The sequence below is a fragment of the Gadus morhua genome, chromosome 7 (assembly GCF_902167405.1).
Source record: "Gadus morhua chromosome 7, gadMor3.0, whole genome shotgun sequence".
NCBI classification, from domain to species: domain Eukaryota; kingdom Metazoa; phylum Chordata; class Actinopteri; order Gadiformes; family Gadidae; genus Gadus; species Gadus morhua.
The window spans coordinates 3,989,920-4,062,008 of NC_044054.1; the positions used below are offsets into that span (position 1 = coordinate 3,989,920).

The 72,089-nt window shown below is 45.2% G+C and overlaps 1 protein-coding gene across 1 annotated transcript; it reads right to left on the reverse strand.

Moving 5' to 3' along the window:
• Nucleotides 1–31,378: 31,378 nt before the first annotated feature.
• On the reverse strand, nucleotides 31,379–56,756 carry mxra5a (matrix-remodelling associated 5a). Its single transcript, XM_030361973.1, is given in 11 exon segments — nucleotides 31,379–33,632; nucleotides 33,634–34,575; nucleotides 34,987–35,095; nucleotides 37,517–37,834; nucleotides 38,396–39,213; nucleotides 39,820–39,956; nucleotides 40,375–45,063; nucleotides 45,551–45,941; nucleotides 55,436–55,565; nucleotides 55,896–56,140; nucleotides 56,555–56,756. Coding segments are annotated over 10 exon segments (8,004 nt in total). The 5' UTR covers nucleotides 56,093–56,140; nucleotides 56,555–56,756; the 3' UTR covers nucleotides 31,379–33,359.
• Nucleotides 56,757–72,089: the final 15,333 nt, after the last annotated feature.

Genomic DNA, 72,089 nt, shown 5'->3' on the forward strand with positions numbered 1-72,089 from the left:
ATTGAACACTGCCTATTTAATTAATTAGTAAACATATTTCTGCAATTTAGGATAAATTAAATAGGTTGTTGTGAATGTTTTCGGAGTTCTTCAATGGCTTATTTCAAAATGTGTCTATAGGCTACTGTTGACTGCTCTCAGCTCTCTGCAGCTGAAGGACAAGATGTGTCCAGCCAAAGTGGCGGCTGGACTCAACAACGACTACTTTACCCAGTTTGGTGATTGTTAATTTTGAGCCCTCTAAGCAGTGGCGTGCATCATCCTCTCTGTGTCTCAAAGACAGCATCTGTTCATTAACAACCTGTCGCACTAGTGCGATTAGCCTACCAAATTAAATCAAGCACAACATTGTAGCATTCACCCTCATCCCCCCCAACCTGTCTCTTCCTTTCACGTCCCTCTCTGTCAACTCCTCTGTTTATCTCTCCCTTTTCTACTTTTCCTCTTCTTCCTCTAATCCTACCCCTCATATCTCACTCACATAAGCTACACATATATACACATGTATATAATTAATTTACTCACCTGGATGAGTCCCATGCAACAAAACTGAAGGAGACCTTTATCCAGAAACCCACCATCAAAGAAACCGTTGTCTCTGAGGTCTGCAAACAAAGTTAACCAGAACTCCACGCACTCCCTACGGAAAAAAACCCACCAATATTCAATCCTTTGATTGGCGGTGCTGGCTCCCTCCAAGTAACTGTCAATGGTGCAGTCTGGCTGGATGGGGACGAGGAAACGCTGAAAGCCTCGGACGCAGCCATTTTCGGTTCCAAGATCGCCGCGCACAACTCTGGGACAGCCACCCAAACGCTGCACTGCTTCTATGTAATACCCTCCGATCAACTTGGGTCACCGCTTGTTGTGTAAGCATTGAGCCAAATCATTTTCCTTGAGAAGCCATCAATACTTCCATTGATACAAATGCCATATGGCTTAAGTTTATCATAAGAGTCAATGTGCCATATGAAGTTCGGCCCTTTAGAGAAGTAGTTTCGTCGTCTGAGACGTCTTGCTAGCCTTCTTGACACTCCTCTTGGATCGAGCTCTTTTAACAACAACCGCACATCCTCTTTCCTCACACGCAGTCCATGCTCCCTGCATTTAGCGTACATCCATCGGTACCCGGGTTTCGTCCTCCCCCCGGCCAGCTGTTCGCACTCTCGTCCCTTAGCGAGCCCTAAGGGAGGCTCTTTGTCGCCGGTTAGTGGATGGCGGTGGTATATGCCATCCAACACAAACCCTCGGGCCCGTCCGGGCCGAGGTTTAAGGGGCGGGATGCCACATCGTGTGTTAGCTGGGATGGTGCGTCTTCAGATGTTTTATCACATTGCTGGTATTAAAAGAAGTACTTTCCTTTCCGACTCTAAACACCGTAGCATTACAGATCTTACACTCTGCCTTACTCCTGTCATCATCCTTTATCTTAAAATGTTCCCAAATCGCCGACATGATTTAACATGTGACCGTTAACATGTCGCAGCCAACTTTCACACACACGAGCCTTTGGCGGAATCTCAGAAGAGTTTCGGCTCATTATCGCCCCCTAGACATTGAAGTTAGGTAGGACAACTCATCTCCGCATGCGACCGGTTTGATGTAGGCTACTAATATAGTGCGTGGTATCGGCAATTAAAAAACGATTACGATGCGTGTGTTCCGAGAATCCTAAAGTTTTGGTGAATTTTCCTGCCATGGGGAGGTGAGAGGCATAATTTGGACCTACGCAAGTGTTAGTGGCTCCAGTGTGGGCCATCATTGGCATGCCTCTATAATTTATCAGAACCTGCAGTATCGGTTCCTCACCAGCTTGTTTTGTGATTGCTACAAGCTGACCATCCCCCTGTGGATTCTCTGGGCACCCCTAGTATCCCTGACCCATAAAGGGACCCTGTTGTCCCTGGTTGTAGTTCCCTTGATCTTGCCTCCCCTGATAACCGTTACCCTGTCCTTGCTGGGATGGAAGAGGGTTAGTCAAACAATTTCTCTTCATATGTCCTTCCTGGTTGCACCCATAACATATTAAAGGACCTCTGCGTTGTCCTTGGAATCCTTGCTGTTGATTATTTTTATACTGCCCTTGGGACCCCTGTTGCTGATTATTCTTATACTGTCCCTGGGGCCCCTTGTTGTGATTCTGCTTGTTCCCACCCATTGGGTTCCCATTGTTATGTGTGTGTATATTTATGGCAGGTGGAGTGGGTGACCATTGGCTCTGAGGCTGTTGTACTGGGGGGAAGAATGCCTGTTGAGGAGGTTGGGTTTGTGGTGCGCCCTGCTGGACGGCTTGCAATATTGTATCAACAGACTCTGAAACAACCGCCTGTTTCTTCTTCTCTTTCTCTTTTCTTGTAAGTTCTTCCAACTGAAGCTGAGATAGCTTCCTCTGCACCTCTTTGCTTTGTTCCTGTATTTTGTGTTCATTTTGCCGATATTTGTCCACTGCATGAACCACATGATCGCAGAAGTCTCTGTGAGATTTATTTGTAACCAGTCCAACCACATCATCCAGCTTAACTTTGATTGGGCTAGGTAGAATCTCTATCACAGAGTTTCTGAACATGACCGAAAACACAGGATGGATCTCAGGATCCTCATCCGTCTCCAAGCGCCATCTGTCTACTTGGGCCTGGAGGTAGGATGCAGGATTCTCTGTGCCATTAATGGGGAGGCCTCTCATGTTTTTATGATCGATATGGGTAGGGAACTCCCTTCTGAGTGTGTTCCACATCGCCACTCTGTAACGATCAAGTGTAGTCCCATCATTCATTCCGTCCATTATATCCAACCCTCCATTCCTCAGTACAGACTCCATTTTAGATAACCCCAATACTCTTGCCAACAGAGCTTTCAGGTCCCCCACTGCGATTAGCTTTCCCACTGTGAGTTCCTCAAATGTTCTAATCCATTTAGACGCCCCGTTATGTATGTTAGGGAGTTTAGAAATGACTCCCTCCAAGTCCTGTGAGCCCCATGGTTGATAGTAGACCTGTTGTCCTTTGACTAAAATAGGAAAATGTCCTTTTGTTTTCCTTTGTGATCTCCTTTGTTTCTTATCTAACTCGAATGGTGTGGGGCTTAGTACTGATGTACTGCAGCCAGGCTCCTCTGTCGCTGGGCTCCCACTATACCCCTCCCCCTTGAGTTTAATACTCTTTCTTGTTTGCCTCCTCTGAGACTTCGTCCTCTTCTTTGTGTTTTTTCCTCTCCTTTTCTTACTAGGAAAGGGCCCTTCGCAAATTCGCTCATTATCACCTTTCACATTTTTATTACTGTGCTCATCACCACTTGTCTCATCTTCGTCCTCATCTTCACTCTCACTAGAACTAGTGTCAGCACTGCTACACTCTTCCCTTGCTTTCCTAATTCCCTCATAACAGTCCATGTGTATGGGTGCACCCCTCCTCCCCTGTGTGTTACATTTATTATCTCATTTCATCTAGTGTGACTTCCCCTTTAACTTCTAGGTCGTCTGTTAACAGTGGATACATCTTAGTTGGTTTGTACGGTGGTGGCTCAAGCTTCAGAGGCAAAGGTTGAGCCTGTCCTTTCTTTGTGATTATTTTCCTGGCCACTCGTTGTAATGCGCGCCACCTCTCTCCCTCCTCTTCGAACAAAGCTAGCACTAACTTTTCCCTGTCTCTCTTCTCCAAAGCCTTTTTACCACTTCTGCTAGGTTTGTAGTTCCTTATTACTACCTCCATGTCTCTACACATTGTTGGATCAAAAGTCCCTCCCGCGGGCCATATTGTGCCTGATTTAACAGTCCGCTTCTCCCACTTTTCAGAAATTCGTTTTATCTCATTTCTGAGGAGTGGGTTGTCTCTACTCAAAACTTCTACCGCTGTTGGTGCCATTTTTTAATTATTACTTTATTACTTTATTTATTTATTTTGAAATACTCTATTTATTAATACAATTTATTTGAGTTTATTCTAATAGTTAGTTTAAATACTTTATTACCTCTAAGCTACAAATGTGAACTCTTCCTAAGCGCTCGTCTCCCTCCCGAAGATTGGAATGTGGCCCCTTTCACTGTTATCTTTAACCCTGGCCCGCAGGCTCCTGCTCGTACCCTGTGAGATTGCTCATGCACGTGCAGTTAGAGTCAGCGCGATGATGTTTAAGTCAAAGAAGATTTACACATTTATTCAGTATTTCAACAAATTAACTATTCTCTATCCGTCTAATTTATTTATGATTATCAATTACTTCAAACAAATTAACTATTCTCTGTCCGCCTAATTTATAGACAGAATCAACAAAGAAATAAACCGGGTCGTAAAAATCTCCGAGGTAACTTAATCCTAACACGACTTAAATACAGACAATAAACCGATTCATACAATTTTAATATTATATTGAAAAATGTCCGAATTGTTTGTAATTAATTACAAAGAAAAAGTTGACCCAGTGCCGAAACTGGCCTTTTAATTAAAACATGAACAGTCGGATTGATAATGAATCAACCAGAATTTCAAACAAGAACCATTGCTTCACAGTGCCAAGACCAAAATTACAAAATGGTCCTTTCTTTAGATCCAATACTGCAGCGTGATTGGAAGATTAATGGGTCAAACTCATTAAAACAGAACGTCAAACAACAAGCCCATTCCCCAAAACAATGGTTAATCACATAAACATTCGAACAGATCAAAAACAGACAAGAAGCTTCTCAAAATACCAACTCATACGGTACCCCAACCAAGAAACGTATCCGTTCAAAATGTGCGGGAACCTTGTTTTCTCAAAATGCCAAGTTTAGAATTAAAAATTTACTCAATCGATCCGATGATCAGAAAGTCGTTCAATCGGCCCAAAATAAGAGAAAATTCACTCAGTTGATCCAAGATCAGGAAACTGTTCAATCGGCCCAAAATAAAAGAGAGAGTTCACTAAATCGATCCAAGATCAGAAGACTGTTCAATCAGCCCAAAATAAAAGAAACTCACTCAATCGATCCGAGATCAGAAAGCTGTTCGATCGGCCCAAACCAAGAGACAATTCACTAGTCGGTACTTCAAGGAAACTTTTCTCAAATAAAAATGAATTCATCAACGGCAATGAATTCCAACCCAGCTCTCTGGGATACTCTCAGTCATCCAACAGGTAGGCCTAGGCCTACTTCAACCGACCTGCGGACCTGCACTGTCCTTCCTTCATCCTTCCTCCAGAAGACAGCCACAGGACTTTACAGAAGGCCTATTTAAACAAAACACCAAAACACCAATAACAACAACTCGTATCAAAATAGGGAGCCACAAAGCGTCTTGGTCATTTAGAACCACAGAACGCGTTATGGCATATGTGCGCGCGCACGTCAATCTCTTCCGGAGCCCCCGTATCTCTCACTCGCTCATTTATCTATAATTTTGGTTTGTTTGATCAAAGAGACACTTTACCTGCTGCTGAGCGTTTCAGACGGGGCAAGAACAGATCAAACGACTCTATCCTATATATGGCAAGACAACTTACCCTTGAGCTCTGGTCGTATGATCCGTTCGCGTCCCGTCCTCTGGCCCGGCAGCTGACGAGTCCCTATTTCATCCTGTTCGTGACGCCAAATATGTAGTGGATTAACTGAGATATATAACACTTAGACTAATTCAAGAGAGAGAGAGAGTAAAATGAAAACAAGGGGTCCGGAGCAAGAATTGAAAAAAGACTTTATCGTGAAGAAAAACAACAACGACAACAGCCTGAGTAGGTCTATAGAGTCACTGCTCGAACATCGACTCCAGCTTCACTTTATACACATACAGGAATTTCTTTGTTACAATGGAGTCCCAATGGGGTTTCCGCCCAGTCAATCTTTGTCTCAGCATGCTATCAACCGCGCCCTGGTCTGAGGTCCGCATGGATTGACCTCGTTAGCCAAGATGACCCAAGGCTGAAAGGCTGAGGTCAACATGACTTGACCCCGCAGTTCCCTGGACATTCCTGTGCTCCATCTGTTCTGAACCCAGACTCTGCAAGCATCATGTGCTTTCCACCATTTAAAATATTAAACCTATTAATAATCATGGTTTACCATAGAATATACTCACTAATTTCTACCACACATACAACAAACATGCTTGGTTATTTGACATACCATGTTAGCCTCGGGAGTTGCTTGTCGGACAAGGAACTGTGTCAGAGCTCCCTGACTTCTCCTCTGGGTCTTGTTCTTCTTGTGTGCTTCACCAGAAGCATGTTCTACGTATGTCAGACAACCGTGGCTTACCAAAAATGTACGTTTGCCTACTGTACAGTTCGCCTTGAACTCATCTTCTCGAACACTGTCTATCCATTTAAAGTCCTTTTCCCACTCTTTTCTGTATTTTGCTTTTCTTTTTCCTTTTTTTCGTTTTGGCGTGCCGGGAGGAGGAGGTAGACAGTCGTCGTCTTCACTCGAGGACGAGGTAGCTGCAGCATGGGGAGCCATTGTTGTTGGTGTTTTCAGTTGAATGAAGTCGGGCGAGATCGCTTCAGGCAGCAGCAGAGACAATCACTGTGAAGGATGTATTCTAGCAACCACACAAATCTGCTGCCATTGGTCGGTACTCATGACAGCCGATTCCGTTTTTTACGGGATGGTTGGCAAGTCTGCACAGTGAGTGACGGAAGAGAAGAATCACTCTCATTCATCCACGATCCGAAATACGGGACAAAGTGCGTCCCGTATCAGTTCATTACGGAACACGTCTTTTAGTTTCCAAATAAGGGACGATTCAGTTTTTTACGGGACGGTTGGCAAGTCTAATAGTGTCTTACTGACTGTAGCATCTTATGGGGAAAGAAGCAACGGTGATGGACCGTAAACGCCCTATCCATACTATGGGTCTGTGAAACGCCAATGAATGCCAAGCACATACGGTGTGCTTAATAAATTATTTATTTATGTTTTTGTTATAATGCCCACCGTTTTTATTTTTATGCCCACCGTTATCATTTTTTTACTGCCATTTATGAAATAAATATGAACTAATGCCACAATTATTCATGTCCGCAATCATCACAGAGTCCACAAGCAGCGCAGGTCACAATCAACGATGGGTCACAATCAATCACATCGGACCGTCGAATTCTGCGACCCCACTGTACATGCGGGAAAAGTAGTCAAACCCGAACCAAATTTTTTCAGGTCATTTGTCGTCCTCATATCTGTATGAGTAAACAGTTATTCATGTCTGCGATCATCAAAGAGTCCACAAGCAGCAGGTCGCAATCCACGATGGGTCACAATTAGAGCTGTCAAGCGATTAAAATATTTAATCGTGATTAATCGCATTAATGTCATAGTTAACTCTAATTAATCGCGATTAATCGCAAATTATTTTTCTATGCTAAATATCCCTTGATTTTTTTGTCCCATAATTCTTCTCATTTTAATTCTCTTATCAACATGGTGAAGTGCATCGGCTTGCCTTGTGCAAATGATTTTTTATTGATAACAACATTGGCATATACACTGATCAAAACAGGACGATACAAAAAAAGAGCCTATAGTGCAATTAAACGACTGCTTTGAACAAATGTCATTTGAACATAGCAGTCAGGCTACTGCTTCTTTGTTTTGAGCCAAAGAAAAAAAAAAAAAAAAATTTTTTTTTTTTTTTTTTTAATAAAATAATTGCGTTAATCGCGCGATAAAAAATTGAACGCCGTTAAATTTGGTTTGCGTTAACGCCGTTAATAACGCGTTTAACTGACAGCTCTAGTCACAATCCATGATAGCTGGTGGGTTATCCAAAAAGAGGCATTGCTGTCAATTAACCTACCTGCCTCATTTTGTAAACAACGATGACGTCGGATGTGTCTGATTAGTTCCAATTTGAATTCCGTAACATAAATAGATTGACAACCGTCATCAGAAAGTTAACGTACACTTTTTGAGCTGCAGTTTCAAGAGCGTATTTGTATAATATAGGCTATATTATGGAGAAACAAATGTTTGAGGAGTTGAGGGAGATTCTCATCAATGGAGAATTTCCCAATGAAACTGACAAAAAACAGCGCTGGACAATTCGACGACGAGCCTTGATCGAAGGGTATACCCAAACTAGATATTTAATATATTTTATCAATAAATAATTTATCAATAAATTATGCAGTTATGCATTGCAATTCATGTGAGGCCTGTAGGCCAAATTAAACCAGGCTTAAAGGGTTCTCAACAATTGCCATCCTCTTCTAGACGGCGAATTGTTTTATGTCAGACACAGGGGCTCGGACAAGGAGGAAAAGTTGAAAGTGGTCTGTGGCAGCTGAGCCGATGCCTTATTTAAAGAATTTCACTGCAGCAACATTGGTGCACACTGCGGCCAAATTCGTACCAGGACAGGGATTTCACAAAGGTTCTACTGGCCTTGCATGTCCACGACATTGCTAATTGGGTTTGTTTTTGCTTTCATATTTAACAATTTTCTACTTTATTCATCACAAGAAACGGCAAATCACATGAAAATATCTTAGGTATCAGAATGCACTGTGTCGGCAAAATCGCCATGACCTCAAGCTTGGCACAGAGTATAAACCAGTAAAGGTAAACATTTCATTCATTCATCATATTTTCATCATATTTCATGTGTGAATGACATAGCAATTACCTCTTTCTCTGTCTTTCTTTCTTTTCCAATAGACCAAAGTTCCTTTTGAACTAATAGGCATGGACCTGGTTGGCAAACTTGTGATAACTGATCAGGGAAATCAGTACATTTGTGTAATGGTAAACTACTTTACACGATAGTCACAGCCACAGGCCTATGCCATCAAATCCAAATCTGCCGCCGAGGTCACAAAGTGTATTCTGAAATTTGTCTATCAATTTGAGGTGCCACAGAGAATACTCACTGACCAAGGAAGAGAATTTATCAACCAAGTATGTATTTTTATCGCTATTTTAGCAAACATTTGACCTTTCAAATTATTATGTTTTATTTATTCAATGTTACAATGGGGTTAATTTGTTCTCTGCACCATTCATACAGATCAACACCGAAGTGTGCCAAATTTTGGGGATAAGGAGTCTCTGTTCCCCATACCACCCCCAGACGAATGGGTTGGTGGAGAGATTAAATGGCACTATACAGAGGTTAGAAGATGTATTTTACAACTAGATCAATTGATAAAATTACCTTGTTATAAATCGAAGAAACAGCATTTAATATACTCAAATAAAAGGGTAACATTAAACTTTTTTAAACTGTCTAGAGCTCTGGGGAAGCTCGCAAGAGAAAAACCCAACATATGGGATGGATACCTGGATGCTGTCATGTTTGGTTTGTGCACCAAAAGGCAGCTCACAATCCGCTTCTCTCCATTTTTCCTGATGTTTGGGAGGGAAGCAAGGTATCCATCTCAGGTGCAGGAAAACTATGAGGTTAGTTGGAATGTTTATATATATTCTCTTGTTCTTCAAAAAACAGTTTTGAACAATTATTGAATGACGTTAGTTATGAACTGTAATCAAATTAAATAACCAATTTTGTTTTTTACAGGTCGATGGGTCCTTTGAGGAGCAGTTCAATGAAGAGGAGGTGGCAATGGACATCGAGCGACAGGACAAAGTTGTCAACATTGTCCAGCAAAAGCTGGAGAAGGTTCAGGAGAGAACCAGAGGGAGACTGCAATCCCTGCGAAAGAGAAAGAGCTTTAAGGTGGGGGACATGGTGTGGAGGAATAATGTCCGTAGCCTGCAGCGAAAAGGGGGAAAGCTCGATCCTGAGTTTCTTGGGCCGTTCACAGTGGTGAACATTGAAGAAAAAAGTGTTGCCCTTGGGGATAGTTCAGGAAAATCTATCCACAAGGTCAACACTGATCACCTGAAGCTGAACAATACCCCAACCCCAAGTATTCCTCAGAGGTTAAGATTTCCACCAGCCTCTTCCATTACCTCCACTCCACCTGCTGCCACCTCCACTCCATCTGCCACCTCCACTCCACCTGCCACCTCCACTCTACCTGCCACCTCCACTCCACCTGCAGCCACCTCCCCTCCACCTGCCACCTCCACTCCACCTGCCACCTCCACTCATAATTATCCCTCCCTGCTACTTTGTAGTTCCCCAAAACACCCTGAAACAACTTGAGTCTCACATACTTATGCCACCATATGCCACTAACAGTGCAAGCAGGCCAATGGCAACAAGGCACGCAGTCATTCCTCCCTCACTTTAAAAACCAACAGCCTCCACTGTACGAATGGAAATACATTTACCATGAGATCATGTTCTCACTTGCTGTGTGTGTATGTGTTTCCGTTGCCGTGTTCCGATATCCATACTTCCATGAGTACACTTAAACGAAGTACACTATCCGCACTCACTAAGTGCGCTAATTTTCAGATGTCAGTGTTGATCCAAATCAAATACTCCGTGGTGCACTAACCGGAAATTATGATAATAAACATTCCGCTTTGATCGGTGAACTCTTTAAGCTGAGCAGCTATAAAAAGCTATAAAAACTACAAAATGACTTTTAATGCAGGCTATGTGGAAAATGCGCCGACTTTGGCTCAGCCTGGCTCCGCCCTCTTCCGCTACGTAGCTAAGATGGCTGCCGTTGAGAATGAAAATGTACATCGCCACACACTTGACCGTTTTGAGTACACCATCCGGGTCCTTTCAGTACACTTATTTTCGCCCGATCTGAATCGGAACGCCCTGCTCAAACTTAGGCTAGTAAGTAGAGATATTGGAACACGGCATGTGTCTCTGTTCTAGTGCTTCATCTTTGTACAGCTGACAGCAGCTAACAATAAATAATATTATTTTTAAGTACAAATGTACCTCCTGCATGAGATGTGCGTAGCAGAATAGGGCCACAGTCCTACGCTACTGTATGTTGTTATATTTTATAACATCTGTCATAATGGTGGTACTTGGGTAGACAAATATTATCTGTGGTGGTACTCAGTGTAAAAAGTTTGAGAACCACTGATTTAAGGAAATATTTTGAGTAAGTCCACTGAATTGCTTTTCATCTATTTTTTTATATTTCATATTAGTCAATATCTTATTAAATACATACTCGGAAGAATAATAAATGTTCTCTGCATTTGGCATTCGGGACCTCAAAAACTGGCCTTAGTGAGTGTCTTCATTAATTAGGTTACACAGGTAACAAAGAGAGAAGTGGAGGGTCTCAGTAGCACTCACATTAATACAGTTTTAGTAGCGGATTAACGCTCCCGCTACGAAAGCAATCCCAGTATGAGTTCCCACCGATCAGTCCAGTTTTTTTGTTGAAAAAACAAGTTTTCCGTTGACTGTCCTGTCTGAACCCGTTTTGTACCTTGAGTTCTCCTGCCAATTTGGTTCTGACCTCACGCTGTCACCAGCCGCATGATTTATGATGTTTATACCCAGGGGCAGTTCTAGGGGCGGGGCCACAGGGGCCCTGGCCCCTGCTGGAATCTGATTGGCCCCTGTTCCGTCAATCAATTGACGAGCTGAACTACCTGAGAATTCAACAATCACAGATGCAGTTCCAGACCCAAACTATTGGGGGCAGTAATGTGTCAATGCAACTTACACCGGGATCCCACCGGACGCGTACGCGCCGCGGAACGGCTGTGCCGCGGAACGGCTGCGTCCTCTGCCCTGCGTCCATTCCTACCGGGCGCGGAACGGCAGCGTAGCGCTGCCTTGCGAGCCAGCCAGCCAGCCAGTATTCACGCGAGATCACGAGATCACGCGATAATTCTAAACCTAATGTACTCACCTTCCACTCCCAAAACTATTGCAATTAAATGCCACGCTATGTCCTTTCTGACATTTTCCTTATAAAAAGGATGATTTGGTACATAAATGACTTCATGTTGCTGAACTTCGACAATGAGTCTCTCGTCGTCAATGTTGCCGACCCTCTGAGACCCACCGGTCATGACGTAATAATGTTGATGTGAAGTTACATGAGCTGAGTATTGTGTTTTATTTTGAAAATTGACCGGATGCTCTATGGCTTTTACTTTTCACTTCCTGCCCGGCTCGACCTGCTCTGTCGAAATTGACGCGGTTTAGCAGCGGCTCGCGGCAAAAATAGAATTGGACGGAAAGATAGCGCCGCGGCGCGGCACACCGCTCCTGGGACGCTGCTGAAACGTTCCGCGGCGCGCCCGGTGGAAATGGTCTCATTGATTATAGTGGAAGCGATCAGCAGCGTGACCGCGGCGCAGCCGTCCCGCGGCGCGTACGCCTCTGGTGGAATCTAGCCTTTAGGAGAAGAAGCGGACCTGCTGAGGTCATCCCCCCCCCTTGCCCGTCAACAACTCCGCGCAAGGCCGGCACGGCCCCTGAATGTAGCATGTGGCCCCTTAATTCAAAGATTCAAAGATTCAAAGGTTTTTATTCGCCATTTGTGCATAAACCAAACAGTTCAAACACATTGGAATTCTTGTGCAGGGCTTCCCAAGTCAAGTACAGTATTAATACAATTAAGAGAGAGATCGAGAGAGATCGAGAGAGAGAGAGAGAGAGAGAGAGAGAGAGAGAGAGAGAGAGAGAGAGAGAGAGAGACAGAGAGACAGAGAGAGACAGAGAGAGACAGAGAGAGAGAGAGGGCGCAGCACAATAAATAGTAATAATAAAAAAGTATAAAGAGTTTTTAAAAATTGAGATAAGGATAAATTGCATGTTGTGCATTGCATTGCAGAGAGCACCACAATTTAAAATTTAAAAATTTAAAAATATATATACATATTAAATTAAATTGAAATCAGCATTGCAACCATACTGTATAACCACATGTAGCAGCGTTATTGCAGGTAGGAAGTGGGGGTAGGGTGGTGAGTATATATATATTCAAATAAATAAATAAAATAAATAAGTAAAATACAATATTGCACATTGTATTTTTCAGATGTTCTCTGTTAATGCCATCAGTCGCACTGTTGCAGGGAAGAAGCTATTGAAGAATCTTGTTGTGTGTGTGATGACACTGTCCGCTCTACTGTGTCTGAGTCTGTATTTGCAGTGTTTGTTAATGAGTAGAGGGTGAGCTGGGTGGAGGGAGTCTCTAATGATTCTCACTGCCCTTTTCCGACAGCGCTGACTGTAAATAAAGTCCATGGAGGGAAGTGTGGTCCCAGTAATCCTTTCAGCAGTCTTTATGACCCTTTGGAGTGCCCTCCTCTCTGCCTGTGTGGTATTCCCATACCAGACAGTGATACCTGAAGTGAGAATGCTCTCTACAAGTCCACTGTAGGCCAGGGTGAGAGGACGCTGGTTTAGTCCCGATTTCCTGAGCAGACTGATGAAATACAGCCACTGCTGGGCTTTTTTCACTGGGGCAGCAGTGTTAAGAGACCAGCTCAGGTCAGACATCACCTGCAGTCCCAGGAATCGGTGGTTGTCCGCAGCGTATTTGATGACAATGGTGTTATCGTGTGTAGAGGCACAATTATGCGTGTACAGGGTGAAGAGTTTGGGACTGAGGCAGCAGCCCTGTGGTGAACCTGTACTGACTATGAGCTCAGCAGACACCCGCCTCCCCACTCTCACCACCTGTGGTCTTTCAATAAGGAAATCTAGGATCCAGTTACAGGTGGGAGTCGGGACACCGAGGTCCGTCAGTTTACCAATCAGCTTGCCCGGGCGGATGGTGTTGAAGGCAGAGCTATAGTCCAGGAAAAGCATTCTGACATATGTTCTGCTGTTGTCCAGGTGTTGCAAAGTGTGATGTAGGGCTATGGCCACCGCGTCATCCACTGATCGGTTGGGGCGATAGGCAAACTGGGATGGGTCGACAGTGTCCGATACTGTGTAGTTTATGTGGGTAAGAACCAGCTTTTCTAGGCACTTCATGGGGGCTGAAGTTAGCGCCACCGGCCTTAAGTCATTCAGCGTGGATGAATTAGGCTTTTTTGGAACCGGTATGATTATGGATGATTTAAATACTCGGGGGACTACTGCCTGGGAAAGGGACAGATTGAAAATGTCAGCATACACACCCACTAATTGTTCCCCACAGGCCTTCAAGACTCTTGGATGAACGCCATCTGGTCCCATAGCCTTATGGGGGTTCACCTGCTTCAGAGCCCTCAGAACCTGTGCGTGTGTAACCTGGAAGGCAGTGTCCATGGAGTCACAGGGGGCTTTTGAGGGAGTGTCTGTGTTCAGCCTGTCGAACCTGGCATAAAAGTTATTAAGGCGGTCTGGAAGGGTGGCATCTCGGGTGTCTTGGGTCGTCATGGTAGTCCTGTAATTTGTAGCTGCCTGGATTCCCTTCCACATGCTGCGCGTGTTGTTGTTCAGGTAGAGGCTTTCAAGTTTTTGGGAGTGGGCCCTTTTTGCAGCTGTGATGGACCTCTCAAGGTCATACCGGGCTCTCTTATATTCCTCTTGATCTCCTGACTTGAAGGCCTCTCGTCTAATTCTGATGTTTTGTTTAATGTCCCCATTAAACCAAGGTTTTTGGTTAGGGAACACACGCACAGATCTTGGGGGTGCACATATAGACGTGCACCAGCTGATGTAGTCGCTCACAGTCTCTGTGTAGTCGTGGATGTTGTCTGTGGCATCTCTGAAGATGTTCCAGTCTGTGGCCTCCAGGCAGCCCTGCAGACTCGCCTGTGCACTGTCAGTCCAGGTGTTAACAGTTTTAATTGTGACTGGTCTCGCCTTGAGCCTCTTGATGTACGCAGGCCTTAGTATTATTGCTAGATGGTCAGATTTGCCGAAATGGGGTAAAGGTGCAGCAAGAAAAGCATTTTTAATGTTGCAATAGCATTGATCCAGTGTTTTGTTTCCTCTGGTGGGGAAAGTCACAGACTTATACAGTTTTGGAATATATTTCCGAAGGTTACAGTGGTTGAAGTCTCCCAGAATGATGAAAGCAGCATCAGGGTAAGAGTTGTCATGCTCACTGATCGAGCCGTGCAGTTCTTTAAGTGCAGCCTCCTCATTGGCTGAGGGGGGGATGTACACAGCGCTCACAATTATGCATTGCAATTCTCTGGGTAAATAAAACGGCCTTAGCCTTACCGTCAAATATTCCACGTTTTCCGAACAGGATTTGGAAATAATCCTGCAGTCCTTGCACCAGGATTGTTTGACGTAGATGGCCGTTCCACCTCCCCGGGTTTTACCGCTATCCCTAGCGCTCCGGTCCCCCCTGAAGACCGTATATCCGTCCAGTGTCACAGCCGCGTCAGGTGACTTTTCCCCCAGCAATGTCTCACAGAAACACAACAAGGTGCAATCCTGGATGTCCTTCTGCGTGGATATCCTCAAATGAAGCTCATCCATTTTATTTCCCAAAGACTGAACGTTCGCGAACAGTATGATCGGGAGAGTTAGCCTCCCTATTGTGGCCAAACGCCCGAGCCTTCGCTGCACTCCTCCCCGTCTACCGCGTCTCCGCTTCGGGCCGTTGTGGGTGGGAGAGCTACCGGCCGGTTGTTGGCATGGCGATGCGATGAGTAGCTCCGGGTAATCGCTCAACGTACTCGGGTCAAACAGGCCAGAATTACTGCGCTCTCTCAGTATCAGTAAGTTCGCCCGGTCGTATGTGCTGTTTAGGGACAGTTTGATTGCCATAGTCGGCACTAAAAAGCAAGAAAAAACATAAAAGACGCAACTTGACTATGGGGAGCTCCGGGACGTCGCACTCAGGGGAGCGCCATCACCGTGGCAACATACTCGACCATTTGGAAGTGGAATACATTCGTTTTGAGCAAAATCAACAATGTAAGGTTAAAAACACATTGTTGGTCAAAAAGTGATTCTAGCGCTCTGAAAAGCATTTGGCACACATAAAAACAAGAAATTTTGATGTATGTTTGTTTCAGAAAAACCAGTCAAAAACATATTGTTGGTCAAAAAGTGATTTTAAGCGTTTTGAAATGCATTTTGCACGCATAAAAACAAGAAATGTTGATATCTCTGTCAATTTCAATGCAAACGTGTTACTAAGCTTACCAAAGGGTTATAGAGCCATGCTCCACTATTTGGAAGTGGAATACAATCGTTTTGAGCAAAGTCAACAATGTAAGGTCAAAAGCACATTGTTGGTCAAAAAGTGATTCTAGCGCTCTGAAAAGCATTTTGCACGCATAAAAAATAAAAATGTTGATATTTCTGTTGATTTCAGAAAAACAAGTCAAAAACACATTGTTGGTCGAAAAGTGATTCTTGCGCTCTGAAAAGTATTTTGCATGCGTAAAAACAAAAAACGTTTGCATTGATATCTCTGTCAATGCAAACGTGTTACAAAGCTTACCAAAGGGTTATAGGGCCATGCTCCACTATTTGGAAGTGGAATACAATAGTTTTGAGCAAAATCAACAATGTAAGGTCAAAAGCACATTGTTGGTCAAAAAGTGATTCTAGCGCTCTGAAAAGCATTTGGCACGCATAAAAACAAGCAATGTTGATATTTCTGTTAGTTTCAGAAAAACAGGTAGAAAACACATTGTTGGTCAAAAAGTGATTCTAGCGCTCTGAAAAGCATTTTGCATGCGTAAAAGCATTTTTTTTTTGATATCTCTGTCAATTTCAATGCAAACGTGTTACTAAGCTTACCAAAGGGTTATAGGGCCATGCTCCACTATTTGGAAGTGGAATACAATCGTTTTCAGCAAAATCAGCAATGTAAGGTCAAAAACACATTCTTGGTCAAAAAGTGATTCTAGCGCTCTGAAAAGCATTTTGCAGGCATAAAAAATAAAAATGTTGATATTTCTGTTGATTTCAGAAAAACAAGTCAAAAACACATTGTTGGTCAAAAAGTGATTCTGAGAGATCTGAAAACCATTTTGCATGCATAAAAACAAGAAATGTTTATATCTCTGTCAATTTCAATGCAAACGTGTTACAAAGCTTACCAAAGGGTTATAGGGCCATGCTCCACTATTTGGAAGTGGAATACAATAGCTTTGAGCAAAATCAACAATGTAAGGTCAAAAACACATTGTTGGTCAAAAAGTGATTCTAGCGCTCTGAAAAGCATTTGGCACTCATAAAAACAAGAAATTTTGATATTTCTGTTAGTTTCAGAAAAACAAGTCAAAAACATATTGTTGGTCAAAAAGTGATTCTAAGCGTTTTGAAACGCATTTTGCACGCATAAAAACAAGAAATGTTTATATCTCTGTCAATTTCAATGCAAACGTGTTACTAAGCTTACCTAAGGGTTTATAAGGCCATACTCCACCATTTGGAAGTGGAATACATTAGTTTTGAGCAAAATGAACAATGTAAGGTCAGAAACACGTTGTCGGTCAAAAAGTGATTCTAAGCGCTCTGAAAACCATTTTGCTCGCATAAAAACAAGAAATGTTGATATCTCTGTAAATTTCAATGCAAACGTGTTGCTAAGCATACCCAAGGGTTATAGGGCCAACTCCACCATTTGGAGGTAGTTTTGAGCAAAATCAACAATGTAAAGTCAAAAACACATTGTTGGTCAAAAAGTGATTCTTACGCTCTGAAAAGCATTTTGCGCTCATAAAAACAAGAAATGTTGATATCTCCGTCAATTTCAATTCAAACGTGTTACTAAGCTTACCAAAGGGTTATTTGGGCCATACTAAACCATTTGGAAGTTGAATACATTAGTTTTGAGCGAAATAAACAATATAAGGTGAAAAACACTTTGTTGGTTGAAAAGTGATTCTAGCGCTCTGAAAAGCATTTTGCAGGCATAAAAACAAGAAATGTTGATATCTCTGTCAATTTAAATTCAAACGTGTTACTAAGCTTACCAAATGGTTATTGGGCCATACTAAACCATTTGGAAGGGGAATACATTCGTTTTGAGCGAAATAAACAATGTACGGTGAAAAACACCTTGTTGGTCAAAAAGTGATTCTAGCTCTCTGAAAAGCATTTTGCCCGCATAAAAAATTAAAATGTTGATATTTCTGTTGATTTCAGAAAAACAAGTCAAAAACACATTGTTGGTCGAAAAGTGATTCTAGCGCTCTGAAAAGCATTTTGCATGCGTAAAAACAAAAAATGTTGATATCTCTGTCAATTTCAATGCAAACGTGTTACTAAGCTTACCAAAGGGTTATTGGGCCATACTAAACCATTTGGAAGTTGAATACATTAGTTTTGAGCGAAATCAACAATGTTTATGGTTGATTTCAGAACCATAAACACGTTTATGGTTGAAAAGTGATTCTAGCGCTCTGAAAAGCATTTTGCAGGCATAAAAACAAGAAATGTTAATATCTCTGTCAATTTCAATTCAAACCTGTTACTAAGCTTACCAAAGGGTAATTGGGCCATACTAAACAATTTGGAAGTGGAATACATTAGTTTTGAGCGAAATAAACAATGTAAGGTGAAAAACACGTTTATGGTTGAAAAGTGATTCTAGCGCTCTGAAAAGCATTTTGCAGGCATAAAAACAAGAAATGTTGATATCTCTGTCAATTCTGCTGCAAAGGTGTTACTAAGCTTACCAAAGGGTTATTGGGCCATTCTAAACCATTTGGAAGTGGAATACATTCATTTTGAGCGAAATCTACAGTGTAAGGTCAAAAACACGTTTATGGTCGAAAAGTTATTCTAGCGCTCTGAAAAGCATTTTGCAGGCATAAAATCAAGAAATGTTGATATCTCTGTCAATTTCAATTCAAACGTGTTACTAAGCTTACCAAAGGGTTATTGGGCCATTCACCATTTGGAAGTGGAATACATTCGTTTTGAGCGAAATCAACAATGTAAGGTCAAAAACACGTTTATGGTCGAAAAGTGATTCTAGCGCTCTGAAAAGCATTTTTTCAGGCATAAAAACAAGAAATGTTGATATCTCTGTCAATTTAAATTCAAACGTGTTACTAAGCTTACCAAATGGTTATTGGGCCATACTAAACCATTTGGAAGGGGAATACATTCGTTTTGAGCGAAATAAACAATGTACGGTGAAAAACACCTTGTTGGTCAAAAAGTGATTCTAGCTCTCTGAAAAGCATTTTGCCCGCATAAAAAATTTAAATGTTGATATTTCTGTTGATTTCAGAAAAACAAGTCAAAAACACATTGTTGGTCGAAAAGTGATTCTAACGCTCTAAAAAGCATTTTGCCTGCGTAAAAACAAAAAATGTTGATATCTCTGTCAATTTCAATGCAAACGTGTTACTAAGCTTACCAAAGGGTTATTGGGCCATACTAAACCATTTGGAAGTTGAATACATTAGTTTTGAGCGAAATCAACAATGTTTATGGTTGATTTCAGAACCATAAACACGTTTATGGTTGAAAAGTGATTCTAGCGCTCTGAAAAGCATTTTGCAGGCATAAAAACAAGAAATGTTAATATCTCTGTCAATTTCAATTCAAACCTGTTACTAAGCTTACCAAAGGGTAATTGGGCCATACTAAACCATTTGGAAGTGGAATACATTAGTTTTGAGCGAAATAAACAATGTAAGGTGAAAAACACGTTTATGGTTGAAAAGTGATTCTAGCGCTCTGAAAAGCATTTTGCAGGCATAAAAACAAGAAATGTTGATATCTCTGTCAATTTAAATGCAAACGTGTTTATAAGCTTACCAAAGGGTTGAAGGGCCAAACTCCACCATTTGGAGGTAGTTTTGAGCAAAATCAACAATGTAAAGTCAAAAACACATGGTTGGTCAAAAAGTTATTCTTACGCTCTGAAAAGCATTTTGCGCTAATAAAAATACCAAAGGGTTATTGGGCCATACTAAACCATTTGGAAGTTGAATACATTAGTTTAGAGCGAAATCAACAATGTAAGGTCAAAAACACGTTTATGGTCGAAAAGTGATTCTAGCGCTCTGAAAAGCATTTTGCAGGCATAAAAACAAGAAATGTTGATATCTCTGTCAATTTAAATTCAAACGTGTTACTAAGCTTACCAAATGGTTATTGGGCCATACTAAACCATTTGGAAGGGGAATACATTCGTTTTGAGCGAAATAAACAATGTACGGTGAAAAACACCTTGTTGGTCAAAAAGTGATTCTAGCTCTCTGAAAAGCATTTTGCCCGCGTAAAATATTAAAATGTTGATATTCTGTTGATTTCAGAAAAACAAGTCAAAAACACATTGTTGGTCGAAAAGTTATTCTAGCGCTCTGAAAAGCATTTTGCAGGCATAAAATCAAGAAATGTTGATATCTCTGTCAATTTCAATTCAAACGTGTTACTAAGCTTACCAAAGGGTTACTGGGCCATTCACCATTTGGAAGTGGAATACATTCGTTTTGAGCGAAATCAACAATGTAAGGTTAAAAACACATTTATGGTCGAAAAGTGATTCTAGCGCTCTGAAAAGCATTTTGCAGGCATAAAAACAAGAAATGTTAATATCTCTGTCAATTTTGATGCAAACGTGTTACTAAGCTTACCAATGGGTTATTGGGCCATTCTAAACCATTTGGAAGTGGAATACATTAGTTTTGAGCGAAATCAACAATGTAAGGTGAAAAACACATTGTTGGTTGAAAAGTGATTCTAGCGCTCTGAAAAGCATTTTGCAGGCATAAAAACAAGAAATGTTGATATCTCTGTCAATTTAAATGCAAACGTGTTAATAAGCTTACCAAAGGGTTGAAGGGCCAAACTCCACCATTTGGAGGTAGTTTTGAGCAAAATCAACAATGTAAAGTCAAAAACACATGGTTGGTCAAAAAGTTATTCTTACGCTCTGAAAAGCATTTTGCGCTCATAAAAATACCAAAGGGTTATTGGGCCATACTAAACCATTTGGAAGTTGAATACATTAGTTTTGAGCGAAATCAACAATGTAAGGTCAAAAACACGTTTATGGTCGAAAAGTGATTCTAGCGCTCTGAAAAGCATTTTGCAGGCATGAAAACAAGAAATGTTGATATCTCTGTCAATTTAAATTCAAACGTGTTACTAAGCTTACCAAAGGGTAATTGGGCCATACTAAACCATTTGGAAGTGGAATACATTAGTTTTGAGCGAAATAAACAATGTAAGGTGAAAAACACGTTTATGGTTGAAAAGTGATTCTAGCGCTCTGAAAAGCATTTTGCAGGCATAAAAACAAGAAATGTTGATATCTCTGTCAATTCTGATGCAAAGGTGTTACTAAGCTTACCAAAGGGTTATTGGGCCATTCTAAACCATTTGGAAGTGGAATACATTCGTTTTGAGCGAAATCTACAGTGTAAGGTCAAAAACACGTTTATGGTCGAAAAGTTATTCTAGCGCTCTGAAAAGCATTTTGCAGGCATAAAATCAAGAAATGTTGATATCTCTGTCAATTTCAATTCAAACGTGTTACTAAGCTTACCAAAGGGTTATTGGGCCATTCACCATTTGGAAGTGGAATACATTCGTTTTGAGCGAAATCAACAATGTAAGGTTAAAAACACGTTTATGGTCGAAAGGTGATTCTGGCGCTCTGAAAAGCATTTTGCAGGCATAAAAACAAGAAATGTTAATATCTCTGTCAATTTTGATGCAAACGTGTTACTAAGCTAACACGTTTGCTATAGGGGTACTCCTATAGTGTTGCATTTGTGGTTTTAATCTACATTGGGCAAGAAAGAAAAAAAAATCTCTTTGGAAGGCAGTCTCAAAAGGATAAAAAGTGTAAAAAAACGCTGTGACAAAAATAACTTGAAGCAAAGCTATAATGTTGTGACTCATAATGGGAGTGCACAGATTCAATCCCATTCCGAAGCCTGCATGTCTCCAGACAGTGAAAGGCAACCATACTAAACCATTTGGAAGTGGAATACATTAGTTTTGAGCGAAATCAACAATGTAAGGTGAAAAACACATTGTTGGTTGAAAAGTGATTCTAGCGCTCTGAAAAGCATTTTGCAGGCATAAAAACAAGAAATGTTGATATCTCTGTCAATTTCAATTCAAACGTGTTACTAAGCTTACCAAAGGGTTATTGGGCCATTCTAAACCATTTGGAAGTGGAATACATTCGTTTTGAGCGAAATCAACAATGTAGGGTCAAAAACACGTTTATGGTCAAAAAGTGATTCTAGCGCTCTGAAAAGCATTTTGCAGTCATAAAAACAAGAAATGTTGATATCTCTGTCAATTCTTGATTTATTTATATATAAAAGATCCAAAGACAAAGAACAGGTACATTATGGTATCATTTTATATTATTATTTATAGTCTTATTGTTAATAGCTTCAGTCGCGTTGGTATTTAATTTTTCATTTGCTCGTTTATGTATGACAGTTAACAATGTTGGTGTATTACAATTATTTACGCGTGTAGGCCACTCCAACTCTCTCGATATTTCAAATAGATTAGTGTGCTCTCTCAGAGCTGGGAGATTTCATCCTTATTTTAACATATTATTCGAGACGGTGTTTCTCACAGCGTTCTCGGGTTCATGCGTTCTCGGGTTCATGCGTTCATGCGTCCATGCATACACGTCTCCTACTCAGACTTTTCCCCTACACGGGGTATTTAATTTTTCATTTGCTTGTTTAGCTATGTATGACAGTTAACAATTTTGGTGTATTACAATTTGTCCATCGTGATGGGTGGATCAGTTAGTTGTTTTGTTTAGTCCCAATAAATTTGAATAAAGCAAATTAATAAAGGACACCTGTACGTGTGTGTTGGCCACTCCAACTCACACTCGATATTTTGAATAGATTAGTGTGCTCCCTCAGAGCTGGGAGATTTCATCCTTATTTTAACATATTACTCGAGTCAGTGTTTCTCACAGCGTTCTACGGGTTCATGCGTTCTACGGGTTCATGCGTTCTACGGGTTCATGCGTTCTGCGGGTTTACGCGTTCTACGGGTTTACGCGTTCTTGGGCTTAAACGGCTGGGAAGGCGGTCTTCCACAGCTTACGAATCCTACATCCGGTTCAATTCATGGTTCTTCCTTCAAGCGCACACGATGCTCTAACGTCGGTTAAGGCAGGTTCATCACGTTTGCTACTACAGCTGTTTTTGGCGGCCTGTTTCCATTCTAGTTTTGGTCTTGGTGTCAAGGTGTCATTTTTGTTTTTATTAGTTTAGTCACGTTCATACTCTTTCCAGTGATATCGAAATTCCGTTTAGGTATTATCAAAGATACAAGTGCGTAGATTTGTTAAATAAGGTAAACGGTCGAAAATTGACGTAGTTATGTCTCAACAGTTGAAGTTCCAGTTGGACAAAAAAATAACGTTATTAGTTTATCGCCTAGTTTAGGTCAACGGAAATGAAGACATTTTTGCAGTCTTATTTTGTAAAACACTTTCAGTCTCGTTTGTATTCGCCAACATTGCACTACGTATTTAACTATAGTTATTGTCATATGACCAGCATTGTTCTCCTCACGCGATAAAGGTTCGTTGATGACGACATTTAGTCATAATTTTCGGTGTCAAAAGCAACACTATTTGCAACTACTGGTGGTGGTGGTGGTTATCAGGTACTAAACTCATAAAGCAAAATTTGGCTATATAACTCAAGGTTAACCTGCAGCAACCCCGGCAAGTTTGACCAAGTCGGTGGATCATCTAGAAAACACTCTTGAGTGCGGTGTCACGTTGGTGGCATATCATGGAAAAAATAAAACTCAAGGTTCGCAGCGGCGACCCCGGTGAGTGCGTTGGCCAAAGCGCAGCGGTAACAACTCGGGCACTCGTAACTATGACCACGTCGGTGGCACGTTACCTATTACTCATCGTTGACTGCAGTAACCCCGGTGAATGCGTTGACCATGTCAACGCACAATTGGGGCACAACTCAGGCACTCGTGAGTTTGTTTCACACGTCGGTGCGGTACAACACAGTACTCAAGTCCTACATCCGGTCGAGTTCAAGGTTCTTTCTTCAAGCGCACACGATGCTCTCTAACGTCGGTTAAGGCAGGTTTTACACGTTTGCAACCATAGCTGTTTTTGGCGGCCTGTTCCTTTCTAGTGTTAGTCTAGTCTTGTGTCAAGCTGTCATTTTAGTTTTTATTAGTTTTAGTTACATTCATACTCTTTCCAGTGTTATCGTAATTCCATTTAGATATTATCGAAGTTACAAGTGCGTAGTTTTGTAAGTACGCACTTACAGTGCGTACTTACTGTAAGTGCGTTGTTCCAGTTGAACAAAATAACGTTATAAGTCTCTATCGCCTAGTTTAGGTCAACGAAAATGAAGAGACATTTTAGCAGTCTTATTTTCGTAAAACACTTTTTAGTCTTGTTTTATTCGCCAACTATATTGTACTATGCATTTAATCACAGCTATTGTCACACGCCCAGCATCCACGTTGCGTCCAGTCTCGTTTTTCTCACGCGATAAAGGTTTGTTGATGACGACATTTAGTCATAACTTTCGGTGTCAAAAGCAACACTATTCGCAACTACCGGCGGTGGTGGTTATCAGGTACTAAATTCATAAAGCAAAATTCGGTTTCATAACTCAGGTTAACCTGCAGCAACCCCGGCGAGTGTGACCACGTCGGTGGATCATCTAGAAAACACTCTTGAGTTCGCTGTCACGTCAGTGGCGTAACATAGGAAAATAAAACTCAAGGTTGCAGCGGCAACCCCGGTGAGTGCGTGACCACGTCGGTGGCACATCAAGGGCACTCGTGAGTATGACCACGTCGGTGGCACGTTATCTAGTACTCATGGTTTGACTGCAGTAACCCCGGTGAGTGCGTTGCCCACGTCGGTGGGAACAACTCAAGCACTCGTGAGTTCGTTGCGCACGTCGGTGCGGTACAACACAGAACTCTACGTTCGTTGCAGCAAATCCGGTAAGTGCGTTGCCCACGTCGGTGGGAACAACTCAAGCACTCGTGAGTTCGTTGCGCACGTCGGTGCGGTACAACACAGAACTCCACGTTCGCTGCAGCAACCCTGGTAGTGCGTTGACCACGTCGGTGGGCACTACTCAGGCACATGCAAATTTAATTACCACGTCGGTGGCATAATATCAAAAGCTCAAGTGCAGTGCACTCGGAGTTCATTGACCACGTCGGTGTTTCACAATATTTGCTGCAGCAACACCGGTGAGTGCGTGACCACGTCGGTGGCACAGCAAGGGCACTCGTGATTTCGTTGACCACGTCGGTGTTCAACACGGAAGTTCACAATATTTGCTGCAGCAACACCGGTGAGTGCGTGACCACGTCGGTGGCACATCAAGGGCACTCGTGAGTTCGTTGACCACTTCGGTGGTTCAACGCGAAAGCACTCAGGTCACGCAGCGACCCCGGAGAGTGAATCGACCACGGCAGTTGGTACAGCACGAAAGCACTCGTGGCTCGCTGCGTAACAGCTGCAGAGTGCTCTAGATTTCAATTGATCTCGCTGATGGTATTTTTAAGCTCAATTGCTTTTACGTGATTCATCGATCCCGCTGACGGTTTTTAAGCTTATCGTTTTACGGGATTTATGATTGACTCTTAATATGTTGTATATTGGGTATGCCTTTTTATTATCTTCCAGAAGCAGTATAGATCCTTGTCCACTTCTTCTACGGCGGGTATGTATGCTCTCATTACCCCCTTTCGCTATTCTATTTTTGGGGTCGGCTCCGCCCCTGCCAGTCCCGGCAGGACATGCCGAGTTATCACCTATTTCCGGCATAGGCCTACGTCCTCTCTTTTGGGGAAGGCTCCGCCCCTGCTAGTCCTGGCAGAATACGCCGAGTCCGCACTGGATCATGAGCCCCGTGCATGGTAAAATGATTTACCATGCAAGAAATGTTTATATCTCTGTCAATTTCAATGCAAACGTGTTACTAAGCTTACCAAATGGTTTATAGGACCATACTCCACTATTTGGAAGTGGAATACAATAGTTTTGAGCAAAATCAACAATGTAAGGTCAAAAAAAGTGATTCTAGCGCTCTGAAAAGCATTTGGAACGCATAAAAACAAGAAATGTTGATATTTCTGTTAGTTTCAGAAAAACAGGTAGAAAACACATTGTTGGTCAAAAAGTGATTCTAGCGCTCTGAAAAGTATTTTTGAATGCGTAAAAACAAAATGTTTTGATATCTTTGTCAATTTCAATGCAAACGTGTTACTAAGCTTACCAAAGGGTTTATAGGGCCATACTCCACTATTTGGAAGTGGAATACAATAGTTTTGAGCAAAATCAACAATGTAAGGTTAAAAACACATTGTTGGTCAAAAAGTGATTCTAGCGCTCTGAAAAGCATTTGGCACACATAAAAACAAGAAATTTTGATATTTCTGTTCGTTTCAGAAAAACAAGTCAAAAACATATTGTTGGTCAAAAAGTGATTCTAAGCGTTTTGAAATGCATTTTGCACGCTTAAAAACAAGAAATGTTTATATCTCTGTCAATTTCAATGCAAACGTGTTACTAAGCTTACCAAAGGGTTATAGTGGAATACATTCGTTTTGAGCAAAATAAACAATGTAAGGTCAGAAACACATTGTCGGTCAAAAAGTGATTCTAGCGCTCTGAAAAGCATTTTGCATGCGTAAAAACAAAAAATGTTGATATCTCTGTCAATGCAAACGTGTTACTTAGCTTACCAAAGGGTTATAGGGCCATGCTCCACTATTTGGAAGTGGAATACAATAGTTTTGAGCAAAATCAACAATGTAAGGTCAAAAACACATTGTTGGTCAAAAAGTGATTCTAGCGCTCTGAAAAGCATTTTGCACGCATAAAAAATAAAACTGTTGATATTTCTGTTGATTTCAGAAAAACAAGTCAAAAACACATTGTTGGTCGAAAAGTGATTCTTGCGCTCTGAAAAGTATTTTGCATGCGTAAAAACATTTTTTTTTGATATCTCTGTCAATTTCAATGCAAACCTGTTACTAAGCTTACCAAAGGGTTATAGGGCCATGCTCCACTATTTGGAAGTGGAATACAATAGTTTTGAACAAAATCAACAATGTAAGGTCAAAAACACATTGTTGGTCAAAAAGTGATTCTAGCGCTCTGCAAAGCATCTTGCACGCATCAAAACAAGAAATGTTGATTTCTCTGCAAATTTCAATGCAAACGTGTTACTAAGCTTACCAAAGGGTTATAGGGCCATACTCCACCATTTGGAAGTGGAATACATTAGTTTTGAGCATAATCAACAATGTAAGGTCAAAAACACATTGTTGGTCAAAAAGTGATTCTAGCACTCTGAAAAGCATTTGGCACGCATAAAAACAAGAAATGTGGATTTTTCTGTTCATTTCAGGAAACAAGTAGAAAACACATTGTTGGTCAAAAAGTGATTCTAGTGCTCTGAAAAGCATTTTGCATGTGTAAAAAAAATAATTTGATATCTGTCAATTTCAATGTAAACGTGTTACTAAGCTTTCCAAATGGTTATAGGGCCATACTCCACCATTTGGAAGGGGAATACATTAGTTTTGAGCAAAATCAACAATACAAGGTTAAAAACACACTGTTGGTCAAAAAGTGATTCTAGCGCTCTGAAAAGCATTTGGCACGCATAAAAACAAGAAATGTTGATATCTCTGTCAATTTCAATGAAAACGTGTTACTAAGCTTAACTAACTCCACCATTTGGAAGTGGAATACATTAGTTTTGAGCAAAATAAACAATGTAAGGTCAGAAACACATTGTCGGTCAAAAAGTGTTTCTAGCGCTCTGAAAAGCATTTTGCATGCGTAAAAACAAAAAATGTTGATATCTCTGTCAATGCAAACGTGTTACTTAGCTTACCAAAGGGTTATAGGGCCATGCTCCACTATTTGGAAGTGGAATACAATAGTTTTGAGCAAAATCAACAGTGTAAGGTCAAAAACACATTGTTGGTCAAAAAGTGATTCTAGCGATCTGCAAAGCATCTTGCACGCATCAAAACAAGAAATGTTGATTTCTCTGCAAATTTCAATGCAAACGTGTTACTAAGCTTACCAAAGGGTTATAGGGCCATACTCCACCATTTGGAAGTGGAATACATTAGTTTTGAGCATAATCAACAATGTAAGGTCAAAAACACATTGTTGGTCAAAAAGTGATTCTAGCACTGAAAAGCATTTGGCACGCATAAAAACAAGAAATGTGGATTTTTCTGTTAATTTCAGGAAACAAGTAGAAAACACAATGTTGGTCAAAAAGTGATTCTAGTGCTCTGAAAAGCATTTTGCATGTGTAAAAAAAATAATTTGATATCTGTCAATTTCAATGTAAACGTGTTACTAAGCTTTCCAAATGGTTATAGGGCCATACTCCACCATTTGGAAGGGGAATACATTAGTTTTGAGCAAAATCAACAATACAAGGTTAAAAACACACTGTTGGTCAAAAAGTGATTCTAGCGCTCTGAAAAGCATTTGGCACGCATAAAAACAAGAAATGTTGATATCTCTGTCAATTTCAATGAAAACGTGTTACTAAGCTTAACTAACTCCACCATTTGGAAGTGGAATACATTAGTTTTGAGCAAAATAAACAATGTAAGGTCAGAAACACATTGTCGGTCAAAAAGTGTTTCTAGCGCTCTGAAAAGCATTTTGCATGCGTAAAAACAAAAAATGTTGATATCTCTGTCAATGCAAACGTGTTACTTAGCTTACCAAAGGGTTATAGGGCCATGCTCCACTATTTGGAAGTGGAATACAATAGTTTTGAGCAAAATCAACAGTGTAAGGTCAAAAACACATTGTTGGTCAAAAAGTGATTCTAGCGCTCTGAAAAGCATTTTGCACGCATAAAAAATAAAACTTTCGAGCAAATTAGTTTTGAGCAAAATAAACAATGTAAGGTCAGAAGCGCGGAACGTACGGCGTCGGCTGTAATCACGTAGGTGTGTACCGCCCATGTCGGTGTTCGAGTCGGCCAGACTAAATAGCCCGACTTCATTTACCGACGCGAATCGGGCAGTTGGTTGTGTGGTTGCCTTAAGACTCACAGCTGATGTTTAGATACTGGTTTAGATACTGGATTCGATACTGTTTTTTGTGGGGTCCAAAATGGCGTCCACATACGGGTGGGTTGTGACCAGTTGAGTAGGGTCTCTCTGTGGTGTCGGACATGGCATGCCCCCTTGACTACATGACACGCCCCCTTCTGAGAGAGACAGACAGCCAGACAGACAGACGGACGGACGGACGGACGGACGGACGGACGGACAGACAGACAGACATATATCAGTAACTGGGGTGTAGGGGATTTACTCGGAGTTCATGTAAACCATGCCCCCCAAAGTAGAAAAAAAAATGGCTTGATGGTAAACTGGCAATAGCAACGTCGCTTTGATGTGAACATGATAAATGAAGACGGTGGAAACATTACACACACTTACACTTACAGACACAATAAAAGACTGTAGTCTGCAGAAGCGTTACGGGACCTGGGAGGTGAAAGTAGGTTAATTGCAACCATCCTACGCATGTAAATATTGAGTCGTTGGCTGATGTCCTCCCTCTCTCGCTCTCTCTGTCTCTCTTGTGTAAAGTACAAGATTAAATAGCCCGACTTAAGTGCTTTGACTCAACATACAGTCAGTGCCTTCACCGATGATGATGTACACCAAAAGTGCTAGAATCCTTTGAATACATATAAAACAAAATCATAAAATAACTGAATCAACGGCTTTTAAGTATTGCACTATAAAGTCAAGAGATAGAGATGGATACAGGATAACTCTAAGATAGCACTTGTTATGCTACCATTACGTCTGCAGATTATTATGGCTCCTATTGCACTCCTACCATCCCTAGAGAGGTATCCCCTTCTGGGTTCCTTCTCCAGATTCCTTCCCTGGGGCTTCCCTGGCTATATGGGGGTTTGGGTCAGGTGGCGTCCTTTAAGAAGCGGCCTGCAAAGCCCATTAGATCAGTGGTCAAGGGCATTCTAAACTGTTTGACCTGATATAGGGACGTTGTGTTTCAAGGCTGCTCCGACGGCCGGGGAGTTTCCCCACAGAGCCATCCCGCCAAATACAGATATGTTGCCCTGGCTGAGAATATATTCTGAAATACACTCAATCATTATGACATGGAAAACTTTTATTTGAGGCCTTAGCCCTCGGATAAGTACATATACATCTTCACTTGTCCAGGTGCAAAAGTCACTTTACATATCACTTTAACAAATGTATAATTTTACAATAGTAATATGTTATTTTTTTTGCGAAAGCAGAACGCAGAATTCGGACAAACAAAATCCAAACAGTGTCAACATAGAAATTATTCAATTCATGAATTTTATTAAAGTGTAACGTAGCTTTTCTTTCACAAAAAAAGGAGAACATTGCAATAACAAAAATGATCACACACACACACACACACACACACACACACACACACACACACACACACACACACACACACACACACCACATACACACACATCACGGAGGTGGAGGAAGAGGCCCCCAGCGTCAAAAGAGTTCCACTCCTCTACCCAGGTGTTGCCCGAGGGCCCAACGGCCCGCTATACCTGCGATGCCGGTGGCATGACATCAGAGGCCTGGTGGAGAGGGGGTTCCTCTTCGTCAGTGGTGTGAGGTTTGGCGCGAACACAGTCTGCTTCATGGCGAGCAACAGGGCTGGCACGGCCAATCACACCGCTGAGCTGCTTTTCTTTGGTAAGATCCAAGGAGAGATGTTTGTTGATGTATAAATAACATTGTTGTTGATATATACATAACATTGTTGTTGGTATATTGATAATGTTGTTGAGGTGTGTGTATATATATACTTATAAATCTATGAGTGTATATATATGGGTGTGTGTGTGTCTATATTTGTCCTTTTTCTTCAATATCACTTAAGTCATCGAGCGTGTGAAGGTGATTGAGATGCGGAGAGAGAGAGAGAGAGAGAGAGAGAGAGAGAGAGAGAGAGAGAGAGAGAGAGAGAGAGAGAGAGAGAGAGAGAGAGAGAGAGAGAGAGAGAGAGAGAGAGAGAGAGAGAGAAAAAAGAGAGAGAGAGAGAGAGAGATTGGCTTAGCATAGGAAGTAGAGCAGGTTGGCTGGTAACCTGAAGGTTGCTAGATCGATCCCCGGCTCCCCGAGTGTGGAGGTGTCCCTGAGTGAGACACCTCATCCCGACTGCTCCTGAAGAGCTGGCTGTAGCCCTGAGGGGTCGATTCCGTCGGTTTGGGAATGTGTGCATGAATGGCTGTAAATCGCTTTGGATTAATGCGTCTGCTAAACACGCTCAATGTAAATGTAAATAATAAAAGTGGTGATAGTGATGGTGATGATAGTAGTGATAAAGTGATGGCAACATGCTGGGAAAGGACCAGATGAAGGTCAGGGTCCTCTCCCTGTCTCTCTGCCGGCCATATGAAAGCCCTTTTATTTAATCAAACGTCATTAGACTGGTGATATCAAGACTGGGTTACCTGCAACATAATTATTGTAATTATAATAATAATGTCATTATTTGTACAGCCCCTTTTTGAAAAGAACAAGTGCTTTAACATGCTGCTTTGTTTAACCTGAGGTAATGAGAGAGAGAGAGAGAGAGAAAGAGAGAGAGAGAGAGAGAGAGAGAGAGAGAGAGAGAGAGAGAGAGAGAGAGAGAGAGAGAGAGAGAGAGAGAGAGAGAGAGAGAGAGAGAGTAACTGCATGAGGCAGTCAAAGTGCCGGTCAGCTGCACTAGGGTAAAAAGCGACTCCAGACCCCAGATGTTCCTTCTGGAAGAGAGGATCTGCTCTCTGTAATGAGTCCCAGAACAGTGATTACAAGACGCTGGCCTCTGGGAGAGAGCACAGCTGACCTAGTTCCTTCAAACTGTAAACTCTCGGGCTCTATGAAGCAATCTTTTCCTCTGACTCAACCAATTTCGATTTTTTTATTTTTAGTGATTATTGCAGTAGAAATGCGATTAAAAAAAAGCTCTCTTTCTTCCCGTCGAGAAGTTTGATTTATGGAGTGGATTTGTGAGAAACTAGGCAAATAGGCATTTTTTTCGTGTCATGTAAAATCCTCCTCCTCTTTTTTTGTTTCACGGTACAAATCTTTATTAACATGTACAAAAACGGCACTATAAGCTGTACATCAGTTTGTCCATAATGAATAATTTACAATTTGCATTCTTAATTATCCCATTCCTATTTGCCATTGAAAGTTGTGGATTCAACTCATTGAATCTGCTGAGAGATAAAACTTACAAAAAATGCTATAAAATATGTTTCTGTATCAGATAAAAAAAAAATATATATATGAACTGCCATGGCAGCTGTGATCTCAGCCCTTATCCATGTGCGTGAATTGGACCAGCACCCATCCAGCTATCACTATCGCTGTTTTAATCATATAACTTAGAACTATATCCCCCATTTACAGCGGTGAAATAACTTAGAAAGAATATCCCCCTTCTACAGCGGTAAAGCTACAAACATTTACACTGCTCTTAAACCACCATCGTCTGAGCAAGCAACATGCAAAATACCCCTTACTGAACCGGACCGGAGCCGGGGGCCACAGGGGGCCCCTAGGATCCGCAGCCCTCTGATCAACACAACAGATTTTATCGAGCGCTGACGCTGGAACAGCTGAAGTCCCGAGTGTCAGATTCCCGGCTGAACCCCGTAATCCACATCTGTTCCACATCTGCATTTCTTTCAGTCACAACAGCTATAGTCGTCTGTAATCCTCTGACTTGGATTTAGAGCGAGCAACCGCACCCTGAATCTGGATGCTCTTCCTGGGTCGCGCCTGAAATCGCCATTTCCCCCATTTTTCCGGGTGTGCCCCGGTGGGCACCTTAAATCCCCTTCTCCCCCTTGAATCCGAATGTGTTTCCTGGAAGTCGCACCTTAAACGTCCCTTAAAAGGATGGGGTTGAGAGAGGGGGATGGGAAACAGGGAGTAGGGTGAGAGCGAGAAAAAGGATGATGAGAGGGAGGAGGGATTGAAGAAAGAGAAGATGGGTGGCACCCCTTAAATCACCTTCTCCCCTGAATCCGGACGTATTTCTTGTAAGGTGCACCTTAAAAGTCCCTTAAAGTCCCATCTCCCCCTGAATCATAATATAATAAGGGTCTTAACATATAGAATATAAGTAAGTAGATTGGCGAACACAGAGCATGCGTGTTGTTCATGGATGTCACAAGCTGTGTTCGCCAATCGACCTATCGAGTCTTAAAGACAAGATGGTGTCGACGGGAGAACTACTGATGGTATTGTGTGTATAAAATGTCCTTTTTAATAAACAATCTCTACACTTACCAAGTTATCAATGCCTCGTTTTATATGTTAAGACCTTATTATATGACCAAAGAAGTGTCGGGCTACTTCTAGCCTTGTAAGTGGTTTAAAATAGCGATTTAGTTTTTACCATGAGACATGCCCCCATCGTTCCAAGTTTATAGCGTTTTGGCAGAATCGGCTAAAAGTTGCCAACTTAAGAATGCGTCTATATGCACGTTTTTGCTACCAAACGAACATTCCAACTCGTTATCATACCAAACATATCCCAGATCCAATTTACACTGGATTTCTCCTTTAATGTCCATTAAAGTCCCCGATCCGTTGTGGCTCCTCCATCCCTCAGGAGATGTTGAGGTAGGTCTGCTTGGAGTCCACACCCACCGCGTTCCGCGCTGTGCAGCGGTACAAACCTGCGTCCCTCGGTGTCGGATTCTGGATGACCAGCGCCCCCTGCGGGTGGACGTACTTGTTGCCGTAGAGGCGGGGTTGCGTGCCCACGGCGAGTCGCGTGCGATCCGGCGTCTCCCAGGCGACCTCTGCCCGGGGTGCGCCCGTGGCCGCACAGTCCAGCTGGAGGGCAACGCCCCTCTGGGCGTGGCTCACAGGGGGGGGGGCCGCTGGTGATGCGGGCGGGATGCGAAACCACCACCACCTCCGCGCGGACCGTCGGCACAGCAACGCTACGCCAGTCCGATGTTCGACAAACATACGAGCCGTGGTCGTGGGGTGTCGCCTGCCGCACTGCCAGCGTGCCGTTGAGCAGCACGGTGTACCGGCCGGCGGTCTGCGGTTGAACCAGCACCACCCCGGTGGGCAGGGTCCAACTCAGCCTCAGGGGGGGGTCCGAGTCGACTGGGCAGTGGAGCCACAGCGGACCCCCGTTGAGGACCATCACCGGGGCCACGCGGGATTTATACCGGCGACCCGTGGAGCGCGGGGGGGGAGGGGCCACCCTGAGGTCCACCCCCAGCCGTGCCTCACCGCCCTCGCTGCGGGCCACGCAGGTCAGCCGGCCGGCGTCCACGCGGCGCGGGCTACGTAGCTCCAGGGTGCCGTTAGAGAATGCCGCCACCCGCCCGCCGCCCCCGCCATACGGCACGGGGACCACGGCATCCCCCGGGAGCACCCATGCCACCCGGGGCCGTGGGGTCCCGGACGCCGCACAGTCCAGCAGCAGCCTCACGCCCTCGGTGGCCTTCACCATTACGATGGAAGGTCCGTTGATGGAGGGCGGAGTCAGCAGCACCTCCAGCGCCGTGGTCGTCCTTGGCGACGGCCCCCCCTCCGGCACCAAGCAGGTGTAGTTCCCGCTGTCGGAGCGCTGGACTCGGTGCACCACCAGGGTGCCGTTTCCAAGAAACTCGTACTTCCCCGAGACGGGGGTCACGACCCGTTGGGTGGGGGAGATCCAGGAGACCTTCGCCCCTCCCCCTACGCCACCGCCGCAGGGGAGAGAGGCGGAACCGCCATAAGTAACCATGATGACCCGGGGGTCCTGTGGCGTCGGGTGACCGTTACTTTGACCTTCGGCCACGATGTTAACCTTGACCCGCACCTTCATCAGGGGGAGAGAGAGAGAGAGAGAGAGAGAGAGAGAGAGAGAGAGAGAGAGAGAGAGAGAGAGAGAGGAAGGGTGAGAGAGAGGATGGATGAGAGAGAGAGAGAGAGAGGAAGGGTAAGAGAGAGGATGGATGAGAGAGAGAGAGGATGGATGAGAGAGAGAGAAGAGGGTGAGAGAGGGAGAGAGAGGATGGGGTTGAGAGAGGAGGATTGGGGAGAGAGAGCATGGGTGGGAGACAGAGGAGGGTGAGAGAGAGAGGAGGGGTTGAGAGAGAGAAAGAGAGAGAGAGAGAGAGAGAGAGAGAGAGAGAGAGAGAGAGAGAGAGAGAGAGAGAGGGGGGAGGGTGGGAGAGAGAGACAAAGACAGAGACAGACAGACAGAGAGAGAGAGAGGGAGGAGCCTGACCTTTATCTGGTCCTTGCCCAGCGTGTTTTCGGCGTAGCAGGTGTAGTCGCCCTCCTCGGGCGCACCAACGTCGTTGAAGAGCAGCGTGCCGTTGTCGAACACTACGTATCTGGGAGGTAAACGTGGCAAATGGGGGGGAGGGGGAAGGACAGCTTAAGTTTAAAGTTCGGATCTGTCTGTCACTGTGGCAACAGCAGTGGGGGAGGGGGGGGGGAGGCCAGACGGTAAAGTTTGGACGAATCCCGAAGTAAAAGAAATTGACGAATTCAGAAGTTTAAAGTGCGGAAGATGCCGATGTTTAAAGTTCAGATAACTCAGAAATTTTAAGTTTGGAACTAGGCCAAAGTTTATAGTCTGGAACGAGGCCAAGATTTTAAAGTTCAGACGAGGCCGCAATTTAAAGTACGGACGACACCGACTTTGAATAGGTTGTTTAATTTCACCAGAACGTACAACACACAATAAGTGTGTACATTATTGTCACATTTATTGCCCTCGGCAACGGACCAAAAACACACTGAAAGTGGTGTCAAGAGACATCAATGAGCCGTGAAATGCAAAATTAGTTTTTAACACACCGGATTACATTAACGATGACCGGCGCGGTCGGTTTTATGTCTCTGCGTTCGGGCGCAATTAAAAACAGGGCTGGTCCGACTGGGTCTCCGGCCAGAGTGTATGAATCTCTGCCAGTGTTGAGAGGATAAGGAGGGAGAGAGAGAGAGAGAGAGAGAGAGAGAGAGAGAGAGAGAGGGAGAGGAAGGGGAGGGAGGGGGAGGGAGAAAGAGGGAGAGGTGAGAATGGGAGTGACGGGGCGAGGGAGGGAGAGGGTGAGAATGGGAGTGACGGGGAGAGGGAGGGAGAGAAAGTGAGAAAGAGAGGGAGAGAAAGTGAGAAAGAGAAAGTGAGAGAGAGAAAGAGAAAGAGAAAGAGAAAGAGAGAGAGCTTATTAAAAAAGTCTTCTCTCTTTGGAAGCCTGCTCATACTCCGTCTTCCATTATGTACCTCCTAGCGTTTGTTAGGAGGTACATTTCCATACTTTCCGTCCCGTCAGCCGAAATTCTGTTTTTATCCGTAATGGGTTTAAAATAGCGGGAGATTGATTCAGTAAGGGGCCCGTTTGGCAGTGGTTACTATTTTGGCGAATTGTGTGTGATTCCGGCGGGAAAATGGAAAAGCAATAGAAGAGCAGAAGTAAGCATGACCATTAGCATGCTGCAGTCGTTCTCTCTTAAGAACTCTTTAGAAATGCACAATGACTCCATTTGTTTTAATGTGAATTATAATAAAGATTTGGGTATCCAGTGTCAAGTACCAAACGCTGGCATACAAAGGGATTCATTCCTTAAGGTTAATGACTTGCAAATATGACACACGTCTGGATGCATGATACTTAATAACCCCTTAGCCTAAAAATCGACAGGGCTTTGTGATTGCCAGACCCTGCGACACCATTCGCCGGCCAAGGCAGTGAGCAGCCCCCGGCCTCTGGTCTCTGGTCTCCCCGATGAAGGGGGGGGGGTCTGTGGGTGACACCATAGAGGTGTTGGGTCAACATGGGATAGGGGTTGTGGTTTTTACCCATGTTGGGTATGGGAAACCCCTCAGGAGTCTGGTTGTTTTTATGGTCACCCCGATTTAGAGTCCAGTTTATTGTATGTTTTGTATGGATGTGGGAGGGGATTTGTGGGAGGGGTTTGGATAAGGGTAGGGATTCTCCGGGGGGATATGTGTGGTGGATAACTTGGTTTCAGCAGCCGATTCAGATCGATTACACTCTCGGCGAGGCTGCACACCCGTTGTGTGTTGTTTCAACGCCTTCCTCGGCTTTTAACCTCTTGACAACTCTCAGATTGAAGGACTTTCAGCAATTTATACAAACGTTCCAGGGATTGGACTAACAACCTTCCGGTTACAATCACCTCGCTCTACCTCCTGAGGAAATCCAACCACCAGCTTGGCCACAAACAAGGCAATATAGCAGGGCCACAAGGCCAATTTCGGCTAGAAATTACAGCCAGACGACAACTGAAACAACACACACATGAACTGTAACCTTATGGTTAACCGGCCAGCACACCATAACCGACTTAAAATGTTTTGCCTGTATGTATTTATGTATGTCAATCATGACACCCACTGCACTCCTGATCATCCCTGGAAGGAGGGATCACCAAATCTGCATTCCTTCCCAAGATTTCCTCCATGCTTATTCAGGGAATAGATGCAGAGAGAGAGAGAGAGAGAGCGAGAGCGAGAGCGAGAGAGAGAGAGAGAGAGAGAGAGAGAGAGAGAGAGAGAGAGGGGGGGGGGGGGGGGGGGGGGGAGACAGAGAGAGGGGAGGGGGAGATGGAGGGTGTATTTTCTTGCCCCCTGGGGGGCTAGGGTCAGGCGGGTGTCGCAAACCCATGGCCTGTTAAGAACTTTCAGACTATACCTGTGATTAAGGGTTGTGATTACAAATAAAGTTGAATTTAATTGAACCGCACAACAATCAGGGACTCCCTCTCTCCCCCCCTTCCCCTCTCACCTGCGCGTGCGTCCGGGCCTCAGCTTGTGGGCGTCGACCATGGTCCCATCGGGCAGCGCCCAGGTGATGTCCGGGTTGGGGAGCCCCGACGCCACACAGTCCACCCTCAGCCCCCCCCCAATCACCACTTCCTGGCTGGACCGCAGCAGCAACTTCCTGTCGATCTTGGCGGCCCGCCTGAGTACGTCGACGCGGTGGGCGGTGAAGTCGTCGCCGTGGCGATTGCGCACCAGACACAGGAAGTCTCCGGAGTCCTCCTCCGTCACCGATTGGACAGTGAGCGAGCCGTTGGCGAAGACTTTGATCCTGGGGTCGTAGCTGATTGGAGGAGAGGAATGTGAAATACTTTATAGCAGTTGTTCTCAAATCGGGGTACTACCCTCTCTCTACCCCTCTCTCTCTCTGCCCCTCTCCCTCCCTCCCTCGCAACTCATGGTAGATAATCCTCACGGTTCTCCTATGATATGCATACATCAGTATTACTGGTACCATTACTATGACAACTTGAGAGAATTGCGATGCTTAACTTAGATAATTTTTTCATTGTTTTATCAACCTAAATGTCCTCTCTTCCCTGTGATGAAAAAAATCATCAGCGCCGCGAAGCGGTTTTGTATGATCAATCTTTTCATTGTGTGGGGAATTGGCATATTGGCACCCCCTCTGGCTGCAGGCGCCCCTGCTTGCTGAGAAGGTGCCGTGCACAGACGGACTGAGACCCTCACTGAAGTCCATAGGGCCATGAGATAGGACATACAAACATACTATAAGTGTGTACATTAAGTGCCAGGACGTACAGCTTACAATAAGTGTGTACATTAAGTGCCAGGATGTACAAACACACAATAAGAGAATAAGAAAGATGTGGGTGGGTCCCACCTGTACTGGGAGTCCACCAGCTTCTTACTGGGGGTCCTCCAGATGATTCGGGGCTCCGGCTCACCGCTGGCCCGGCAGTCAAGCCGCACCGCCCCCCCGTACACAACCTCCATCACCCGGGGTGACGACGCAGAGATCCTGGCCTTGGCCCCGGACCCCGCCCTAGGGGGCGGGAGAATCACACTCAGGAACACCGCCCTCCTCCTGGTTCCCACCTCGCTGACGGCCGTGCACTCGTAGCTCCCGGAATCCCCCCGTGTCGCCCCTTGCACCTTTAGGGTCCCGTTCCGGAGGACCTCAAGGTTTTGAGTCTTGAGGGCCTTGGCGGACTCCAGGAGCTGGGTCCCGTCGGGGATGGTCCAGCGGAAGATGGAGGAGGAGGAAGGGGCGATCCATCTGACGTCGTCGGAGGAGGAGGAAGAGGAGGAGAAGGTTGCGCTGCAGTGCAGGAAGCCGGTCGCCCCTTCCACCACAGTGACATTCTCTAGCTCCAGCTCCACCACCGCCGATGCCGCCTCAATGCGGAGCCTCACCGTGACGCTGTCCTCTCCGGCAACACTACTCCCCAGACACCGGTATATCCCCCCATCCCCAGGTTCCGCCCCGGCGATCCTTAAGGTGCCGTTGCCGAGGACGACAAGCCGCCGGTTGGGCAGCGAGGCGGTGGCGTCAGGGAGGAACCAGGTGACCCTGGGCGGCGGGTGGCCGAGCACGGTGCAGTCCAGCTGGACGCCGGCGCCTGAGGCCACGGTGACTACACGGTGCCGCGGCTGCAGCACCCTGGGGTGCTGGAGGAGCACGGCCAGGTCCAGGGTCACCTGGTGAACGGGTGAACGGACTGAGTTTATGCGGCTGTTCTAACCAATTGCCACTCCAAGCGCTTTGACATTCACCCATTCATACACACATTCACCCATTCATGCACATATTCACCCATGCATACACCCATTCATACACATATCCACCCATTCATACACATATTCATACACACCTTCACACACTCACAAACACATGGATGCACACATTCACCCATTCAGAAACACATTCAGAAACACATTCACCCACTGAAGCACCCATTCACCCATTCAAGCACACATTATCCCATTGATACATTCACCCATTCATGTGACCATTCACCAATTCAAAAACACCTTCATTCAACCACTGAAACACACATTCCCACATTCATACACTCATTCACCCATTTGTACACACATTCACCCAATCATGCACACATTCACCCAATCATGCACACATTCACCCATTCACACAACGAAGGCAGAGTCGGTCAGGAGCAGTACGGTTGAGGCGTCTCGCTCAGGGACACCTCGACACTCAGCTAGGAGGAGCCGGGGATCGAACCAGCAACCTCCCGGTCACCAGCCGACCCGCTATACCTCCTGAGCCCCATGTTGCCCACTGACCTGGTCTTCTCCGTGCTGGTTCTGGACTCTGCAGAGGTACCGCCCCCGGTCGGTGGGCTGCGCCCGGCGGATGATCAAGGAGCCGTTGGGGTGGACCTCGTAGCGATTCACCTTGGTGTTTTGGGCGATGCTGCCCCCTGTGTGATGGGGGGACGGAGTGAAGGGGACAATGTACACACAGACACATTTTGCATTTTATTTTCTCTCTCTCTCCCTCCCCCCCTCTCTCTCTACCCCTCTTGCTCTCTCTCCCTCCATACCTCCCCCCCTCCCTCCCTCCCTCCCTCTCTCCCTCCCTTTCTCCCTCTCTCTCTCCGTCCCTCTCCCCCTCCCTCCCACTCCCCATCTCTCCCTCCTTCATTTAAAACAAAAGGCCATCCAGGAGTCTCAACTATACTACGTTAGACATAATCGTAATGTATCGTTATCAGATTGTCTAACAACACATTGATTATCGCAGCATCGTGGTATCGCGATATCATCAATACTGTGGCCCATGTATCACATCTCGTATTGTGAGAGAACCTGTGATTCCCACCCCTAATAACACCATACCTGTGGACACCTTGGTCCAGGACAGGAAGGGGTGTGGCCATCCCACGGCCTCACAGGGCAGGAGGCCGTCGGCCTCCGCGTCCACGGTAACCGTCTGGCCATAGACCCTCATGATCCACGGGTTCCCCCTCGGATGGGGGAGGGGCGGAACCAGACCGGGACGGGGTCTCACCCTGGACCGGTCCTCGGGGGTCGGTCTCTCTCTGTGGGGCAGTCTCTCCCCGGGTGGCGAGGAGGACCCCGAGATTGCGGTGGACTCAGCCTCGGTCGCCACAGGGATTGCGAGTACCGGGGTTGTCGTAGGTACGACGGGATCGGCGTCCGACACACTCGGAGGGTCCGGACTCAGGTTCATAACGGGGTGAAGATCACCCGCATTTCGGTTCTGTGATTGTGTTTCACTGCGGGGGGCGGGGAGTGTTAGGCCCGTTTTGCTGTAATTGCGTGGATAATGGGATTGTCTGTATGGTGAGAGAGGGGGTAGTTCCCCGCCCTGCCCCTGCCCTTGGCCTGGGGCTGTACCTCGCACCTGGCTGTCCGAGATGTGGTTGAACCCAGAACCCTCCGGACTCGGCGTGGTCAACGGAACCGAAAAGTGCTTTGTTCCACCCCCTGCTGCGGAGGGAGTGATGGCGAGAGCGACGGTCGGAGTGACAACCGATAGCGCCGTGCTGGAGATGGGGGGGTTTGATGTGGAATATGTCGTCGCCGTAGGTGTAGGTGCGACTGCGCCTGGAGTCGAACCAACCGATCCCAAGGCAGGGTCCATGGTCTGGCTCAGACCCTCGTCGAAAGCAGCATCTAAATCGGTCAGATCCATACTCGGGCCTGAGCTTTCTCTAACTAACAACCCCTTCCTGGTTGACGGGCGTTTCGCAGTTACAACGGCTGTAGTCGAACCAACCGATGGTGGCCAAGGATGGAGGCTTTGGCGCTGATGCTCGTTGACTGCAGCATCCGCTCCAGTCAGATCCAGACTCAGGCTTTCACTTCCTTTAACTAACGACACCTTAGTGGTTGTTGGCCGTTTCTCCTTCGTATTTACGCCGTCGTATGGGAGGTCCCCGGGCAGCCCCTCGGTCCCGCTGGGGTTGTGTTCCCCCGAGGACTCGCTGGATTCGTGCTGAAGTGATGGAACAGAGGAGGAGGAGGAGGGCGGTGGTGGTGGCATCAGGGGTGCTGTCACACGGATCTTCCCGAACGGCTTGTTTCCAGCCACTTGGGAATGTGTGTCTCGACTGGTTCCAGACTGGTTCTGTTTCCTGTCATCTGGTCGCCATTTGAGTAGAGTACGAGGGTTCCTGGTGGGAGATTCGACCGGTCCGCGGTTCATTGGAACTCTCACCCTTTGTGTCGCCACTGAAGGCATGACGGCCGGAAGGGCGGTGCTTTGAAGAGTCTGTGGGGACACGCTGGGTCTGTCGGAGCGCTGTGAGGGAAACGCTCTCTCCCCCGCCGCTGAGGCTTCAGAGCGGATGCTCTCATCGTCGTGGCTGGACTCACCGTCGCTGGACTCTCCCGGTCCCGGGAGAGAAGTGGACACACACGACAACGCGTAAGGAGAAGTCGCAGTTGACGGAAGCGGAATCTTAGAAAACATTGTCGAAGCGAACGGTGTGGTGGAAAGCGCCGTTGACAGTAATATCGTTTTCATTGCTCCGGGGGGCGTTTTGTCCCGGGAGGGAATGCCGCGAATGGTGGCTGCTGGTGGAGGTTTGGAGTCTTCAGCGCTGGCGCCAAGAGTCCTGGAGTCATCATCCAGCCCGGAGACTGTGCTTCCTTTGTGACTCACAGAAACTGTGCGCAATGACGTCGTGGTCACTTGGTGGTCGAGGAACGGAACGGTGGCAAGGAACTCGGCCGTCGCGGACGAGGCCTGTTCTATTTTTAGCGCCACCACTGAGGAGGTCGTACCCGCTCTTTCCGAGACGTTTCCGTTTCCGGAGATCGAGGCGGCGGCGATTAACTGCCGCGCTCTGTTCAGCTTCTGCCTCCGTCTCTTCTCCTTCGTTTTCCTCCTCTTCCCACCGTTCTTCCTCTTCGAATCTGGGCGCTTGCGTCGGGGGCCTCCCTCTCTCCCCCTCTCCCTCGTCCCGGCCAACGCCGGCGACGCTGTGATGAGCGCCCAACCATCAAGCGTCGTTTCCTCCGTTGGAGAGGTCGACGCCCGTCCGAGGAATTTCACACTCAGAGGTCGGGTGGGAGCAGCTGGCAGTGGGACCCCACTTACCTCAGCGGCGGCAGCGACCCCTCCATCCTCCCTACCCCCGCCCTTCTGTGCCTCCCTCCCCACATCTCGCCACGGGGGTGTTGCATCTTGTGTTGTGACTACCCCGACGTCTGTGTCTGTGTCAGTATCGTTGCCGTGGTGCCCCTGGGATGAGTCGTTGTGGGTTACACCGCCGCGGCTGCTCGCTCTGTCTGTGTTCGTCTGCCAGCGAGTAAGACGGCTCTGCGGCCCAGATGTGGTGCTCTGCTGCAGGTCGGGAAGGCGGTTCTGCAGGTCTGGGTTAGTGAGGGGGGTAGGGTGTTGGTTCTCGTCTCGGGTGATTTGCGCAGAGCCTATGGTGCTTTGAGTCGTGTGCTGCACGGCACCAGCCCTAGTGTGTGTGACCGGCGCGCTCAGATTCACATGTGTGCTTTGTGTGTTGCTCGGGGTCACATGTGTGCTCTGTGTGTGCGCTAATTGCGTGTTACGAGAAACCGCCGTAAGTGGGGTGTTGTGTGTTCTTCTGGGGTCGGGGGTTGCGTGGATGGCGTTGGTGCGGGTGTCTGAGGTCACGTGGGTTTTTCGTTTGCTCTCCGACGCCCTCGGCGTGCTGGGTTTGTAGTCCGCAGTGCTTGTGGTCCGTGTCGGGGTAGGTGTTGTTGTTGCGGTGTGGAGGACCTCCGCTTTCTTCCCCTGCATCGCCCCGCCCTCTCCGGAACCCTCCACATTCCCCTCCGATGGCGTGGTCTGTTCGATAAACGTCCGCTTCCTGACCGACCTTTGCGTTTGTCGGACCGTGTTGGCCGCCGTGACGCTGTTCTGACCAGTTTTATCGCGCACCTTGGCCAGGATGTCTGCCCATTTCCCTGGGTCGATCTTGTTGCTCGCCATGTTGACCCGTCTGCGTACGTCCGCCACCGGCTTCCTGCCATCGACACGCGGCTGGACGGGTTTCCGCGATACCAGCGGCCTTCTCCACGTCGTCCTGAATGGATGTCCGGCCCTCCTTGCCGGGATGAGACCTCTACGTCTACTGACGTCCGGTTTGATCGGCTTCCCGCCTTGGTCGTCCCCGGAGCCGTCCACAGACTCCTCGGACCGCACCTTAATCCTGGTCCGGAGTCCGGACGCCGACTGTGGCGACTTTGCCAACTTCCTCTGCGTCGTACTCGCGGCCTGGGTGATGCGTCTGGTGACGTTGACCTCCATGGCGAGCGTGTCCACGCCGTGTCGGTTGATGGCCACACATTTGTAGTACCCGCTATCCAACGGCAGACTCTGCGGTACTCGCAGAGAGCCGTTGGAGAACACAAACACCCTGGAGGTGTTGGCCTGGTGGCTGACGATGTTACGCCCGGGGAGGATCCAGTGGATCTCCGCATCTGGGGCGGCAGTGGACTCGCACGGGAGCGTGATGGGCTCGCCTGCGTGCCACTGGATCGGCGGAGATTGTGGACGGTCGTCGCCAGGTGACGGGGCGGACGACTCCTCGATCACCAGTCGGAACGGGAGGATGTCGAGGTCTCCAGGAACAGTGGCGACGCAGTGGTACAGGCCCGCGTCTGAGTGGTCGACCGATGTGATCAGAAGCTCCCCGTCGCTGGATGCAGACACCCTGCCGTCCGGAACGCCATGAGGCACATCAAGCCGGGAACCGTCCGGAAGAATCCAGTGGTGTTGCACCTTACCGGAGCTCCTTGAATTACATCGCATCCGAATGGTGCCGCCCACCGTCGTCACAACAAAAACCACCCCTTTTGTTGCGGTCGTGCTGTCCGACCCTATCATGACCCAAGCCCGACTCCGACACCTCTCAAGCACCGCCTCCACGCTCTGCGTGATCCGGGAGCTCAGAACCAGCTTCACCTTTTTCCCCGTGGAGCGCGGTCGGTCCAGTCGCAGGCTCAGTGACGGCTGCATGAGCCACAGCGGCCGGGCGGCGACGATGACCTTCACACCGGTGTAGTACTGCGCGTCCCGCTCCGTCTCCTGCCGGTACCGGTAACTCCTTTCCGGATCCTTCCCCAGTAGCTCCTCCCGCTGCAGGTGTGCCGGCACGTCGCTGTAGTACGCGATCAGCCTCCAGAGTCGCTCGTAGTTCTCCCGGTCGATGGGGCAATCGAGGTCCGCCGACCAAGTGAGGTTGGCAGAGAGCCGACCCTCGCTGATCTGCTCCCAGGTGACTCGACCGAGTGTGTGGGCCTCGGCCACCTCGCACACCAGGTCCACCTTGTTGCCGTGTTCGTCCGAGAGGCCCACGGTGGTGTTTCCCAACGGATCCCAGAGTTTGTCCGGAGTCGCAGCGTCGATGCCGGGAGCCTCTGGGTTGGAGGGTCTCAGAGGCGACGCGATGACGGGACCAATGCAGACCATGTCATCCAGGGCCTGCATCTCTTTGCCCTGAAGGTGCAACGGAGAGGAGCACATGGAGCACAGCTCTCCTCCAGGGTATTCTTTGTCTTTTTTGCACTTGAGGACACCTGGAGTAGAGGGGGGAACCGGAGGGACGTTTGTGAACATGTTTGGAAATTGAAGAACCGATTCATAGATCAGTATCGATACTGATACTACTTATATAATACTGTTACACTGCCATGCACTTATTGTATGTTTGTGCATCCTGGCATTTAATGTACGCACATATTGTGTGTTGTACGTCATGCACTTAAAAATAGCATTGTTTAGCGTCTTATTCTAGCCATCTCTTTTGAATGGGTAAATGGATGAATGGGTTAACCTATCGATTGTAAGCGCTTGGCAGGAATCGGAATCGGGAAGGAAAAAACTGTGTTGGATACTCAATATCGGCCAATACTCAAGTTCAGGAATCTGAACCGGTATCGAGGAGGTAAAAACTGGTCTCTGAACATCTCAAGAATCGAATCTACGCAATTCTTTCGAAAAAAATAACGGTATCGGATTCCACGTTTTTCCGACACAACAACGATAAAAACGTGAACCGCTCACCTGGCGAGTTGTGCGTCCACTCCCTGATCCAGTGCATCCCGCAGTCACATCTCCATGGGTTCCCCTGCAGCTGGAGGGTCTCCAGCTGCGGCGCACCCCCAAGCGTGGCCGGAGCCAGCTCTGTGAGGTTGTTCTCCGCCAGGTAGAGGTGGCGCAGGGTGGAGATGGGGAAGTGGCCCAGAAGGGAGAAGGTGGAGAAGGTGTGCGGGTGGAGGCGGCGGAGCCGGTTCCCCTCCAGCTGCAAGACGCGCAGGGAGGTGAGGCCCTGGAAGGAGTCCGGGTGGAGGTGGGTCAGGTGGTTGTGGTCGAGGTGGAGGCGGGCGAGAGACCACAGGCCGTGGAGGGCAGGGCGGCGGAGCTCCGTCAGCTTGTTGTAGCTCAGCTTCAGCATCTGGGGGAGGGCAGGAGGGGGGAGAGGGAGTGAGAGAGGGAGAGGAAGAGAGACACACACACACACAGAGACAGAAAGAGAGACACACACAGAGGGAGAGAGAGAGAGGCAGAGGAGGGGGAAATTATTCGTGAATTGTGGGGAACGATCGGACCTCTTCTTAGTCTCCCCCCTCTCTCTCTCTCTCTCTCTCTCTCTCTCTCTCTCTCTCTCTCTCTCTCTCTCTCCTGCTGCTGATTTATACGGATAGGAATCAGTTGATTAGACGGCTTGTTAACGGATCGCGCTGCACGCGCACATTACGTAACCTCGTTCGATGGTTTTGTCGAGCCGTATTTATAAATCTTAATCTAAAAGACTCTTAGTATGTTTTGTAAACAACTAACGTATAAAGTCTGATTTCCGTGGTCTCGCCTGTGTATTTGTGGTACCCATCTAATATAAAGTATTATAAAGGTAAGACTTACTTTATTCAATCGAATAGAATCAAATGCAATATTTAGAGTTTCAGATTAAAACACACGAACATCAGTATCAATGGATAAGGTGAAGAACAGATGACCTGGGATCAGTTTACCTTTAAGGACCTTAGTTCAGTTTACCAGTAGGGACCTGAGATCGATTTTACCTCTAAGGACCTGGAATGAGTTTACCTGTAAGGACCTGGGATCAGTTTACCTTTAAGGACCTGGGATCAGTTTACCTGTATGGACCCGAGATCAGTTCACCTTGGAGCTTTGTTCAATTTAACCTGTAAGGACCTTGGGTCAGTTTACTTAAGATCAGTTTACCTGTCAGGACCTGGGATCAGTTTACGTTTGGATAGATAGATGGATAGATGGATAGATGGATAGATAGATAGATAGATAGATAGATAGATAGATAGATAGATAGATAGATAGATAGATAGATAGATAGATAGATATGTTACGTATTTTAAGAACACAAGCTGTATTTCCCTCACTTAACCACTAGGGGGTAGGACCAAACATATAAGCCATAAATACTACACATAGCCACAAGGGGAGCAAGACATTACTGAAGGCTGCAATTAATACTTTAGCCACAGAAGGCAGCACCACAGACCAGGCGAGGAAGCCGAGGATTACGTCACACCGGTTCCTCCCACTACTTCCGGTCCGCGCTGTTCAGACCATAAGAGCCTGCAGATCGTGGAGGCCTTCAGATTTCTCTTGGTAGCGATTGGACATGTAATTAGTCAGGTGGCTTAGCAAAAAAATGGGGACACGGCGGACAAAAGCACCAAATTTTTTCCACATGCTCTCCATCACTATACCTTTCAATTTAGAGGGGGTTCCACTTAATCAAGATGGTGGAAGGCGGCCATCTTGGATTTCCAAGATTTTCGCATGTAAAACCTATAAATGTCAATAAATCAGCTTCCAAGTCACTTAGAAGGTCAATCTTGGTGTCAAAAATTACATTTCCTGGGTCAATGAATGCAGTAAAGATGTTAGGAATATCAGTAAGTGATGTTTTACCAACAGTAGATCAAGATGGTGGAAGGCGGCCATCTTGGATTGACAAAACTTCTGCTATAAATGCTAATAAATCAATCTTCCAAGCCACTGTGAAGGTCAATCTTGGTGTCAAAATATACATTTTCTTTGTCAATGAATGCAATAAAGGTATTGAGAATATCATTAGATAATTATTTATGCCAAAAATATATTAATATATTAATTCTGGACACAGAATATAAAGGTAAACTGAACTTTAATGTTACACAAACAGGGGAAACAGTGGTGCACAAAAAATAACAAACCCCTTCCCTAAAAGAATTTCCCTTTGTGATAAAAAATCATCGTGCATCGTCCTGTATCGTGCTCAGCCTTTGTCCAACAGCATGCAGGGGAGAGAGAGAAGCGGAACCAGTACATCAGTCCCCCCCTGGAATTTCATTTACCTTCCCCCCCCCCCCAAAACCAACCCTCCTTTCTTATTAGTTTGCTAGTGTATTTAGTTGGTGTAACATTTGCAACTGCAAAGGCCTGTGCAATTCCACTGTGCTTTTTTGCATGAGCACCTTGCCGTACAGTCCTTTATACAACTGCATTTGATTAGTTCACTGCAGGCTTTTGAAGCGATTGGCAAGGTGCTCCACACAGGAAGCCAGGCCTGGCTGTCTACATCCAGTGTCCATCCCCATCCTTCAGGGCTGGGTATTGGCTGCTGGGTTTTTTCGGATGTTGACCAGATCCCAGACTGGTAAGTGACTCTTTTCACGTGTTGGATCAGTGCTCCTTGGGTTGGTGGAATATGTTCCATTGCCTTGGTCTTCTGGCAGAACAACTCTCTTCTTGCACCATTCACTGATTCCAATTCACTCGTCTTGTCATAAAGAACAACAGTGAAGCGCTCCAGACATCGGAAGTGTTGGGCATCTATGGTCACAGCAGTGTGCGGATTTGCTGCTATGTAGTTGAAGGCCTGTGTGACCTCTGGGTAGGAGTTCCAAGCAATCCATGCTGACTTCTTCCCCTTCCCACAGAATGCTGAGGTTGTGTCACAGCCTGTGTAGCAGTGGAAGACTGGAAGAGCGGTTGACTTGTCCTTTCCCAGAGCGTGGCTGATGGTATTTACATGCAGATAGGTGTAGTTCTTGCCAGTGCCAAAAGCAATCCAGATGTTTGCAGCTGGATACTGGGTGAGCAGGGCATGGAACTTGCCAATGAGGATCACAACAACATCTGTATCCACAGTGCGCACCAAGCAGGTAGAAGAGCCATGCTCCAGGGCATCAAGTAGGTGGATCAGTATCCTAGTATCGGCCTCTTCATGGTTGCATGGCAGCATGGAGTGGCTGGTGTCTGTGCCGACCACTCTGGTTCCAGAGGTAATGAAGACCAGCTTCCCCTCTGGCCACACAGTGGACTCAATCTTCCCTGAGATAAAGGTGAAGAGTTCCTCCTTGTTCTTAGGGTCACGCAGGAAATCCGGCCAATTCCCCGGCAGCTTGTTCTGACCAGACACCTTCCGTCGTATCCCTTTGCCTCGCTTCTCCCTGGTTGACTCTTTTAGACTGCTGGGGAAGTAAGTATCCCAGACGACGTCAACTCTTTTAGAGGTCCACAAGTGTTTCATGATGTGGGGAATAAAGACACAGCTGGCATATTCTTCAAACGTGGTGATGTTGGTAGGGGACAGGAAGTGGACCACAGCAGCTCCGTCAAGTACTTTGACATCAAAAGTAGCAGGAGGTTCCGGTTGTGTCTTCTGTGCAAGGACGTTTAGCAGATCTGACTTCTTTCCCAGCCGTAGTTTCCCTCTATCAGATAGAGAAGGAGGGTATGGATGGTTTTCGTGCTCAAAGAAGGTGCTCAGGTCCCCCTCTCTGTGTTGAGTGGCTATGTACAATCGTGAGAAGAGTGCCACATCATCCTTCAACATTGAGATCTGCCCTGCCTGCTTGCTCTTGGTCTTGGGTGTTGGGCATCTGAAGAGCGGCAGCGAGTTATGTTTGATGGGCTCATGGATGGAGTGTGTGCGGTCCACTATCACTGTCTTATTGTAGTTGTTGTACTGATCCCTGCCCACTGATTCCACAGTGCGGACAGTGTTGACCACAGACCCGTCAATCACATTCCGTGTGTCCAGCGTAAGTAGCTCTGGGGTGTTGTCTAGGAACGGATTGCTCATCCCACTGATGGTGGTCACCAGAGTGAGGGCTTGGCCTTTGAATATCTTCTGTGTGGACAGTCCTTCTTCGTGATGTTGTTGTTTCTTGACTTCTTCTGACATATACTCTTGCTCAAACTCTTTTAGGAGTCGTGCTTGTTCAGGCCCTGCGATCATCCACTTCTTGAAGGCAGAGGGATTTTCTGTGAGTCCCACTGCACCCCCGGAACCCTTCACCAGATCGTTGTTCTGCTCATGAGCCTGATCTATCGGCATGCTAGAGAATCTGTTTGTGGTCTTGTTAACGACCCAATGGCCATGTTCTTGATATTCCCTGTGAATGGATGAGGGCAAGCTTTCCATGTCGCGAATGTGGACAGGGATCCATCGTGCGTAGTTCTGGTGATCAAGGGCAAAGAACCATGGAACAAGAGCCTTGAGTGTCTCCACATAGAGTGGAAAATCCTGTTCTCTGTGGGCCCGCACAAATATCAGACCCAGAAGTTCCATGTTGAGGATGGTATCCCAGTACTGGAATGTTGGACTCTTTCTGATCATGTCTTGTCTCCAGGCTTCTTTGGTCTTCTCATCATGTGGTCCCTCAGGCATCATGTACAAGAAGGCATTGTGCTGCAACTTTGCCAGTGCCAGGGCGCTCACTTGATGGGCATGTCTTGTCCTGGTGAGGTGGGATGCTTTGAGGAAGGAGTCGGCTGTGCCAGTGGATGCAATGCCCGCCTCAGTCAGTGCTGTGGTCCATCCAGAAGCTTCCAAATAGTCACCAAATGTCTTCCACATTGCCATTTCGATATGGAGGCCACCAAACATGACTACACATTTGTCTTCACCATGTGTTTGAGGCCAGTTCCACTGAACATATTTGGCCAGTGCGTACAGTGGTGCGTCCACAGCCATTACTGGGATCTGTCCTGGATTCAGGAACTGTGTGGCTTCACGCTGTACATCCATCCCATGCTTGATCATGGAAGCCGTAGCAGCCTTCTCGTAGAACAGTGGCAAGAGCTGAGTGAGAGCAGGCTGCAGGTCATCTGATACATCATGTAGAGATGCGTGGTAGGCTGACCAGGCCACAATGTCTCCCTGGTCTAGCTCCTCCTTTTCGATCACCTTCAGTGAATGCTCAATCCAGCATTCCTCTTTCACATGTGCTCCACTAAGGTGTCCCTCGATTGTTTTTGTCGGATTGGGTGTCTTGGGAACAGCCACATTAGCCTTCTTGAGTGCAACTGCCGGCACATTGGTGAAGTTGTCAGGTAAGCGATGATTCCTTTTTGTTTCTGGCGAAGGCATGCCTATTCCATCCTGGCAGTGTCCCACATTAGACATGGAGGGGAACTGAAAAAGACTGATGCCTGTGCCATGGAAGGAACCTTTGGCTGTGGTGCTTGATGGGTTATGATCAATGTTGTCGAGAGCACTAACAGTGAAGAGGCCTTTGCGTAGCTGAGCAGGACACACAACACCGTTCTTCTCAATGTTCTCACAGACAGCTGTAGCCAGCTGATTCTCCACTTCCACCACCCGATCATAGCTGACACCGAGGCCCAAATCAAAGAGCTGTGTTATCACTTTCTTTGACCTGGTCTGCGTGTGCATACTTAGTCCGATGTAAAGTGGCAAGGGTGGTTCGTACTCCAGTGAATGTCGTGATTTGGAGGTTGAAGCCTTCTTCTTACAGTTAAACAAGATGGTCTGTGAGATAGTGAGGCAGGCCTGGGAGTCAGTAGTGCTCTGATCCTTCAGGTCTGCACCGACCAGCATCATTGTGACCAGGGTCTTGAGACTGGTGGGAACAGAGTTCTGCTGGCATTCCGAGGGGAACGAGGCATTGAACCTGAATCCAGCAGAGTTGAATATATCACGGCGCACAAGTTTGGCAGCCTTGGCTAGAATCAGTGCATCCTCCACATGGTCAGAGTTCAATGTCTGCTTCAACATTTCCTGCATTCCTGGTTCAAAAACAAGTACCACATTCTTTCCATCTCTTTGCTCCTGAGCATAGGGAAAGTACTTCAGGACTTGTTCCTTGAAGCGGACCTTGTTGATTTCCTTTGTGATACCAAGCTTGAGCAGGCGGTTTTCATACAGTTCACGCAGGGATGAGAACTTGAAGTGGAATTGACCACCTTCCACAGAATTTTCCACATGGCTGACAAGCTCTACAAAGGCTTTGGATTTGATTTGTCTCTCTTGTTTCTTACAGTCTGAGGAGTTTTGGCGTTGTCTTGTTAGCGATCGATGTCGATTTCGAAATCCAGTCAAGCAAGTCAGGTGATATTTTGCCTCTAAAGCAATGACGTCACCACCCGCAAGTCTGCTTGATAGTTCTGTATCACCCAGTTCTGTGGCCTTAACCTTGAGATTCTCATCTGCATCAAGACTCTCGTAGTTGTGAAGTCGTCCATCAGACTTTCCACAAAACAAACATGCGCTCTTGTCCAGAGGCTCACGCCGCTGTCGTTTCTCAGCTGCAGCACAGGTTTCAGAAAAACTAGCTCTCGCCCTCTTCCGTGCTCTTTCCAGTTTGTCTGCACAGAATTTAAAGTGACAAGACTTATGCCACTGTGCACGATGCCTGGCGAACTGCTCCACATTACTGGCCTCATCAAAAGGAAGTGGTACTGGCAGTTGATTCACCTCCCTGAAATAATTCACATTGTCCAGGAAGGATTTGTATGGCTCAGAATTCTCTTCAAATCCATCCGCATTTAAAGGGCATCGGAGTGGTTCATGAGTAGACTTTTGGCATACAATACACAATGTCCAATCCATCATGTGCACCAGATCATTAGTTCAAGTATGGCCCTGTCTTGTATCGTATAGTATCAGCTTGTCTATGACAGTTCCTCTGATCCTGCAATATGACCAGAAAAATACTATTAGGCTTATTTTACCAGTAAAAAACACATGGCAATGACTGACCTTGAAGAAATAGCCTACTCTGCCTTATCTACCCTTACCTCTAATATTAGCCCATGCTTTCTTTTCTGAAAGAAACCTCGCTCTGCTTTCTCAATGACGAATTTTATGAACATAAAAACCACTGGACAAAAGTTACTAGCTTACATGAGCTACTGTTACAGGTACAGCTGTACGTTAGGGCTTTGACTTTTGGCCAAAAATCATATTCGAAGTTCGTTTGTTTATTAATATTAGTATTCGAATATATTCGAATATTTATTAATAATATTTTGACCATTAAATGCCTTCAGTAATACCTGGGCTGAATCCGAATACTTAGTACATACTATTTATGTTCAGTGTCTACTACTTGACCGTACTACACTTAGTACGGTCTACAGCTATGCGTAGAACGCCAAGAACGGTCTACAGCTATGCGTAGAACGCCTCTGAACTCTTCCGAACACCGCCGTAACTCCACCGGATGTTTGGAGATGACGTGTCTCCCCTCAGATTCCGTACTACACAATGCACACTGAGCATTCGGACGCGCTATATTTGTGGCGTACTACAAAATGCATACTATAAGTATGAGTATTCGGATTCAGCCCTGGATTGGGCTTTGCGAGGTTTGTTTACAGGCGTTGCTATGGTTACCGGTCTTGCGTGTTCCAACGGTTTATTATGTTTCTAATAAATCGCTGTCTAATCAATACTTCATTCACTGCCTCTTCCGTGGTCATGGCAATATTATGAATAGACTGCATGGGTTCTCCGACGTCTCTCACTCTTGGCCTGCCCATAACAGGTTCGAATATTAAGGGCTGCCTAATATTCGTTCGAATTTTGATATTTTTTTTTATATTCGAATCACGAAGTTCGAAGTCAAAGCCCTACTGTACGTATAATCTCCCTCTGTCTATTCCCCATCAATTCACAAGGACAAGAGAAAATGTATTTTGTACTTACATTTAATACCCCTGGAATTCACTGGAAGTTGATTGAAGATGGTATAGTTAGTAGTGTTGTTATAACCAGTCAACTGAACCAACGATCTTTTCACCAAACTGACAAAACCAAACTGTCAAAAATCCATCAACATTCCGTGCATGAGCTACTGTCCATTCTATTGGCTCCATTCTATTTTGAAGACTTGTGCTGGCTGCACAAGTGTAATTTAAGGCTCTCACAAATAATAGTATGGGTATATTATACATTTTCTGAATCATCAGAGTGCCTTGAGTATTGAAGTTGTTGAGTTTTGTGTCCCTGATGTTCCTTCATGCCCCAAGGATAAAAGAAAGCTTGCAGTTTAGGCGGAAATTGTGATAAAATGTGTGTTATTTCTAGTTTAAAGTCGTCATGTGACCTCTGCATTTGTCAGACAGATTCAGTCCTGGGCTTAAATGAAAGCCTAAAAGGTCCCCTTTCCAATGATACCAAGCACCATATTATAGAATATTGACAATATCCCTATCATGAGCCTAAACCAGATATACACCAGTTCTCAAAAACTGAATTTATCTTAGGGGGTTAATAACCTCATGAGCTGAAAAAAAGTGATTTCGCTACCACCCCTGCACTGCTATCGTGATTTTTCTAGTACTAGGGGTGTATACCTTGCCAAAAAACAATGATAGCATTTGTCCCCCCGATGATACTGATCAACCCCCCTGGCTCATGGACTAATTGTAACTAAGATAATTGTCAACTAATTTGACTAATTGTGTAAATAGCATGCAAAAAAAATGATCTACTGTTGGTAAAACATCACTTACTGATATTCCTAACATCTTTACTGCATTCATTGACCCAGCAAATGTACATTTTGACACCAAGATTGACCTTCTAAGTGACTTGGAAGCTGATATATTGACATTTATAGGTTTTACATGCGAAAATCTTGGAAATCCAAGATGGCCGCCTTCCACCATCTTGATTAAGTGGAACCCCCTCTAAATTGAAAGGTATGGTGATGGAGAACCTGTATAAAAAATTTGGTGCTTTTGTCCGCCGTGTCCCCATTTTTCTCAAATCTGGTCCTAAGCCGCCTGACTAATGGGTTAAGGTCTATTTTTCAGCTAGGAGAATACTCGCACGTGCTAAGGCACATCTTCAATCTCTCTTTGCTTCAGAGTATCAGTTTACCATACCGAAAATACTTTATACTAAATAAAGTCTCTTTAAAGCTATTCCTTTGGATTCGACCCTTTCCTTGAAGAACTACGTAATGGATGGATGGATGGATGGATGGATGGATGGCTGGATGGATAGATGGATAGATGGATAGATGGATCACGAACTCCAGATATACATACACAAATAAATAAATAAATAAATATTAAGAATAAAATATAATATAAGATATAACATATATATATCCATATCCATATATATACATATACATACACACACACACACACACACACACACACACACACACACACACACACACACACATATATATATATATATATATATATATATATATATATATATATATATATATATATATATATATACATATACATATGCATATACAAAAGATAAAAGATACAACCTAAGCTTAAAAAGCTTTTAAGCTCCTGGGATCAGTTTACCTGGGATCAGTTTTACCTGTAAGGACCTGAGATCAGTTTAACTTGAAGGACCTTAGTTCAGTTTTACCTGTAAGGACCTGAGATCAGTTTACCTTTAAGGAACTGAGATCATTTTACCTGTCAGGATCTGACATCAGTTTACCTGTAAGGACCTGGGATCAGTTTACGTTTAAGCTCCTGGGATCAGTTTACCTGGGATCAGTTTTACCTGTAAGGACCTGGGATCAGTTTACCTTTAAGGACCTGAGATCAGTTTACTTTCAAGGACCTTAGTTCAGTTTTAACTGTAGGACCTAGAATCAGTTCAGCTTTCAGGACCTGGGATGGGTTTACCTGTAGTGAGGTGAGGTCCTTGAAGGCCCCATCAGGCAGGCTGTGCAGGTCGTTCCCGTGGACCATCAGCAGCTCCAGCCTCCCCAGACCCGACAGCGACCTGTCCGTCAACCTGTTGATGGAGTTGAACCTGGAGGGGAAAACAAAATGACGTCCGGCCGAGAGGAGTTAACGTTGTCCTGGCAACACGATTAGAAACAGAATCAAAATGGATTTAAGAGTTAGAATCGCAAAGAGAGAAAAAAGTAAATAATATGAATGAATATACATAAATAATGTAAAATAAAAAGGAAAATAATAATCACACATGCGTAAAATAATAATAATAAAAAATATATATACATATAAAATGATAATAATAATATATGCATAAAATAATCGCTAAATAAATAAATACGAACTAGCCTTCAGTAACGGATAAAAGCAGCGGTTCTGAAGCTGGTTACACTTTGGACCTCACCCCAGGTTAATGCGCTCCACCTCATTGGATATGCCGGTCGGGATGGCGGCGAGGGACCGGAATGTGCAGTGCAGCTCCACAGGCTGAGGACATGAGCAGGGTCGAGGGCACGGCCGGGAGCACGCCCGCTGGGGAGCCATCAGGAGCAGGCCCAGCGCGAGGAGGAGGAGGGGGCGTGCGGAGGCCTCCAGGGCCATCCTTTGGGCTTGAGTCAGGGCCCCGTGGGCGGCGCGCGATCAACACAGCTGCACGAGGGAAAGGATGTCATTTGTCATGTAACGGTTCAACCATTTGTATTTATTTATTCATATGTCTATTTATTTATTATTTATTATTATTTAATTATTACTATTATTTGTGTTTCATTTATTATTTTATTAGAGGAGAGAATACATGAATCTACTAATTCGTGAAACAAAGAACTGGTGATGTTGCCAATGCAAATTAAACAATAAAAGCACACAAATAAACACATTAAAACATTAAAATATTTAGTTGGAAACCTGTAACCCCACAATAAATCGATTTAAAAAAAGTTAAAACACCGTTTGACTTCGTTCTAGATTTGTTGGATGAAATTATAAATGAATCTGAACATGCGTCATGCGTCATGCGTAAATGGAAAAAGAAGAAGCAGTTAAAGTAACGTCAGATCTTACCTCAGATCTCCCACAATCCTTCAATTGTGCTAAACTTCTCAAAACAAACTCAATCATGATCTCCGGGTGAGCTGGATAAAGGCTTCATATCCCAGAATAAAATTGAGCATACCTCACTATTAACAACAGACGAAAAAAGTTAAAACCTAGAAAAGTTAAGTCCAGGAGAGGCAGTCCTGTCAGAGCTCCTCTGAAGAGTGACTTAGTGGAACTACTGTGGGACGTCTGGATAATACACAGGAGGGGGAGGGAGTGGGGGAGAGGGGGAGGGAGTGGGGGAGAGGGGGAGGGAGGGGAGAGAGAGAGAGGGAGGGGAGAGAGAGAGAGAGAGAGAGAGAGAGAGAGAGAGAGAGAGAGAGAGAGAGAGAGAGAGAGAGAGAGAGAGAGAGAGAGGAAGTGGGGAAGGGGAAGGAGGGAGAGAGGGAGGGAGTGAGAGAGAGAGGGTAGGGAGGGATAGAGGGGGAGGGAGAGAGAGCGGTAAAGGGGGCGAGAAAGACACACAGAAAGGAGGAGGGAAGGAGAGAGGAGAGAGAGAGAGAGGGGGGGGAGGGATAGAGGGGCACAGAGAAGGAGAGAGAGACACCATGAGGGGGGAGAGAAAGAGAGAGAGAGACAGAGAGTGACAGAGAGAGAGAGAGACTATTTCCAGTCACTCCAGTGGAATGAGCGCGTCACTCCCCAGACGTTGACTCCAAACCCTCGGAGCCGGAGTGAAGTTCACTTTGTCACTTTTCATTCAGTGGAGTTTAAAGAAAAGAGACAAGAGTTTTAGAGGAGAAACAGGGGGTCTGAGTCACACCCACGCAGACACATACACACACATACACACATGTTGACACACACACAGAGACGCTGACACACGTAGACATACACACGCACGCATGCAGACACACACACACACACACACACACACACACACACAGAATGCCTGAATCCAAAGCGCATTCACCACTTATCTGCACCAAAAGACACACACGCACGCACGCACGCACGACAAACGCACGACAAACGCACACACACACACACACACACACACACACACACACACACACACACACACACACACACACACACACACACACACACACACTCATACACCATGTGTATCACCCTTGGCCTAACGAACATAAACACACACACACAAGTATATACACACCCACACACACAAACACACCCACACACTTCCAAACGTATACAATCATCCACACAAACAGGTCCACTTCAATCGCACAATTTCAAATCCATCACACTTGTCGTTTCTGGGGTCTCCATGGCAACGCTTGCTGATAGCATCATAGCGCGTTGAGCAGCAAACCGAACGGTCGCTGATTTGGAGGGCGAATGAGATACTTGGAACGGAGTCTGATGTGGGTGCACTCACACTAGGCCATCTGGCCATGGCCGTGGCCGTTTTTACACCTAACCGTGCTTGAATCTGCCAGTGTGGGTGTGGCCAGTCTGGCCAGGCCAGGCCAACTTGGCCATTTGGGAGAGGTGTGCTGCTACGGTACGGGCCGCCACGGTACAGATGCTAATGAGCCGACACGCGCACACGCAGAGCTACGCAACCTGAGCTGGATGACGTAAAGTCCATGCGACGACCATGGACATAATAAGGGCGACGAGCCTTCTCTCCCATTAAACGGTAAACAGGGCGTCAAGCGGTTCAACTGTTGGTTCACGTTGGTCCCATAGAGAAATCGAGTGTCTGTTAGCCATTCGGGCAGACGATGCTATTCAGGCACAGTTGGTGAAGAACTGTGTTCTCTGTGTTGTTGTTTGACTCACCCTTATGCAAAATGAATCGAGCGAGAGCAGTGTATTTCACCCAAGGCGAGTAGTGTATTATTATGAACTCCTACGAGGAATTCAAAGTTCAAATCACAGCCAAGAGGAACACGGTTGCCCATAATATGGCTAGGGTGGCGTGTTGGCAAAAAATAGCCGATCGTGTTAATTCGGAAGTGAAAGATTCTGTATACTGTCTAAAAAATATCATGTATCATCATGCGTTTTACTCCCATAGATGTGGTGCCAGAACGCTCCTACGAACATGGGGCCAAGTCAAAAATAAATATTAAAATACTATTCAATTTGGTAAGTTGTAAACATCCATTTGAACAATTTCAGGTCAATCTAGCCTATGATTTGCAATGGCCTAGGCTCCAACCTTTAATCTCATGTTGATTACCTGTAGCAAATAAAAAGAAAACCCAAAGTAATACGACTGGGAGGGGGACCGCTCCACCACCCTTCACCACTTCGGAGGAGCTGGCTCTCGCCAATAATGAAGGTTGGCCGATGATGGTGGAAGGGGGGATGTCCTCTGACCCCACTGCCTCGACATCCAAGGCGTTTGTAATGAGTATGTATTCATGTATTGGCAATGGACATAAATAATTGGAGAGACGCCGAGATCGTTTAATGGCCTGTGGCATGTGCCACCGCGACCACTGACATACCATGGCATATGCCGTTCTGAAACGGTAACTGCCGTTCTGAAACGGTAACTGCCGTCGCGACCACTGACATACCATGGCATATGCCGTTCTGGAACGGTAACTGCCGTTCTGAAACGGTAACTGCCGTTCTGAAACGCTAACTACCATTCTGAAACGGTAACTACCGTTCTGAAACGGTAATGCCATGGCATATGCCGTTCTGGAACGGTAACTGCCGTTCTGAAACGGTAACTACCGTTCTGAAACGGTAATGCCATGGCATATGCCTTTCTGGAACGGTAACTACCGTTCTGAAACGGTAACTGCCGTTCAGGTGGAACGGTAACTGCAGTTCCCAACAATGGTATGTGACACCAGCATAACTCCTCCGTATAATTTCAAGACAGGTATTGCCATAAATGTAAAGGTATATATATTTGGTATTTATTGACACAATATCACAACATAACGCCGTAAATAAAGGGATTTACACGTTTCTCTCGTCCGTGCTGTTGTAAGGATATTTCCGATCTGTTTGTTGTTGCTTTTGTAATGACAGATGCTTTTGAAAACAGCCGGACTTGCTACGGTGACGGTAGTTATAGCCTAGCCTTCTAGGTGGCCATAGAGCTATAGTCTATTGCTTTGTTCCAATATCCATACTATCCGCAGTCATTATACTTGATTTTAGTATGACTTATTTTTTATATAGTTTGAGTACGTAGTGCGTTGCCAGTTTCTACTGGCACCTACCGTTTTTCCGCTGGCATGCCACTCATGTAAAATGGTATTACCAGTTTCTACTGGCACCTACCGTTTTTCCGCTGGCATGCCACTCATGGAAAATGGTAATTACCAGTTTCTACTGGCACCTACCGTTTTTCCGCTGGCATGCCACTCATGGAAAATGGTATTACCAGTTTCTACTGGCACCTACCGTTTTTCCGCTGGCATGCCACTCATGGAAAATGGTAATTCCCAGATAGCAAAATGACGTTGAATCAACGTTGAAATATGATCAGGCACTGACGTTGAAAAGACGTTGAAGCCCGACATTGTTTCGATGTTGAAAGCGCTCGTTACGTCCGACATCGTATCAACGTCGGATTTTCAACCATAACTGACGGAGATTCAACCATCATTCAACCATAATCTAAACACTGTTAATAAGGTTGATTTTTAGTTGATTTAATATTGAAACAGTGTTACTGATTCAACCATAATCAAAACAATGGTAAGCATCTCATTTAGGTTAATTTAATATTGAAACAATGTTACTGATTCAACCATAATTTAAACATTTGTCAGCTGCTTTATTTGAGGCGAAGAAGACTGAAACGAAATGCAGGGAAACCTGAAAGTTGGTAAGCATGTTTTTTTCAAAAATGTATTCATTTTATTCACGGTTCTCGGCCACACGAATGGCAACAATCAAATCAAATAAGACCAATCACACTTTCATTAATTAATTTAAACTTTATTTAGACAGTGAGACCATAAAACACTCTTTCTGCCTTTTCAAATTCATATTTCCACCGGTGAAGTAGATAGTAGTCCTCTTCACCCCTCCCACCCGCTCAGGAGCGTACCGTAGCCACCGTTTTACAGTATTGGAGAAGTCCAAATGAGAATTTTTTTTATCGTACTGTCTTGCAGCGGCTGAAAGAGACAAGAAACTAAATGAATAAAAGATAAATAAAACGTTCTCTTATTTATAGCCTACAAGTAAATAAAAGACTTAGGCTACAGTAGAAAACACAATATAGGCCTAGCCTACCACTCATCTTTACAGTAACATCTGAAGATATGTGTAGCGGACGGGACCTACGTCCGCTTGGTAGGGGTAAATCACTCTTCCCTGAATGGCTGGAAGTTAGAGGATCTAGGTCCCTAACCCCCAGACCTATGGTCTCGTGTCTGCTCTACCTGCTCAGTTGAAATACAATAGCTTAGGCTTTAGGATTTTAACCTGTCACGGTGAAGACCTATAGGACGGAATATCAGAAGGTATCGGTGTGTCTTACCCTGTATTCCCCCTAACTATACTTTATGGACAGAGGATGAGACGCCCCTACTTCAGAGAAGATGGAAAAATAAAAGCAATAGTGTAACAGTTGAAAAACGAGTGGTGAATAAACAAACTGCACTACCTAGCAAAGACGGTCGCCTCGCACTATGCGAACTATACTGGTTAACACCAGATGAATCTTCAGCACTGATGGCGTGGAGTCTTCCACTCTTCCACTCGCCACTCAAGCCGTAAAGGTTCCGTTGCTCAGATAAAAATATGTCGCACAGGCACACGCAATAACTAAGAGCTGAACTGTTCTTTAACTGATCTATTATCTCGAAATCTCCGTCCGCCATGGCACCGCGCCCAACCGCCGTCTTCCTCTCAGTGTTTCCCGCCGACCTCCTCTAGTCCCGCCCTCTCCTCTCCTCCCATTCGCCAGGGCAGCTGCATGCTATTCATTGATTGGCCGAGCCTATGGCCAAGTTCAGAGGTGCGATTGGGTGAGGCTATTTTGAGGGAAAGGTTATCGTAGGGGTAGTCTCGCAAAGCCAGACCAAACTACAGCAAGTAGAATGGTCTGGAGCCACGCTACCTCGAGCCGTCTATCCGTTGGGAAACTGGGCGGGCCTGTTTTATTTCTTTAAACCAATCACAATCGTCTAGGGCGGGGCTAAGCCCGGGAAGCAGCAGCGGCGTCCATGCAAAATAGTGCCGGGGGGGAAATTATTTTGACGGAACTTCTTGACGTTCAGAGGCTGTCAGAAATGGCTCAATCCCAAACGCCACAAAAAACCATTAACGATGTGTGTCGCCTATGTGGAGATAATTTTATAGATAAAAAGAACAAACATCGTTTGATTCTTTGTCACGATGATTTCAAGCCACCATACACTTTGGCCCTTGAGGAGCTCACGGGACGGGACCTATAAAAACGAACGACGTTTTAACATTTATATGTGGTTCTTGTAGAACACTACTAAAGAAATACCGTAGGAGCTATTGTGAAGTGGAACGGATCGGTTCATTGGTTAATCCATGTCAAACGCTCATGCCGCCGTCAGAGTGAAACGATGCGCCAAATCCACACCAACCGCCGATAGTCGTGACCGCAAACGCATCGTCCCCGGGGAGAGTCTGGGCTTTTCCAAGGTAATGTCAAAATAGGCTATGTTGTGGTCCTACCATTGTAATGAAATCAGATAGTCAGTAATCAGTAATTACATTATATTAAAATTAAACAAGATTTGATGTCTAGTTCCACAAACAATTTCGAAAACTTGGTAACGCCAGCAACCGGAAGGGGAGGAGTCGCGGCCAAATCGGCCGCTAAGCAATAGACGCTGTCCACTTCCGTTCAGCCAGACTATCGTAGGGGCTACATATCAAGAAATATATGCACGTGTACACCTACATTCCCCCCTTCCAAACCCTGCCACATCATAGACTTCTCCAATTGCTAAATCACAGTGAATGTTCTTCTTTTTTTTTCATACAATGTAACATCTCTAGAACAAGAACAGATGTACACATGCATTCATTTCTTTTACATTTTCGTTAGTTTTAAACAAAATCACATAACAAAACAAAAGATAATCATTAATAATCATTGAAATAACGTTGATTTAATGTTGGCATTTCATGTCAATTTTAATGGTCAATTTCAACCATAAAACAAAGTTGATTCAATGTTGATTTTTCAACCTTAACCAACCACAACCAATAATCAACCTCCATGACCATATTTCAACGTTGATTCAATGTCATTTTGCTATCTGGGTTACCAGTTTCTACTGGCACCTACCTTTTTTCCGCTGGCATGCCACTCATGGAAAATGGTATTACCAGTTTCTACTGGCACCTACCGTTTTTCCGCTGGCATGCCACTCATGGAAAATGGTAATTACCAGTTTCTACTGGCACCTACCGTTTTTCCGCTGGCATGCCACTCATGGAAAATGGTAATTACCAGTTTCTACTGGCACCTACCGTTTGCCAGTAGATATTCCTTTCCTGCGGTATTTGCCCGTTCATACACACATACCACTCATGATTCACAGCTACACAATCATTCTTATAAAAACGGTAGGTGCCAGTAGAAACTGGTAATTACCATTTTCCATGAGTGGCATGCCAGCGGAAAAACGGTAGGTGCCAGTAGAAACTGGTAATACCATTTTACATGAGTGGCATGCCAGCGGAAAAACGGTATGTGCCAGTAGAAACTGGTAATTACCATTTTCCATGAGTGGCATGCCAGCGGAAAAACGGTAGGTGCCAGTAGAAACTGGTAATACCATTTTACATGAGTGGCATGCCAGCGGGAAAACGGTGGTTCCAGTAGGAAATGGAACTTCCGATTAACATAATTGGCTTGCCAGCGGAAAAACTTTTGGCCTGTATGCCATGATACCACTGGATCATGTCGATATAGAAAGGTTTATGACACTGGATCAGGGTTAAATGATAGGAACCTATAGGCCTACTTAAAATATTTGGTTAAACACCAATAAGAACAAATGCAAAACTTAATATTTGGCCTATTGAATAGTTATGAGCTGAAGCAGTCATACAGTAGGCTTTATTATAGGCTACGCTACTAGAACATCTTGATAAAACACGAGTGGAAAAATGGATGACTGTCTAGCCATAGCCTACAGTGCCACCCCTATAGGGACCTGGCTCTGGTGCACTAACCGGAAACTACGATCGCAACCGCAATAAACATCTCGCTTTGAACGGTGAACTCTTTACACATAGTAGTTATAAAGCTATTAAAACTACAAAATGACTCCATTAATGCAGGATACGTGGAAAATGCATGGACCTATTAAAGAAAATGCGCCGACTTTGGCTCAGCCTGGCTCCGCCTCTTCAGCTACGTAGCTAAGATCGCTGCCGTGGAGCACGAAAGGTGTACATCAATCCACACTCATCGGTTTGACCGTTTTGAGTATACCATTCGGGTCCTTTCACTACACTTCCTTTCGCCCTGATCTTAATTGCAACGCATTACGTACTCAAACTATATAAAAAATAAGTCATACTAAAATAAAGTATAATGACTGCGGATAGTACGGATATTGGAACAAAGCAATAGACTATAGCTCTATGGCCACCTAGAAGGCTAGGCTATAACTACCGTCACCGGAGCAAGTCCGGCTGTTTTCAAAAGCATCTGTGAAAAATGATGCGATCTGTTTGTTGTTACAAAAGCAACAACAAACAGATCGGAAATATCCTTACAACAGCACGGACGAGAGAAACGTGTAAATCCCTTTATTTACGGCGTTATGTTGTGATATTGTGTCAATACATACCAAATATATATACCTTTACATTTATGGCAATACCTGTCTTGAAATTATACGGAGGAGTTATGCTGGTGTCACATACCATTGTTGGGAACTGCAGTTACCGTTCCACCTGAACGGCAGTTACCGTTTCAGAACGGTAGTTACCGTTCCAGAAAGGCATATGCCATGGCATTACCGTTTCAGAACGGCAGTTACCGTTTCAGAACGGCAGTTACCGTTCCAGAACGGCATATTCCATGGTATGTCAGTGGTCGCGACGGCAGTTACCGTTTCAGAACGGCAGTTACCGTTCCAGAACGGCATATGGCCTGGTATGTCTGTGGTCGCGACGGCAGTTACCGTTTCAGAACGGTAGTTACCGTTTCAGAATGGTAGTTACCGTTCCAGAACGGCATATGCCATGGTATGTCAGTGGTCGCGACGGCAGTTACCGTTTCAGAACGGCAGTTACCGTTTCAGAACGGCAGTTACCGTTCCAGAACGGCATATGCCATGGTATGTCAGTGGTCGCGGTGGCACATGCCACAGGCCAATAAACGATCTCGGCCCTACTGGAGAATTGTCTTGCTAATGAAATGTGAAATGATTGAGTGTAAATTAATTGTGTCATTTTTAGTTGAAGGTACAAACATTATTTTGGAGGAGCCGCCGACAATCAATCTCCCAGAGGTATATAACTATCAAAGCAAAGTATCACGTATTCTCCTAAATGTTTAATTTTTGGAAAGAATGAGAGGTTTCCCTGATTCTTGCAGGAGACTCTGTTGCCCTGTGACTCAAGGGCGACTATGGAGGTGATTTTCCTTAACAATTCTCACAGCTATAATATGAATTTGTAGAATAAAAAATACCTAGGCCTAATTGTGTCACTGACATAGCGGTTATGTAAGGGATAATGGACAACCCGGCACTTGACTATCCAAGGTTAATGTACGTTGAACGTGGGGCCACCTTTGAACTTGAAACACAGACACACTGCGCAACAGTAAGTGCACGGCTTCTTTGTGTAGCATTGCATTGCCTACATACGGTCCAACAAGGACGATCAAATAACGAATACCCTCTGATGAGAATCTGTATCTCTCATAAAGAATATCGTCAGACAATTCCAAGGGATCGGTTCTGTCCCGAAAAACCCTCTGTCTCCGGAGAGACGCATGTACGATAAGTGCGCCGAGGTCCACGGGAACACCCACAAATGGTGACGCCATTGCCGGAGGCGGAGCTAGGAAGCTGCCCACGCCGATTTAAGTAGCCGATCTCCGGGTACACTCATGCTGCGTTTTATTATCCATCCGTCTCGGAGGTCCGAGGGCGTTGCACGAACACGCCCATTTTCCTCGGACGGCGAACTCGCCATCTCGGTTGAACAGTGGTGACCGAGCAAAATTCCGAGACAGAATTCAAGATGGATGCGCCCAGTGTGACTTGAAGCATGAACTGTTTTCATTGTGCTTGGGCCGCTTTGGTGGTTTAAATGGCAATTTCAATCACTCGCATTACTGCAATACCTTACTGCGTCCGTATCTCTGCCTATGGCCTATAGCCTACCTATTTTGGAGCGCCTGGTACTCTGCCAATGATACCGCGACAACAGCTTTCTGGGTGGCGTCCATGTTTTCCTCCAACGACCGAGCTAAATAATAAAACGCTTGAAGTGTCGGCGTGGCGTCAGATCCGAGATCCGAGTCGGTTCGCAGAGAATACTCAAATGCACCATAAGCTGAAAACCTGCTCCCGACCAGGTTTGGCTGCGAGCACAAGTCACCATGGTGATACAGCGACGCTTAAAGAGATTGACTTTCGTGGTCCAGCTAACCCAGGCTTTGAGCTCAACATACCTCGCTAACCCTCTAATCGAGGTTCGTAGTACAGGCCCCAGCCCCAGAGCCCAATCAGACTCAGACCAGGTGAGGCTGCACACCTTTTGCTCATTGACCAATCAGATTGCAGCAGTCTCTCTCTCCTATTACATCTACATTCAGGGTGTTTAGCACACGGTTTTATCCAGAGCGACTTACAATAAGACCATTTGTCCTAACAAAGAGAAACAATAATATATCGCTCTCTGTACAGTTAGGATGGATGTCTGTCTATCTGTCTGTCTCTCCCTCTATCACTCTCCCACGATCGATTCATCTATCTTTCCATGCATAACTTTTTCTGTGTGTCTCTCTCTCTCTCTCTCTCTCTCTCTCTCTCTCTCGCTCTCTCTCTCTCGCTCTCTCTTCAATTAATTTCAAAAAGCTTTATTGACCTGAAAGTAAACAATTTGCATTGCCAAAGCAGGTGAACAATAAAGAGGTCAAAGTATGAAACATTAAATACAAACTAGAAAATGCATTTCTTGCAGAAAATGCGTTCAAAGTGAGGTTTAATATTTTTTTTATGAGCCAAATAGATTAAGACATAAAGAAGCGTTAACTGGCTTAAAGGTTGTATAGGTGATTTGCTTTTTTGGCCATTTTTGCAAAATTACTTGAAATCCTTATCATAACCCGCTTACAGCCACTGAGTTAGAAGTACTGACATGAAAATTAAACAAGTCAATCATCTGTGGAACGGGCAGGGCTCGAAAAACTCCAGCCAATCATTTTCATTGCCACCGAGTTGCATTGGACAGTAAGTACGTCAATCAAACGGTCGTACTGCACTCCCCCTCCCCCGCGCCCCGCGCGCGACCCCTTCGTGCAGTACTCGTGACCCAGAGCTCGTGACCCAGAGCAAGCTCCTGTTTGTTGTTATCCTGCGGTAGCTACTGGAACTAGTTAATCCACATTTGGACCTAGCAGTAGAAGACAATTTCCATGGCAGACAAGACGCCACCATCTCCACCACCACCACCACCACCACCAGCAAAGAGAAGGAAAACTCTTTTTCAGAGAGTAATTGATAATAAAAACGCTGAAAGAGAAAAACTGAAATCAAGAATAATCCTAGGCGCTGCTTTCGAACGTTGGCGGCAACTGAAGGACGAGAAGGGTCTAAAAACCGATGCTTGTGTGGCGGTTGACCTAGTTTCAAATTTTATACCGTTTATACCAGTGGTGTAGTCTACGTGATACGCAGGTATACGCCGTATACCCACTAGGAACGCACCAGGATTTGCGTATACCCACTTAAAAATGTGCACGGATACGTATCAATCGTCTTGTGACAGATCTTTCACTTCTGTGTTTATTTTTCGCAAATACCGGTTGGGTATAACTGCAATAAAATACTTTAAGCAGGGGAAGTTATCGCCTACATTCACCATTCATAAAATTCCCCCTGCGCGCTCGCGCTCTGCCCTGTCTCTGTTACGAAGCGCGAAGCTGCCCCTGCATCTCTGCACGTTTGGCGGGCCGAGCCCCTCCTTCTCGCGTGTGTGTGTGTGTGTGTGTGCGTGCGTGCGCTCGCGCGTGCGTGTGTGTGTGTCCAGTCCTCCCATATTAATGTGTAAACCACATAATAAGTAGTCAACAGAAGACAATGTTTTAATCCCACTTTATATCTCCTTGTTACTTTTAGATGAGAACCCCTTGGCCAGCCTTTCAGACTGGGTGTCAGGCTAGGGAATTTAAAAACAGGCATCCTTGGTTAGAGTGGAGGGAAAAAAAGTTAGCTAAATGTCAGCCAACATACAGTTGGTATACACAATTGAAATTCATAATGTTAATCACTATGCAAATGAGAGTATAGCTAATTCATGGTCATTTTTAAGGTGCAGTAATTTCACACTTTTACACAATTCAATTACTGTATGGTATGTTAGATAACATCAGTAAGAGCTCAAATTAGAGCAATTGAAAGAGTGAAACATTAGACTCCTGTCATCTCCTTCTCATGCACTGGTTAGTCATGGTTGTAAACAGTTCATTAAATTATTTTGAGTAGATTTTGTCCTTGTTTAGCATGTGCTATTGCTACTATAGACATACAAAGGACAACTTCATTTTTGTGTTCTATTTGTTCATACTGTTATTAAAACTGATAAACCTACTCAGCTTTCCATGATTGTTGATAATCGTTATACTCTTAAATCAGCGGGTTGTAGACCCCTGCGTTGGTGAGTGTGGTGCGACACCCCATAAGCGCCACACACGTACACGTACCGGTGGGACGGGTTTGTACGAGGCTGGGAGGGAATCATCACAGTATACCCACTACAATAAAGTAGACTACACCACTGGTTTATACTCGGTAATACCGGTGTGGAGACGAGTGTATTACTCGGTGTGAAAATGTCCACACCGCGGCAACCCTAGTGAAAACCAGGACTTCCAATACAATTATATGAAACAAACATACATTTTCTAAAAATAGTAATGATTTATGTGACCGTTTAATGTTTATAACATCTGGTCCAACCATTGCAGCGAGAACGTATTCTCAGCAGGGGGTGCTGGGAAAAAAAAAAACTCAGCCTGCACTAGACTCGCAACTCGTTACATTGATAAAAAAAGATGTATAGCAGCGCAGCTCAATTACACCAGTGCATGCGCGGACAGTTGAAAATCGATCGTTCACATCCAGCTGCTCACAGAACAAGTTTAGCGCACCACCGCTACCCTCACACTTTTTCATATAACCTTTTTTCAGCACTAGGTCATATGAGCATTAAATAAATGCTGCGTCTCAAAATGCCTTGGACAGCAGCGAGGATGACTCGCTTTGCCACGGGCCGAAACAGTTCGGAGCGACCACAGCCAGAGCGAACACAGCGGGGCAGAGGAGTGTCAGGAATAGTCTTTGGTGTACACATCAGTACGGCCTATTTGCACTACTGTTTAGTGGCAATGCAGTGTTTTATTCGATGCCTTTTTATTTTCGTATATTATTTCAATGAATACAATTTATTTATTCATAAAAAACGGATCTGGTCTTCAAATCTTTTTTCCAAATATAGGTCGTCTTACAATGGGGTTTGTGTTTATATTCGGACCAATACGGTACAGCGGGCGCTCACATGACGTTAAGCATTTCCTGGTGCATAATGTGACGCTTCAGAACCTAAAATCCCGTTTCTCCCCGTTGACACGACAACACATAACCGGCGTTTTCAGAAATCTCCACTTTGGCCGGAGTTTTTAGAAATGATCGTTTTCTGTGATAAGACAGGGCCTCGGACAGGGGGTGTTGCAGCACCCCCAGCACTCCTACTTCCCGCGGTACTGGGTGCAACTTACAGCTGAATGTAGTGCCATGTTGTTAAACGAAAACCTACGCTAGCCTGGCTCGCTCTCGCGCATCTCTGTTCGCGCTCGTGCATGATTGCGCGTCCAGGTACTTGGAATGGGTGGAGTCAGAGTCAGCGTTGAAGGAGAGGGGGTAGGACCATTTGAGTTGTGTATTTTCAAAATCTGCTGGCGTTTCGCAAATCACCTACCCAACCTTTAAATCAAGTGAAGGGATTTGAACAAAAGTTCAAAAGTCTAAATAGAGTAAACAATGTAAACATGCAAACCATTTAAGAAAATGTAAACGGTTGGAAACAAATAAAGTGACAGCTGAATGAAAAGCGCAAAGCATTGCTAAAAATCCAGAAATGTAAAATGAATTGAACTGAAGAATCAGAAAGGTCAAATGCATTGCCCTGCATTTCTGGTGTGTGTGTGTGTGTCGCTGTCTGTACAGTTAGGATCTCTCTCTCTCTCTCTCTCTCTCTCTCTCTCTCTCTCTCTCTCTCTCTCTCTCTCTCTCTCTCTCTCTCTCTCTCTCTCTCTCTCTCTCTCTCTCTCTCTCTCTCTCTCTCTCTCTCTCTCTCTCTCTCTCTCTCTCTCTCTCTCTCTCTCTCTCTCTCTCTCTCTCTCTCTCTCTCTCTCTCTCTCTCTCTCAGCAGGTGAACAATAAAATGAACAGTGTTATAAAGTAAAAAGTTATATTTTATAATAATAAGTATGAACCTTTAAATACAAAATATCTTTACATATCAAATCTTAAACTATAAAAGTACTTGAAAATTACAAAAATTACAGTGTCTCGTATCAACAGATAAGTTAAAGGTACACTCTAAATACACAGTATTTACATTACGGAGGATTAGTGCAATTATTGTGTGCAGAGTGAGTCCAGGGGGATGAGTCTATGGGGAGTTTGAGGTGGCGAATCTTGCTGCTGCGTTCGCACATTGTTGTATTTCTCCCAACAGGTATGGCAGTTTGTGAGCATCTGGAGTGTCTTTGAAGTCCTTGCATGCCTTTGTAATCCGTGGGAAGTGTGTATTCCTGATGTCTTCGTATGACTGGCATGAAGTCAGGAAGTGCAGTTCTGTCTCTAGTTGGTCGTGTGTGCAGTGGGAGCACAGTCTGTCTTCTCTTGGGAGCCAGGTCTGTCTGTGGCGTCCCTTCTCGATGGCCAGGCTGGTCAGGTATTCTGCCAAGGTGTAGTCTCTGTTAAGGGACAAATAGCATGCCAATTTTCTCTGGTTTTTGGTGGACTCTTTCCAATGTGCCAAATACTTTTCCTTTTGTTTTCTTATAATTTGGTTTTGCCTGATGTGTTGGTTGTTGTGTGTTGGACAGATTCCCAGGACAAGCAGGCTAAGGAGACACTTTTCTGGGTGTAACTCTCTGTGGGTAAGAGCCTTGTTGTGGAGTGTGTGGCTGTCGCTTTCCTTAAGGTGGTTATACAATTGTAGGGCTCTCTTCTGAATTTTAATAACGATTGGATATCGACCTGATTCAGCTCTGCAAGCATTATTTGGTGTCTTTCTTTGGACTTTTAGTATTGATTTGCAGAATTCTGCATGAAGAGTTTCCATTTGATGTTTGTCCCATTTTATAAAATCTTGGTTGGTGAGTGGGCCCCAGACTTCACAGCCGTAGAGTATATTTTTTAGCCAGATCTTAATTGGGATGTCGAGTTTGATATTTATTTTTATGGTATGAAATGCCCACCTTGCCTTGTCTCTCAGGTTATTTGTTTTTTGTTGAAATTGCCTGTGGCGTTCATGTTTATGCCAAGGTAGGTATAGTTTTTAGTTTGCTCTAGAGTAACAGTGTCTAGGTGGAATGTGTATTTGTTAAGGCTGGGTCTTTTTTCAAATACCATTATTTTGGTTTTACGGTTTAAGGTTCACTGTTAGGTCCTAGGTTTGAGAGAAGCTGTGCAGAAGATCTAGGTGCTGATGTAGGCCTTCTTTGGTTGGGGACAGCAGCACCAGGTAATTTGCAAACAGCAGATATTTGATTTTGTTGTCTACCAGTGTTATGCCGGGGGCTGCAAACTGTTCTAATCTCCTTGCTAGTTGGTTAATGCAGTGATTTTCAACCTTTTTTGAGCCGCAACACACTTTTTACATTTACAAAATCCTGGGGCACACCACCAACCAAAATTACACAAAATGACACTCTAACACAGTACATATAATACATATTGTAGTGGCGATTTGTCCTCAATAAAACAATAACTTGAAAATTAAGAAATCAAACAAAGCAACGTAATCAAAATAGCCACTGAGGCACCAGGGGGGACGAATCTTACGCAGTGCAGGGGAAAGAGTCAACTGTCCAGTCGTGAATTTAGATTTCTGCAGGTTTATTTTCCGATCTTCCAAGCAAACAAATGTGCAACAGTGTGAACCAGCAGCCTCACTCCTTTGTCTCTCTCGTACAGCTGGTAAAAAACCATGACCCTTCCCAGTGCCTGTCTTACCTATGCCCGCCACCTCTATATACAGGCTAGTCATAACTTCAAAACAAAAGCATAAACAAACTCAAATTAACTAATTTATAATACAAACGAGAAAATAAACATAAAAGTCATGTTATTTTATATTAAGCAAA